Raw genomic sequence first — 72,089 nt, 5'->3', positions numbered from 1 at the left:
TTGCTAAACCTCTAACTGAACTCCTCAAGAAAGATAAAAATTTCGAGTGGACTCCACAGTGCGAGTTCAGTTTTCAAGAACTGAAAAGACGCCTGACATCTGCTCCCATACTGGTACCACCAGATTTCTCCAAGGACTTTATTATCTATTGCGACGCCTCGCGAAAAGGACTAGGTTGCATACTCATGCAAGATCGTCAGGTAATTGCCTATGCTTCACGGCAATTACACCCACATGAGGAAAATTATCCCACACATGATCTTGAGCTTGCAGCTGTAGTCCATGCACTTAAAACTTGGCGACATTACCTTCTCGGTAATCGTTGTGAGATCTTCACCGATCACCAAAGTTTGAAATATATCTTCACCCAACCAGATTTGAATCTCAGGCAAAGACGTTGGGTCGAGTTGATCTCGGATTACGACTTAGGAATAACTTACACCCCGGGCAAAGCCAATGTCATGGCTGATGCGCTAAGCCGTAAGTCCTATTGTAACAACCTGATGTTACAACAAAGTCAACCACTTCTCCATGAGGAATTTCGTAAGCTAAATCTTCACATTGTTCCTCGAGGATTCCTATCCACCTTGGTGGCGAAATCTACCCTTACGGATCAGATCATCAAGGCACAGAAGGTAGATCCAGGAATCTCCCGTATTAAGAGAAACATTAAGAAAGGAGTCGCGAATTGTTTCTCCATTGATGATCAAGGTGTCGTATACTTTGGGAATCGCCTAGTGGTTCCAAAGGCACGAAACCTGAGGCGGCTGATCCTTAAGGAAGCTCATGAATCCCCTCTCACCATTCATCCCGGTAGTACTAAAATGTATCAAGACCTACGCCAGAGGTTTTGGTGGACTAGGATGAAAAGAGAAATCGCTCAATACATTGCTAATTGCGACGTTTGTCGTCGTGTTAAAGCAGAGCATCAACGGCCTGCTGGCACCCTTCAACATTTGGTTATTCCCGAATGGAAATGGGATAAAATCAGTATGGATTTCATCACTGTGTTTCCCAGGACCAAGAGAGGGAATAATTCCATCTTCGTCGTGATCGACCGTCTTTCCAAAGTAGCCCACTTTCTACCTGTTCGTGAGAGTATCACCGCTAGCCAGCTAGCTGGTTTATACATCTCCCGAATAGTGTCTCTTCATGGTGTTCCATTGGAAATTAACTCAGTCGTGGGAGTCTCTTCACCTCTCGATTTTGGGAAAGTTTCCAAAATGCTATGGGAACTCGTCTCTCTTTTAGTACCACCTTCCATCATCAATCAAGTTCTGGAAGATATGCTCCGAGCTTCTGTCATCTCGTTCGGAATGAGTTGGGAGAAATGCCTTCCCTTTGCGGAGTTTGCTTATAACAATAGTTATCAAGCTAGCTTAGGCAAGGCTCCTTTCGAAGTTCTTTATGGACGAAAATGTCGAACGCCTCTTAACTGGTCAGAAACCGGGGAAAGACAACTCTTTGGCCCGGATATGATTCAGGAAGCAGAAGAGCAGGTTCGCGTTATTCGTGAGAAATTGAAAACAGCCCAATCTCGTCAAAAGAGTCAATATGATCGTAAACATAAGCCTATGACTTATGAAGTCGACGAGAAGGCCTACCTTCGGGTTACCCCGTTAAAGGGAACCCATCGTTTCGGTATCAAAGGCAAATTGGCTCCTCGTTACATTGGACCCTTTCGCATTCTTGCCAAACAAGGAGAAGTTGCCTACCAATTGGAACTACCTCCGCATCTTTCCAGAGTTCACGATGTCTTCCACGTTTCACAACTCAGGCGTTGCTTCGCGGATCCTATCCGTGGAGTGGACCACGAAACGCTTGATCTACAAGATAACCTCTCCTATCAGGAATATCCCGTTCGTATCCTTGATCAAGCCGAGCGTACCACTCGATGTCAGAATATCAAGTTTCTCAAGGTTCAATGGTCACACCATTCCGAGAAAGAAGCCACTTGGGAAAGGGAGGATCGTCTTCGACTCGAGTACCCCACCTTCTTCCCAGAGGATCCTAAATCTCGGGACGAGATTCTTTTGAGTGGGGGTGAGTTGTCACACCCTAGCTAGTTCAAGCATTAGAGTGTGCATCATGTTGAAATTTCTCTTAAATTTGAAATGGGGAAAGCAGAAACCCCCAACACCCCCTGGAAACAACTAGGGTTTACTAAAATTATTTTCAATGAACCTGAAATGCCCTTCTAAAAAGTTCACCCTCTTTGTCTTGGGTTACAACCTCTGGCAAAATTGGTGCACAATTTTCTAGATCCATAGAAGGTCATTGAATTAAATCATAAGTATTTGAATTTGGGCATTTAAAGGCTATAAAATAAGTTAAATGCTCAAATAATCCTGGAAATAAATGTTTGCTGTTGGAAATAATCTAAACAGAGCCCACAATTACTTTCAGGATTTTTGGAAATGTTTTAGTATTTTAATTAAAGCCCAACAGTTGCAGTTAATTAGAAAAACAGAAACAAATAAAAAAAGAGAGAGAGGGAAGCTTACCTGGGCCTTACCTGTGCTGGCCCAGCCACCTGGCTCGGCCCAGCCGACTGACTCGCCAGTCGTCGTCCTCCTCTCGCCAGAAGGACGCGGAGCGCGTGGCCGGCGCCCGCGGCCACACGTCGGCCACCTCCTGCTTCTGCCGACGTCCCGGAGACATCCAGGGGTGCCACGCGACCCCCACGTCCCCCTCTCATCATCCCTCACTCTCCCCCTCATCTCCCTCACTCTCCCCCGCGATGGCCGAGCGCGTTCCTCGCCGCCGATCGCCGTAGTTGCTACCAGAGCCACTCCCTCGCCCCTCTGACAAGCCCAATCGCTCCGCCTCATCGCCCTGGACCTCTCCGTCGACCCACGCAAGCTCGGACGACCCCAAGACGACGTGGTGACCTTCTTCCCCGTCTACGGCCGCCGGACGCCGTCGTTTGATTCGCCGGCCTCAAGTCCTCCCCGAGCTCGCTGACCCCCTCTCCGACCCCGCTGTGAGCTCCTCTTCCTTTTCCCCTAGCTCCCGTGCTCGTTTGGCCTCTGTAGCCGCCTTTTCCACCGCACCCGAGAGCTCCCCACCGCCGGCCATGGCGCCGTCGTGGCTAGAGCCACAGTGGCTCGAGGCCAAGCTCGCCGTTGTGCTCAGCGCAGCACCAGGAACCCATAGCCACCACCAGCTCCTTCTCCCGTGCACCATAGCCTCGAAACCAACCCCGCCCGAACTCCGGCAGCCGCCACGAGCTCGATTCCGGCGAGCTCACTCCACCCCAGCTCCTCCCACTTGCCCCACTAGATGCGCGCGAGCCCCAGCTACGCGTAGCACGTCTCCGTCGCCGATTTGGTCACCGGAGGACCAAATCCGAAGCCCTCCGCCGTCTCGGCCTTGCCGGCGACTCAACGCCGGCGGGATTAGCCCCGCTGACCAGTGGTTTGACCCCAGTTTGACTCCCCTGAGTCAATGACAAGTGGGCCCCCTCTGTTAACTAAATCACATTAGTTTTAATTAAAAATAATTAGCTTAATTAACTACTGACACGCGGGACCCATCAGTCAGGTTTGACCTGGACGTCCCCGTTGACCACTGACGTCACCCTGACGTAATGCTGACGCAGTAATTAAATTACTGGAATTATTCTTATACAGGAAATTCCAGAAAATAGTCAAAACTTCTAAAAATCATAGAAAATCAACCATAGCTCCAAATACATAGATTTATATATGAAAAATGATCAGAAAAATTCAATCTATCCATCTGTAATGGTTTCATGCATGACAAAACAAGTTTACCTTGCTGTTTAAGCAGAATAAGGAAATGCACTATTAAAGCCATGTTTAATAAGCACATTCCTTTCTGTTATAGCTTGCATTAGGCCAAGACACATTCATATTGCCATGTCATAGCATGCATCATATTGTTGCATATCGTCATGTGTTGATTGTGTTTCGATGTGTTCTTCGTGGTAGGTTCTGCCTCCGAGGATATTCACGAGTATCCTACTGAAGGGCAGTATCCCACTACCACTCCATCAGGCAAGCAACCCATTGATCATTCCGATACAAACCCATGTTCTTGCTTCTGCTCTTGTTTACTGCATTAAGACAACGCGATTCAAACTGCTGTGTGCTACGGTAGTTGAACCCTTATCCTCTGCATAACCTGCCATTGCCACAATAACTAGATGAAACCCACTAGCATGTGTAGGAGTTGATTGAGCCATGTATGTGATTCCTACCTTGCTATGCCTGCTATGCTTAGAGTTGTGTCAGGTCTGGTTCATCTGGGTGATGGGCTAGAGTGAAATGCTTATGCCGGTAATGTGAGGGATGTGTTGAACATGTTTTGGTAAAGGTATCGATGAGAGGCCATGTAGGAGTACATGGTGGGTTGTTTCATTGAGGCCGTCCATAAGAACTGAGATCTGTATGTGTGATTTAAGATGCAGTTACTACCGTACATCGGGCCCGAAACCAATGGACCCTCTCGGCTTCTTAATCACCCTAGTACTCTGTCCAGGAGTTGCAAATAGTTTCTGGTGTTTGTAGGTTATGTGTTGGCGGCCGTGCGTAGCGCTGACCCTAGGGGTGGGCTATGTTGCGGTAGATACACCGTGGCACGGTGTACCGAGTAACCCGTTTGGTGTCTCGGGAACCCTGTTCACATCGTTCGGGGCCGTATGTGGAAACCTCGGCCGGACTCCCTGCGGATGGAACCTGGATAGGCGATAAACCTGGACTCGAGACTTAAGTGTTTAGGTAGGCCGTGGCCGACACCCTCGCTGGGCTTCCGCTTGAAAGTTGCCGAGTACATGTCGTGCAAACGGCGGTAAGTGGTGAAAGCGTGTATGAAGAAGTACACCCCTGCAGGGTATAAAACTATTCGAATAGCCGCGTCCCCGGTAAAGGACTACTTGGTTGCCTATACAGTTCATAGACAAGTTAATGGACACTACTAAAAGACTCAAGATAAGCGTGAGTACCGAGGATGGCCCTCTCGTAGGATGACGAGGGAGGATCCCCGGTGGAGTATTGTGTTGGTGAGTAGTGGACTCGTGTGCGAAAACTATTTTACTAGTGGAGTTCCGTAGGATAGCTTAGCCAAGAGTCAAAGCTGGCTTGCTGCATTAACCCCACCACCTTCTTGAGAATAAGCATGTATAGTAGGTTCTGATGTAAGACTTGCTGAGTACCTTTGTACTCATGTTTGCTTAATTACTGTTTTCAGACGACAACACCGCCCCCTCCGATGGGTTCTACGTAGACCTTGACGTCGACGAGTGACTAGCCACCCAGGTGGTGATCCTGGCCATGGAGGGCCCTATCTAGCCATAGTAGTCCGCTACAGCCCGGTTCACCGGAGTCCTGCTAGCCCAGCACTACTGTTCAAGACACTTGACTGGCCGGCATGTGTTTCACTCCATCCCTATGTCTGTCCCTTCGGGGAAATGTCACACGGTGACTTCCGGAGTCCTGCCTAGCCTGCTACAGCCCGGGTTCCCCGGAGTCCTGTTAGCCCAGTGCTACAGCCCGGAATCACTCGCTGATGACCGACATGCTCGATGTGATTCATGTATGCCTGTCTCCATAGGTCTGTGCCGCTTTGGGTTCATGACTAGCCATGTCGGCCTGGGTTCTCTGTCATATGGATGCTAGCGACACTATCATATACGTGAGCCAAAAGGCGCAAACGGTCTCGGGCCATGGTAAGGCGACACCCGTGGGATACCGTGCGTGAGGCCGCAAAGTGATATGAGGTGTTACCGGCTAGATCGATGTGGCCTGGAATCGGGGTCCTGACAATTTCTTTATAAACTTGGTCAAAGTTTCAAAAGTTTGACTTAAAAAATGTTGGAACTACATTATCGAACGGAGGGAGTAGCCCTTTCTCTGCTATCTCTCACGGGCCTCCCCTCTCACTCGTACTCTCTATACCGACGGACTATACACTCACTATGTGAGCGTATAGCTCCGTATATTGTTTAGTTAACCGGTCAACCATTTGACATGATGCCTTGTCAGCTCGTGTTCTATATCTTCGTGTGCTGGCCCATGTGGCAGTGGGTGAAAATAAGTAAACTAGAGGTCCATCTGACATGCGGTGAAGTAAACAAAGTTGAAACCACTCGAGGTAGCACCCCGCACGCTAGTAAATTGAGGGCGCATTGAGGACAAACTTCTTGCGCGCGAAGGACGCACTCGCGCACAATTCACCACTGTGCGGCGGCATGCATTGAAGGACGCACTCGCGCACACCCAGCACACAACACACACCAGCACACGTGTACACCGGCGTCGCCGCCGGTTGACATGGACGGCGAGGCAGCCAATGAGCGGAGGCGGCTCGAGCCAAAACCGCATCCGGCGAGCCTGGACTTCATCAGTAGCCTTCCCGACGACATGCTGCTCGTCATCATCGGCCTCCTCCCCACAAAATCTGTCGTGCGGACCGCCCTGCTCTCCCGGCTGTGGCGCCCCCTCTGGTGCTGCATCCCCCTCAACCTCACCGTCGACAGCTGCCTCTGCGACGGGGATTGCAAACGCATGGCCGTAGTCTCCAAGATCCTTTCATCGCACCATGGGCCAGCCAGACGCCTTGACATCCGCATGTTTAGTACCAACTGCAAGGTCCAACCCAAGTTCGACGAGTGGTTCTTATCCCCCGCCCTAGATCAACTCGAGGAGCTCAGCTTTGAAGCTGGACAATGTCGCTCTCTGCCGCCGTCTGCGCTCTGCGTCAGGCCAACGCTGCGCTGCGCCAGCTTCAGCTCCTGCTATCTTCCCCAGATTAATGTCGCGCCCGCCCTTCTTCTCCCTCAACTCAAGCAGCTCGACCTCTTCGACGTTGTCATCTCGAAGAAGGCTATGGAGCACCTGCTCCGCAGCTGTACTGCGCTCGAGTACCTTCGTCTTGAGCAGATCCACGGGTTCATTAGCCTCCACATCGCCTCGACGAATCTCTGATGGATTTATGTCTCTTGCTGGCCCCACAACAAGACATCAATTGGGAAGAGATCACTCCAGCTGTTCCACGTTATGGTCATTGAGAATACGCCTTTCCTTGAGAGATTGCTTGAATCGGATCTAGAAGGTCCAACAAAAATCAGGGTCATTGACGCGCCGAAATTGATAGCGTTGGTGTACTCGTCTGCCAAATTCTCCGAACTCTTTATTGGATCCATAATCGTTCAGGTACAGCACTCATCTTCTTCTCCCTCTTCTTGAAATTCACATTTTTTAATTTCTTCTTGATGTATTTACGACCGTCTTATAGAAAATGATTCCCACAAGCTTCACCCAGTCCATGCGCACAGTGAAGATCTTAGCACTAAAATCTGTCGGCCCAATCGGATCAAGTTGTTGGATTCCTTACATGCTTTCCGTGCACGGAGAAGCTACTCATCGAGGTGAAACTTCTTTCCTATAAGTAAACGGTAATCACAACGTAGCTCAATTTTTTTGAAATTTTCCCAAATTACAATGACAAGTGTAGTGTTCAAAACTGCATCTACGCACTGCACCGAAAGAAATGTTTTTAGTATTTTTTTTCTCACGTGATCACCTGCATCGTTTTTATGCTGTACTACTATAGTAGCCTAGGCAAGTCATAGTGGAAAGTAACTTAGACTACTCCAGTAACTCTATGGTTACCCTAAGAGCAAGTACTACCTCCGTCCTGGTTTACTCTTCCAATTTTGTAGTATCAGAATTTGACCATAGATTTAACTGACAAAATGTTAATGCATGTCACTAAGAACTATATCGTTGGATTCGTATTTGAACATAATTTCAAATGGTGTAATTTTTAGTGACATGCATTGGCATTTTCTTAGGTAAATCTATGGTCAAAATTTTATACTAAATATGAGGTAGTATTCCCTCCGTCCCAAAATTTTTGTCTTACATTTGTTTAGATACGAATGTATCGAACACTAAAATGTAACTAGATACATTTGTATTTAGACAAATTTAAGACAAGAATTTTGGGACGGAGGGAGTACAAAAGTGGGCTATGTAGGCCAAAATATGTGCCAAATTCACTTGTGATGCATTTGGCATCGATGCCCCTCCATTGCTCACCGGGTGCCCCAATCTAGATCACCTACTTTGCTCCGATGCCAAATTAACTCACGCAATGAAAAAAAATGCGTGGGAGAGAGAGAGAGAGAGGACTGAGGCAATAAAAAACACTTGTTTGGGAGAGTGAGAGGCTGGTGTAGTTGGTTTGATTGATTTGTTTATACATGTGGGTTTGTGTGCACAGCGGTGCCAACTCTCTCACATCGCGAGAGAGCGGTGCCAAAATCTTTTGATTTGACAGCGATGCGTATTATGTGGCATACTTTTGCGAAATATGGCATCGGCCACATAGTGGAAGGCAACAAATGCCCAAGGTCTTCACGTGCTCCTAGTTAAATGAGAGGAAACAAAGAGAGAGAGAGAGAGAGAGAGAGAGAGAGAGAGATAGAGTGAAAAAATATCACTAGCCAGCCAACCCTATCGTATGAGCGAATGATATCGGTACCTCTTGATGACACGACAATCTTATGCAGCCAGCTGCTCTAATATGTTCTCTTCTTTTGTAGATAAAGAAAGACCCGAAAGTGAAAAATGTGCTGCACTATAACAATCTCATCGAATGCCTTGATCTCCATCTTACAGAAATTGATTTGATCAACTACCGAGGCAGCACATCTGGGATTAAATTGGCCAGGTTCTTTATTCTGGAGGCAAGTGCGCTCAAGGTAATGAGGTTTGGTGTTCTCTGGCGCAACAATGAATGGCGTGCTGATCACCACAAGCGTCTAAGCCTAAATGACAAAGTCTCCGTAGAAGCTGAATTTGTTTTTGAAACATCAAGTGGCCAGAGACTCGAAAAATTATTTGCCCATTAGTGACTTGTCGGGGCGGTGGATTTTAGTTTGTACGACAATGCTGCATCCACCTAAAGTAAAGAAAGTTCTTATGTAAACTTCCTAGTAATTCCCTCTTCGTAGGTGCATCATTACTCTTAACATTTGTAATATCAGTTTGAAACTTGTAATATTGCCGTGTCCTATTCCTGCGTTTTCAAAATCCTGCGAATCAAACAGGTCCTGAGTTGGTGATGATGTTGTGCCTCCCATCTTTCACCAATAGCCGTCGGATCTAGAGATGACGCATACAAAACAAGCTTCTCCATTTTTGCAAAAAGATGCCCGCACTTGTTCCCTATTTACAAACAACTCCTTGTCTCTCACAATCAGCCTTATCTCCTCCCCACCACATCCAGAAGGCCGTGGAAAAATCTGGCACGATGGCCGCTGCCGAAGCCGTCCACCCCCAACCTTGGTGTTCTGTGCAATGCACGGGCATCTACGCACGGGAAATTATGTCGTACAGGGCTAGTTGTAAGCAGGCTAGCTCTACAGCCATGATGATAGTGACTGCAGACGGTGAGGCTGACTATGGTATGCCAAACACGGCGCCTGTACTCAGGTGTCATCTCTAGCGCAGGGTCTTGTCACTTCACTGTGAGGAGCAGCACGTAATAATTTGACCAACGGGTAGTACAGTGCTAGTACTCCTACTACTACATTGGTAGTACTACTACTAGTACTAGTAGCACCACCGTCTGTATTTAGGAGTACTACCCCGTCCATCTGGATTTTAGTATTTGACTAGCAATATCTAGTAATGCATGTCACAAAAAATTTACTACTCCCTCTGTAAATAAATACATGGTGCTTTATTCTTATCGGTGAGAGAACTTAATGTTTTTTTGCTAACTAGAGTACTAATAGGATTACATGCAATGAACTAAACACTGCATGTCATGTTTGGTAGTCTCAAGTCATTGAAAGCATGCACGGCCCACATCTCTCATTGGTTGATATGTCACGAAATAAGAAACAAGGAGGGAGTTAATGCACCGTGCCTAAGTATTTTGGGATTATTTGGTTTTCGTAAGGTGACTTACACAACATCTTTGTTTACATGCATTAACATTTTATTAGTTAAATCAAAGGTCAAAACTTGTCGCACAATGCAAAGGGGACCAATAAACGAGTAAACATCAAACTTCTCTTGTTTAGCCCCAACTAGAGGTCCGGTGAGATGACTATACTGCACCGGCACAGAGAGGGGCGCAGCTTCATTGACTTACGGCAACTGCCTTTGGGTGAATGACATGTAGGCCCGGGGGTGGCTGGCCCACCTATCATACAGCCAAAGGCAGGTGCAGTAGAGGGCCGAGGAGTAGTACGAAATCCTACGCACCTACCACGCTAACCAAGGGCAAGAGTGATCACTCGAATCGCAAGATCAGTTGACTAGAAGCTAAGCTAGACCCATGGAGGCGATGAGCGCGAGCATTAGTCGGCTGTGCCAGATGGTCCATGAAGCCGGCCTGCGGCCCGGCACCGAGGAACATCTCCAGGTAGTATTGCTTGAGGCCGCCAGGGCGAGGGGCCTCTTGGACTACAGCTTCGTCTCCTTGTTCGATGAGGTCCTCGTCGGTTTCCTCGACAAGTTCACCGTCGTCAAGAAGATTGCGGACGACTTTGACGTAAGCCTCCAGCCGACGCGCCCAGGCTCTGCAATGCCCGCCACCCTCAACGGACACTATGGTGACAACCTCTTTGACGCACTGGTGGCCCTGCGACTGCCCGCCGTCACGCCGAAGAATGTCCACCTCGAGGTCGCGCTCGCCGCGCAGCGCCTGGCGCAGCAAGACACCATCGACCTAATCACCCACGTCTATGCGCAAATCGTCCACAAGGACTACTACATGCAAGAGGAGGACGATAGGACGCTGGCCTTCTTGGACCGCAGGGCAACCTTGGATGGCACTGTTCAGAAGCACGTTGAGCTCGCCGCCAACGCCGTCGCTCCTCACACATCGGTTGGTGACCCGGCGCACTAGGGCGTGAGGATGTCGTTGATGGATTCGTATGTATTTTTATCTTTCCGTCAAATCCATGTAGTAGTATATGATACTACAGTAATTATCTTACCTTTTGCATCAACTTCATAATTTTCGTACGTACTCCATGCGTGAACGGCGCCAGAACCAAACTTCTCCTTACTCTAGGCAAAATCGTTATTTTCTATCTATCGGTCGCGCCATGGAGCAAAACCAAATTTGACAAGTTACGGGTTCAAAAGGAAAAGCCTGCCGTGTTCGCGTCGCACCCCCACACGGTTGGTCCGGCACGCCGCTCAAGTGGGAATGCGTGCGGTGTTGCATTTTCACTTGCAAGTGGGACCGCAGTTGAGCAAACTGACTATCGGCAAACCCCCACCCCGCCCACCGCGTGATGGCTGAGAAAACAGGAGGGAGAAGAGATGGCTGTAGCACACACTCCAAGAAAATTGGTGTCGAATGGGACTCATGTGGGTGGCGTGTGTCGTACTGCTAGACGTGAATGATGCCCATGCCACCCCACTATATCGAGCCTATATCGAGGTACGTAGAACAAATTTCCTGCAGTCCGTGCTCAGCCCTCCTCTATCTCTCTTCTCAGCCAGCCAGCGGACGCGCGAAGCCCATCGTCTATTTGCTCACATGCGGCCCCACATGTCAGTGACGCAAGAGGACCCACTGAACCTGCGCATCTTTCACCTCGACGTGCTGGTGATGAAAAACAAATCCAATAAAGATCTTCAGTGGTCGCTTTTGGAGTTACTCAAGAATAGTAAGATTCTATTTATAGTTTAACCCAATATGCACATCTCGTGGCTTCAACTACCACTCTATTTTCTTTCATGACACGACCTAGATGCTGGATGTCCCACGTGTCGACAAAAGGAGGAAGAACCCAACCAAATCTTCGGTTGTGCTCTCGGATTAGACTAGTTGTGCTAACTTAAAAAAATTATTGTGTACTCCCTCTGTTCCAAAATACTTGACTTCCATTTGTCCAAAAATGGATGTACCTATATACTAAAACATGTCTAGATACATATGTATTTGACAAATAGAAGGCATGTATTGTGCAATGGAGGGAGTAGAATGGATGCAAGTTTTTGTATTGGGAAGAAGAGTACATCCATATATTGATAGAGCGCAATTTAGTAGATGTTCTATCCCTTTTAGCTAGCACAGAGGCTAGAGATGAGATTAGTGCACTTGTTGATACTCCTACTAGAATAGAGGCTAGACATGAGACTAGATGCGAGGAAGCAATGTCTACTTCTTTACACTCGAAGAAGAAAGAAGCACGCAAGATCGAGCCTCCGCAGATCAACAATGAATGCATCGAGAAGGCACTAATCCAACTTACAAGAGTAGTAAAATGTATTCTTGTGGTTCTTGTTTTCTTTGGTCTTGCTTTTCTAGTCAAAATTATCGTTGGAGTTCATGCAAAACGGAGGTCCGTTTGGGGTCGTGCGTTGGATTGGCCTTACAAGTCGGACCGCAGTTAAGGAAACCGACTATCGGCAAACCCCCACCTCGCCCATCGCGCGATGGCTGAAGTTAGAGAAACGACGAGGTTGAAGAGATTGCTCTAGCATGGACTCCAAGAAATAATATGGTGTTAGATGGATGTCGTGGTGGTGGCGTGTGCCGTACTCTTGGACGTGAATGCTTGTTCTGGCCCATGCCACCCTACTACTCCTACTACTTACTCCTACTATATAGTACTAGTATCGAGGATTCAAGGTACTGGTTACGTACAGCGAACACATTAACCTATGGCTACAGTAAAAACACTCGCCCGACGCGTGAAGCATGTGAAGCTAGTACAAATAGTGTACTATTATTGTTGATTGGCCTCATCCGATAACTTGTTGCAGTGCACGTACAATTATGTATTCGGAAAAAAAATTGCCTCGTCGCACCACTCACTCAAAGAAGCGACTCGAAAGCCATTCATAAATTTAGTAAGTTTATCACAGGCATATCATTTTATTACATACAACAGGTCATCAACCCACATCGACAACGAGTATGCATTATAAATACTAAAGTTTTCACCACACAACAAATAACAAGCAATGAAATGAACTTCAACTAAACCATTCCTCGGTGTTGGAAACACTTGCTTTGAACCACAAGTGATTCTCTGGGACGGGCCATCGATTGTCGATCTGGAAACCAACGCAGGACTTATCATCCAGGCTGAAGCGGCCTACTATATGAGTACCAGGGTAGGGAACCACCCAAATGTCCGAGGTATAGACACAATTGCTTCTCATAAATGGTACTGTTAACGTTGTGTCAATAGCAGTTGGATCGCCTTTCACCATCATTGGATAGTTTTGTCCAAGGAAGAGCGAGTTTTCTCCAAGACTACAATTCTGTACCAGGGAGAAGGAGTTGGTGCTAGCACACTAGTATCCATCCTGAATACCATGCAACGGGTGTTGGAATAGGTCTCGAGAGTGCGACCATGGGAGACTACACCTGCTTCCTTAGCAGTAACATCATCAGTGGGTTGTATACACACAAGAAGAGGTGATCCATCGGAATTAGTTGCCATGCGCCATAGAGTATATGGGCGATGCTTGTCCTCATGCTCGTGATCATCACCATCGTCATCTCCCCCTTGGTTATAAAAATTTTCAAGTATAGGTGGTGGGGATGTTCACAGGACCTTGGAAACACAAGAAGAAGGTTAATTAGTAAAGGGAAACTTTCTAACCCGCATGCATGTGGATGAAATAATTATAATTACGATGGAAGACAAACGTACCGAAACTATGAGGATCCCATGCAAAACAGTGCCATGAGTGGTGGCAGCAAACACAAGGCCCTCGTATTGAATTGCATCACAGTACTCATCCGTGTATAGAAACTGATTTTTGAGCAATATCCATCGAGTCGAACCACCAAGGACGGCAACAAGCTTGTCGAATATAGCAACAACTTCATAGTTGTTGTAATTCCAAGAGCGGTTGGGAACTCGACAAATTGCTATCTTCCGTAGAAGACAGTAACCATGATCATATTTGAACGTGCGTACAATACCGGTGTGCTCAACCTCTGGGCAGTCTGCTGAGATTTTTGGAAGTGGAACCCGATCACAAGTGTACACATTCACAAGTTCCCACTCGCAGTTGGACCCAATGTAAACAACCCAATCTCCATTTGCGCCCGCCCAAGCCTTGCCCTCAAGCGATGGCATCTTAACATCATACGTATCATTATCAAGCGGCATCAACTGGCACAGGGCGAGGCCTCCGTCGTGCCGGCGCCAGTCATCAGGGTCACGGCGAAGAAGATAGGGGAGATCAAACCGCTCCTTGACTCTTGGGTTCTTTGTAATGATGTTATTAGTTGAGTCGAGAATGGGCTTGAACGAACCTGCCATGCTAGTCGAGGTGATGACGTTGCACCGATCAATGAGTTCCTCCACCACGTCATCTTTCAGATCAGGGCAAGAATAACGGGGTCGTTTGCGGCCTGTTCCCTCCATGGAGAAGATGATCGAACAATGGCAGAAGAAAGGGTGAAGGTCTGAAGGAAAATGGAGGAGGGAGAGGAAGAGCGTGCGATAGCAGTTCCAAATCGAGAGGGAAAGGCGAAGAGTCGGTGGACGGTTGCGAGTTTGCCACGGTTCACGAAGAGGCGCCCCGGCCTACACGTCCGTTCGGAAATACTCCTACTACTCACCGTCGTCTCACTGATATGTTGGAACGGGACCACATGTCAACGAAACATGGTGTGTAATTTCCTGTGCAAAATGTGATCTGGCCGCGTTGGCCTGTGACACCCCAAAATTTTGACCTTGTTTTAATAAATTAAAATTTTTCCAGGAAATTAAAACTTTTATTTTCTGGGCTCCCTTTTTATTTTTGAACCTTTTTCTCCCTTGTTGTTATGGAGTTTTTCCCCAAAGTGAAAACTTTTCAAATATGTTTTTGGACTTGTTTAAACCTCTCAAGAAAAACTCTTCTTTTACTAGTAGAACTAATTACATAATTAATTTGCTTGATTTTTATTTTCCTGAGAAATGGTTTTCCAAGGTTATATGGCCATATTTGAACTACAACCATTTGATAAATTCATTTAAAATTCCAACCAAAATTTGGAGTTGACATGTGATGTTTTTAAATCACTTTTATGCAAAGATATATTTTATTCTTGAAATATTTTGAGCTCTACACCCAATTTTCTTCTCTGGTCCAGAGTGCAATTTTGCACTACAACCCATTTAAATATTTCTTTCTAGCCTCCACCAAAATTATGGGATGTTGGTAGTAGCTTATGATTCAACTTTATGCAAAAACCCAATGATGTTATTTGAAAATTTTGAGTGAATCAACCTCATTTTCATTCTGTTCCAACAAGTCCAACCCATTTTTGGATTTTATTTCATTTATTCTATTCCCCAAAACAATTATGTACATTATTTTAAGCCTAGGTGATTTGCAAAGCAAGTACCTAATTTCCTTTGAGTTTTGATCTCAAACCAACTCCTCTAGATAGTCCTTAGCACCCACAACATAGAACCATCAAGATCCACTCTTCTTCTTTTCAAAATTTTCAAGTTTCAGCCTCTGCAAGTTTGGACCAGATTTGTCAAATTTGGTGAAATTCATATCTTCTCTTCTTCAAAAATTCTACCAAAATTCAGGCAGCCTCCAGGTGCAATGAGAGGCCACCCCACCAAAAATCAGCTCAAGGAAAATTCCCCACATGCCAAAATCTTTTCGTCGAACACCTGGCCGGCACTGTTACTGTGCACTTTCAGTAAAATTCAGAGTTTCAGAGTTTTACAGTGTCGTTTTTCGTCAAGGACTTGTCATCGATCAACTGTGCGCCCTGGCGCGTTGCGCTCGGCCTCTCCTCCCTGGCCAGAGCACCGCACGCCCCCTTGGACGGGCACAGGTGTCGGTGGCGGCGAGCATCGCGGAGTTGGCAGCTTCTGCGGTGGCAAAGCCACCCGTGGCGGCCAACAGAAGACAGCGCCAGCTCACAACGCCGTTCGGCGCCGCCCAACGCTCCCCCGCCCTCCGCGTGGCCTCATGCACGCCAGCGCACCCCGCAGCACCATCGCCGTGGCCCGGCAGGCACAGGGCGCGCCCTCTGTCGCCGATAGGCCCGCGCCGCCCCGTTCCGTCGAATCCACCCAGGGCTCCAAATCCAAGCTCGTTTGGTGCCAAAACGGAACCAGCGGACCTCCACGTTGTTGCCCAACCTCCTAAACTCCCCGACCAAGCACTGCGCCGCCGTAACCATCGCCGGAGATCCCCGTTCACGGCCACTGCCTCGGATCGCCTATAAAAAGAGGTCCCGAGCTCGCTCTCGAGCATGCACCACCACTGCACCCCACCAACACCCCGCGAAGCCACTAGGAGGACCTCGAGGAGGTCTCCTCCCCCAACCCCGGCCGCCCCGATCCGCCTCGGCCACCAGCTCGATCCACTCCGGTGAGGCCATCCCCGCCGTCCAAACCTTGTCAGTAGTCTCCTCGAGCACCCAGTGATCTAACCCAGGCTTCAATTTGACCTCCGCAGCCCTCCCCGACGAGATCCAACTCCACCCGAGCCGCCGTCCGCCGGAGCAAGGACCGTCGTCGACGTGGTGCTCGCCGACGACCACCACCACCACCCATCGACGCGGAAGGACACGCTGAGCACGTAGGTACTCTCCGATCCTCCTAACTCGCCGTGGATCGCCGCCGGCGACCACCGCAGCTCTCGGGCGCCGACGAGCTCTGTCTCTTCCCCGTTTGAAAATTCAAACCCGACGGGTGGGACCCCCCCATCAGTCTCTCTTTTCTTTTAAACGAAGCGTTTTCTGAAAACGCATTCGGGCAAATACGCTTTTAGTTTGAAGCGTTTTTCTGATCTTTTTCTGTTCAGCCCCCTGAGAAGTTTCTATTTCATTACAGAAAAGTCCCTGGATTAAAACTCTTATAACTTTTAAATAGAAAATGATTTTTGATTGATTCTTTTTCTGTCCTCTTTAAATTTTTGTCTAGTTTTTTATAATATTTATTTGAAAAAAATTCAAAAAACTTTTTTGTGCTGTTTTGAAATTGTGTGTTAATTCAAATTTATTGAAAATAGGATTTTGGAGAGAGGAAGAAAACTTTCAAAAGTTTTGGAGAGCACCCCCACCTCTCCACACCTTGAAGGCAAGCATTCTGAACCCCGGCATAATATTTTTGGTGTGTTAGTTGACAAGTTTATAACACCACCTTATTTCGAAGAACTTGTTATTTCATGTCATATGGTCATTTGCATGGATGCATATTAGTGATTTCCTTGCTGTTGGAAATGAATATACATGTGATGGTAATCATCCTCATGTGCCTTGCATGCATGCCGGAAAGGAACCCGGGAAAGCCTCTGCCTTGGGTAGGCGTGAGCTTGTCGCCGGTCTCCGTCGGGACGGTTATGTCCGGTATGGCATAGTAAGGTATATGGGTGGTGATTTTGTTGGTTGAAATATATTTGTTATACATGTCATGCAGGGAATTCATAAACCTCCTGAGTCGACCGTAGATCGAGTCTTGTTCCAGTAACCCCCATACTTGTTTTGTACTACCACTTGTCCCTGCCGCAGGTAGGGTACGGTTCAGTAAGTCGTCAACCCCTTTCAAGCACACACCGTACAGAGAGGCCATGGTGGAAGATACCGGTTGTAGCCGGTAGGCATGCCACCTGGTCCGGGAGCATGGGTGTTTCCGGTTGGGACCGAGAGGGGGCACCCCTTAGAGCGCGCGATATAAATTTGATCCCATGCTACGCGAGGTTGTAGCCTCCCCACTTAGAGTTTTGCTTGACAGGTGTCGTGGGTGATTCCAGACACCGGTGAGTTAAGCGGGTGTGTGCAAGTCAGGCGTGTTTTCAACTAAAAGACCGTAGACGGAATTAGTTCCGATGAACTAAAGAAATCCATTACTCGTGGGTAAAGAGTACACCCTCTGCAGAGATATTAAACCTATTCGAATAGCCGTGTCCATGGTTAAGGACTACAGTCTGGGATGGGTCAAATGTCGGTCTTAGTGTCGGTCTTCGGAGGAGAAACTACTAAACCCGAATATTGATTATGACTTGTGATATATGATGGTTATGATTATGATCATTGTGGACTAACTGTTTGCATTGTTTGAAATAATGAATATCCCTGGGACGGTACCACCTCCTGGATATTCACTATGATTATGTTTATATATAAGCCCTTTAGGTGGCGTCGCTCAGACGCCCGACTGTGGCATGTTTGTTATTTCATTTTCGTATAAGCCCTTTATGTGGCGTCGCTCAGACGCCCGACTGTGGCAGGTTCGTTATTTCATTTACTTACAAGCCCTTTATGTGGTGTCGCTCAGACGCCCGACTGTGGCATGCTTGTTATTTTATTTACTTCATAAGCCCTTTATGTGGTGTCACTGAGACGCCCGACTGTGGCATGCTTGTTATTTATTTACCTTATAAGCCCTTTATGTGGTGTCGCTAAGACGCCCGATTGAGGCATGCTCACTTTTACTATCCTTTCGAGACGTCGCTTCAGACATCCGATCGGTGCATTTTATTACTATTCTGTCATTACATATTCCTGTTGCATATAAATAACCTACTTGCATGCATAAAAGATGTTTTATTTATGACTGATGATGTGATCATAGAATATTTCAGTGCATAATTATCAATTATATTATACCCGTGTTCATAATGTTTGCGAGTACATTCAAAAGTACTCACTGGCTTGTCCCTGGCTATTGTCTTGGCCAGATTGCTTGCTTGGAGAGGAGCCTTGCGATGACAGCCCCGGAACCTAAGCAACGGTGATAGCAACCTCGCGAAGATAGGAGTTATCCTGGTCAGCTGTTCCTGTGGCAAATGGAATCCCATAGACACTGATGACTCACAAACCGCTTCCGCCATCGACCACTAGAAAAACAATTGTTGTACTCACAGGCCCGAATGGTCTTGTACTACATATTATGTATTTTTTTGCTTGGGATTTTTGTATCAAGTTGGTGCCTCATCAGCTAACAGTAATCCTGGGGCTGGTGAGCACAAGGGCCATTTTCTGGAAATTATATCCCAAAAATCCGGTCCCGACAAACTTGGTATTAGAGCCAGGCTGACCATTGGCTGACCCTATCTTAGCCAGGTCGAAAAACCTTGGTTAACCAACCCACCAGACCATAACCAAACCCCAGCCAAGCTTCTCATGCAAGATAGCCACACAGTGACCCAACACCTTTTGGCAGTCGGTGCCCAACCTATCAACCTAACCTGTCGCTCATGCTCCAGTGACCGAATCCTGAATACTCTTTTCGCAAGCGTGCGAAGGAAGACTCCGTCCCCTTTTTCCTATAAAAAGGGAACGCTAGCCCCAACTCAGCACAACACAGCCACTACCCAAAACCGAGCCTTAATGCCTGGCCCCATCGTGCACAATGAGACCACAGCAACCAACCTTGGAGGCTTTGTGACCATACTCGCAAACCTCACCCGTCGTGCCTATGCGTTAGAAGAGCCCCCAGAATATGTTGTGTACCAAGGACCCATGAGCGGTGAGAGCCGACAATTCTGGGCCACTCTACACATCTACGGTAGGGGTCTAGCGCCCGAGCGCCCCTACAGGTTCACCGGAAGGACAACTTCCTTTGAGCCTCAAGCCATCCAACTAGCTGCTCGAGAGGCTATAGTTCATCTCCGGCACTTATCGCCCAGAGTTAACTGTCGCTCGTTCCACTACTACCCCAGACGTGAAGGGTATGGTAGGCCACCCCAAGTTGCCAACGGAGATCATGAGACAGATCCTGCATTGTTGCATCTAGTGCGCTATGTAGGTGCACTAGAGGAACTGTTCGATCAAATCACCATTGATCTAATCGCAGCTCGTGGAGAGTTGGTTCGTCGAGCCCCGGCGAGAGAAGAGAACGAGCCCAACGCCGACAACCCAGTCGTGTTGTTTGGACACCCGATCGAGTCCCTAAGATCTGCCCCAGCCGTCGGCCAAGGTGCTTTGATGACCCCAGAAGCGCTTTGTCGCCTTTTGGGAACACACTCCAACAGGATTGTGGCCAACAATCCCTGCGATGGTCATCATCGCTACCCCGACCCTGCAGTTCCTCCACCCCCTCCAGCTAACCCCGAAGGCGAAGCCGATGGAGAAGCCTCGACATCCGCAAGGCACACCCGCTTGGATATGAACGAGGTAGACTAAGTCACTCGAGTAGTGTCGAGTCCCAGTGTATCCTCGCTTTGTAATCGTGTGACCATGTATATAAACGCCGCCTATCGTCGTGCCTCTGTTTTAAATAGTAACTTTGCATGGATATGCCAGCATGCGGTATAAAATTTCTATCCCAGACCTAGTTACCAAAAACCTCCCCGGCAACCCCCACAGTAACACGTCACTTTTGTGAAATGTGTGTATCTGTGGCTTGACCCCGACCCTTGGAGCAGAGCTGGAAATTTCATTACCTTTCACCACCGTAAGACGACCCAGCTCCGGTGCTATAAAAAGGCCACCGCGTGACCTTGCCGAGCACCCCTCATCTTGTGCACCATCCTCACAACCATTTCTTGCCATGCCGAGCCCTAGTATTTATCTGAGAACTCCAGATGCAACCCCGGGTAGTTTTGTCAAGATATTGTGGGATTTTACCTGCAGTACCATGGGCGCTAGCCAACCACCCCAGTACGAGCTGTTCAAATCGAGAATCACCCAGTCCACCTCGAGATATTGGGCAGAAGTACACATCCCTCCCGTAAACTCCAACCAAGACCCAACGGAGGTCTCCTTCATGGGGAAATCTATGCCAACCCCACATATGGCCATAGAAGCTGCTGCATACGAAGCGCTTGCTCGCCTTCGATTCGCGGTACCCTATGCCAGCGAACGAGGGTATAATTACTTTTCGAGCTGTGCAGCACCCGGAGAAGTAACATCTTTTCCCGGTGGACGAATTGAGAGAGACCCAATACTGGCCAACCTTGTCCAGTACGTCATCGCTCAAGAACGTTTAACCCAACGTGTGATGGGTTATCTCCAGAGCCTCGCAGATTTAAATCCTCAGATCGCCATCGGCAGATCACTAAGGCCCGACCAGGAGAGACACATTCATCGACTGGCCAATCCACTTCCCCCGATAGAAGAGGAGTGTGTCCCAGTACCGGAGACGTTTTCTCGGGACCCCGTCCAGTTACCGTTTCCATTTTAGACGTCGCTGCTGTGTTTATTATTGCAACATTTATTTATGTGTTGTAACTTATGCGTGATACCCTGAGCTTGTGCGACGAGTCTATTATTTGGCTTCTGCTAATGTGTGTAGTTTTTGTTGTGGTTTATGCTCCTTTAAGTTAACCGATTTCCCTCGCGAAAAATCCTGGAGTGAGATTTCTTTTCCCTGAGTTGCTGCATCGTACACCTTCTCACGACGTGGATTATTTGATTTCACACAGCACCACGGCAGCAGACTCACAACCGCTCGAACACATACCCTGCTTGCAAAAAACACGTAATCGTGGAGTATTTGTTTTTCAAAAACAATCCTTAGCAAATCTCGAGGACGAGATTTTTCTTAAGGGGGGTAGTGTTGTGACACCCCAAAATTTTGACCTTGTTTTAATAAATTAAAATTTTGCCAGGAAATTAAAACTTTTATTTTCTGGGCTCCCTTTTTATTTTTGAACCATTTTCTCCCTTGTTGTTATGGAGTTTTTCCCCAAAGTGAAAACTTTTCAAATATGTTTTTGGACATGTTTAAACCTCTCAAGAAAAAAATCTTCTTTTACTAGTAGAACTAATTACATAATTAATTTGCTTGATTTTTATTTTCCTGAGAAATGGTTTTCCAAGGTTATATGGCCATATTTGAACTACAACCATTTGATAAATTCATTTAAAATTCCAACAAAAATTTGGAGTTGTCATGTGATGTTTTTAAATCACTTTTATGCAAAAATATATTTTATTCTTGAAATATTTTGAGCTCTACACCCAATTTTCTTCTCTGGTCCAGAGTGCAATTTTGCACTACAACCCATTTAAATATTTCTTTCTAGCCTCCACCAAAATTATGGGATGTTGGTAGTAGCTTATGATTCAACTTTATGCAAAAACCCAATGATGTTATTTGAAAATTTTGAGTGAATCAACCTCATTTTCATTCTGTTCCAACAAGTCTAACCCATTTTTGGATTTTATTTCATTTATTCTATTCCCCAAAACAATTATGTCTGTTATTTTAAGCCTAGGTGATTTGCAAAGCAAGTACCTAATTTCCTTTGAGTTTTGATCTCAAACCAACTCCTCTGGATAGTCCTTAGCACCCACAACCTAGAACCATCAAGATCCACTCTTCTTCTTTTCAAAATTTTCAAGTTTCAGCCTCTGCAAGTTTGGACCAGATTTGTCAAATTTGGTGAAATTCATATCTTCTCTTCTCCAAATATTCTACCAAAATTCAGGCAGCCTCCAGGTGCTATGAGAGGCCACCCCACCAAAAATCAGCTCACGGAAAATTCCCCACATGACAAAATCTTTTTGTCGAACACCTGGCCAGTGTCGGCGTTCTGGGAACGGGGGTCCCCAGACTTGCCTGCCTGCGGCCCGCGGCGTGGCTCAAAGGGGGCCCAGCACGGCCCATCTTCATCAACACAAGGCTCAAGACCCTCGCGAGGGGCCATGCCTCATGGGGCGGACGACGGACCTTCCTCAGGCACGGCCTCGTCAGGCTGGCTCGCGAGGAGGCGGAAAGATCAAGGCAGGGTACCTCGCGAGGTGCTCGTGACGTGAGCCATGACGACACGGGGCGCCAGGCGGGTGCCAGCCCGCGCAGCGTCCTCCTTTCTTCTTTGGTGCAAAGGGGGCAAGCGCAGCCGCGGAGTATCGAGGTATCAGGCAAAGGTTGCCATTTCGGTGCAACGAGACCAAGACCAGAAGGACTACAAGACGGAGGTCACCATGGAGCCCAAGACGGCGTCATCACCACAGCTTTGCGCAGGCGAAGACTGCTTTTGTCAGGATAGAAGATACTTGCTGTCCCCTTTCAAATTAGCCCGCCATTGTTGGCTCCCTTCCCGCTCAATATTTGGGAAGAGGACCAGGGCCTCTATAAATAGGACCAGCCACCCACATAGCAAAAGGGGGTTCAATCGGTTGGCTAGAGAGGCAGAGAGAGAGAGAAAGGTGGGTGAACTTCTCCTAGCAGTTCATCGCCCCAGTCAAGAACAGACCCTCGCGATGCTGTTCTTCCTTGTATTGTTCATCGTCATCAGCCCAAGAGGCAATCCACCCACCACAAACTAGAGTAGGGTATTACACCACCATGGTGGCTCGAACTAGTATAAACCTTGTGTCTCTTGTGCTGTTCTTTCAGTAGTTTAGATCTTTGCGAGACGGTGAGGTAGAAGGCATAATCTCCGCGCGCACCCAAGTGTTCGAACCTTAAGGGTCTGCCGGAACCCGAAATCCGACATTTGGCGCGCCAGGTAGGGGTGCGCCGTTATTCGTCTTCCACCGCTTTGTTCTCCTCTGACCGTCGCATCCATGTCCGACGCTTGCCGGGCCCGCGCCGAGCGCCGGGCCACCATCGCTTCCCACGTCGGCCAGACGGCTCCCGTCTGCGGAAGTCCTCGTCGTTCCCCGTCACCCGTCATCAACGCCGTCACCGGGCCGGCGGGGGGTGAGCAGCAAGCTTCGTCTCAGCATCCTTCCGTGCGGCAAGACGGCTGCACCGCTACTCCATCGCTCGCACCAGCTGGTTCTTCGTCCTGCGCGCTCCGCGCCCCCTTGGAGGCCCGAGCTGTGCTCCTCGCGGAAAACGAGCTCCTGCCCTACCGTCCCGTCGACGACGTCTACGACGAGTGGCTCGACCGCATCGCCGAGCTTGTCCGCGCCGCAGGGGGCTCTTCAGCGCCGTCCGTTCCGCTGTGCCACACCCCGCCCCGCGTGGGCAACGAAGCTCCGGAGGCGTACCAGCCGCCTCCTCCCCAAGAAGACGCCATGGCTCCAAGGCACGTGGCCCCTGGGCGGAACCCGCTCTGTCAGGTGCCAGCGCGACAAGAACGGAGCTGCCAAGAAGTCCCTCGCCCGCCAAGAGCTGCCCGGGCGCTCCCTGTCCGGCGCGCCGTGACCCTGCTCCGGCTCCGGCACAACAAGACCCCGTGCTGCTCCTAGCTGCAGCGCGTGGGGACCCTCAAGACCGAGCTCTTCACCAGCCGAGGCCTTTTGTGGCCACCGCAGGCTGCCGAGCCTACACCACCGAGCTGCGTAGCGTCACGTGGCCCGGCAAGTTCAAGCCGGACCTGCCTCCTCGCTACGATGGCACGACTGACCCCGCCGAGTTCCTCCAGCTCTACGAGCTGGGCATCGAAGCTGCCAACGGGGACGAGAAGGTCATGGCGAACTGGTTTCCCATGGCGCTCAAGGAAGGAGCTCGCACCTGGCTCTTGAATCTGGCTCCAGGCACGATCTCTTCCTGGGACCAGATGCGCACCCGCTTCATCGCCAACTTCCAAGGTACTCGCGACCGGCCACCCGCCGTGAGCGACATGCGCCGCATCAAGCAACAACCTGGAGAGACCCTGCAAAAGTACATCCAGCGCTTCAACAGCGCGCGCCTCAAGATCCCCAAGGTGTCTGAGGAGGCCATCATCTCGGCCTTCTCCGATGGTGTGCGCGACGTCAAGATGAAGGAGGAGCTGGCGATGCATGAAGACCTGTGCACCTCCCTGGAGCTGTTCAACTTGGCGACCAAGTGCGCCAGAGCTGAGGAGGGACGCCTCTCCCTCCTCGAGCTGCCTGCCGCAGACCCAGAAGAGAAGAAGCCCAAGGCCAAGGACGTGAAGCGCAAGGGGGCTGCCGTGCTCGCGGCAGAACCAGACACCAAGCGGGGCAAAGATCTGCCGGAGTCCTCCCGGGGCGGCCGGTACTGTGTGTACCACGACCTCCACACCCACAACACCAACGAATGCCAAGAGCTCCGCGTCGTGCGAGAAGGAAGGATCGGCCGTCGTCCGGAACGCGCGGATCAGGGCTACGGCCGAGGAGGAGGAGGAAACATGGGACGCTGGGAAGACCGCGGCCCGCGCCAAGGGTGGCGCGATCAACCTCGCGAGGATCGCTGGAGAGACCTGCCTCACGAGGGGGACTGGAGGGATCAGCCTCGTGAGGATCGCCCACAGGGCCACGCAGGCCTCCCTCCACTGCCGCCTCAGCCAAGGAGAAACGAGGACCGCCATCAAGACGAGGGGGCTGGGGGCTTCCAGGAGCCGCGCGCCATCGCCTGCATCCTGGGCGGAGCTCAAGCCCCAGCCTCTCAACGCATCTTCAAGTAGTTCGCCCGCGAAATGAACGCAGTCCTCCCCAGGCTCGAAGCAACATGCCCTCTCAGGTGGTCGGCATGCGCCATCACGTTCAGCTCGGCAGATCAGCTCAAGTGTGCGGCTACAGCTGGAGTCCTCCCGATGCTTTGCTCCCCAATCATCAGCAATGTGGTGGTCACCAAGACCCTCATCGATGGCGGGGCAGGGCTCAACATCCTGTCCGTGGAAACATTCAACAGCCTTCAAGTGCCCTACAGCCAGCTTCAGCCAACCAAGCCCTTCTCCGGTATCACCGACGGCTCCACGGTCCCGATTGGGCAGGTCCGCCTTCCTGTCACCTTCGGGGCACGCGACAACTACCGCACCGAGCTCATCGACTTCGACGTCGCCCACATCCGCCTGCTGTACAATGCCATCCTCGGGTACCCAGCGTTGGCCAAGTTCATGGCCATGACTCACCATGGCTACAATGTCCTCAAGATGCCAGGAAGTGGCGGAGTCATCACGGTGCCCTGCAAAGAAAGGGATGCAGTGTGTTCCCTGGAGCGAGCCTGTCAGGCCACAACACTGGAAGACCCGGATTGCAGAAGCAGGAGGCTTCCCGAGACCGCCCCCAAGAAGAAGAAGACATCGCCCGGACTAGCCCCTCGGGAGGCGGATCCCTCAGGGCCCGCACCTGCCCAGGGGGAACCTCCTTCCATCGCATAGGAAAGCGCGCCCAGCACCCTCCTCAGGCAGGGCTCGGGGGCTCTCCCCTGGAGGGCCACCGACCTGGCCAGGGTCACGAGGGAGGCGCTGGGGCACCACGTGGAGGCGTGTTTCAAAGCACGTTTCCCTCAAGAAGGAGAAAGGCAAGGAGATCCAGACCCACAGGAGTTCGTCGACAAGGCCATTCAAGAACTACCGGAATCGAGGATCGTGAGGGGTTGCCGCCGTCTGCCGGCTATGACTCCCCAACCAGGCGAGGATGGTAGGTTGCGCGTCTGCATCGACGTACCAGGGCTCAACCAAGCCGCCACGATGGGGCGCCTTTGGCCCTCGCGAGTGGGGCGCTGCGGAGGCCTGCCCCACAGCTACGTTCGCATGCCTCACGGCCTGCCAAGCGCAGTTGCAACGCGCCAGCGCCTCATGAGGGGCATCATGGAAGCACAAGAAGACAGGCGTTCCGCGGCCTTGGCGGAGATGGAGATGATTCGCGAAGGGATACCAGTGCCTCCGGAGCCTTCCGAGGCCCCTGGGCCTGGGGGCTCGTGAGGATCGGCTACCGCAACCCGCCAAGTCTGCTGCACCAACACCCCCTCACCCTCGACACCTCCAGGTGGCATCTACAAGTATCATTTCCAGCTGGGAGCGCCCTCCCAGGGCTGCATCATTCCCAGGCCGCGTGGGTCCGTCCCTGCGGTGTGTATCCCTTTACTTCATGTCATTAGCTTGCTTCATTGGGGGCGCCCCTCGGGCTGCATCATCCCCAAGTCGCTTGGGCCAGGCCCAGCGTCATGTATCTCCCTTGCGTTTATTTCCGGCTATGCATTCGCCCAGCATGCTTGATTACTTGATGCCTGTCCACGGCACCTCTTTTTCTCCATGTCGACCACTTGCACGATTAAAGGGGGGTACCTAAGCATCGCGACTCAGGGCTCTTACTGGCTCTCCAGCCCTCACCCTCTGTCCATGTCCACGGCTATCGGTGTCAAAACCGGCGGATCTCGGGTAGGGGGTCCCGAACTGTGCGTCTAGGCCGGATGGTAACAGGAGACTGGGGACACTTTGTTTTACCCAGGTTCGGGCCCTCTCGATGGAGGTAAAACCCGACTCCTGCTTGATTAATATTGATGATATGGGTAGTACAAGAGTAGATCTACCACGAGATCAAGGAGGCTAAACCCTAGAAGCTAGCCTATGGTATGATTGTGTATGGAGTTGATCCTCCCTACGGACTACAACCCTCCGGTTTATATAGACACCGGATAGGGTTAGGGTTACATAGAGTCGGTTACAATGGTAGGAGATCTTGAATATCGCATTGCCAAGCTTGCCTTCCATGCCAAGGAAAGTCCCATCCGAACACGGGACGAAGTCTTCAATCTTGTATCTTCATAGTCCAAGAGTCCGGCTGAAGGTATAGTCCGGCTATCCGAACACCCCCTAATCCAGGACTCCCTCAGTAGCCCCCAAACCAGGCTTCAATGACGACGAGTCCGGCGCGCAAATTGTTCGGCATTGCAAGGCGGGTTCTTCTCCAAATTTTGTGTTCCTGTAGGAATAACGTCCGATTCTGGTAGTGCTCCTCGGCTTCCCTGCCCAATAATGGCCGTCTTCCACGTGCAAAACAAATGCGAAAAGTCGAGGTGTTTTTACATTCACACCCCTAGTTGTATAAACAAGCCGTCTATTTAACGGGATGGGGATTTAGATCCAAGCCACATCTTCTCCCTTCCGCGAGCAATCATCAGAGCACCTCCAGCAAAGGTCTATTTCAACATGACCAGCTGCAGCAGCTCCTCCCCTCGCCCCTCCGGTCCCAAACCCGGGGACTGGGAGAGTTGCACCATCCCGCATAGTGAGTTAGCGTCGCTTCAGACCAAAGAATTCCTCCCTCAGGCATGCATGGTCCCCGTTCGAGCCGGTCTCGCCACCTATAATGGCGGGAAACAAGCGGAGCGCACCCCCAATCCTTCTAAAGGAGAGCGAGTGTGTCTTGTCCCCTATCTGTTAAGGGGACTGGGATTTCCGATTCACCCGTTCCTCCGCGGGCTTCTAGAGTTTTACGGCCTCCAGCTGCACAATCTCACGCCCGGCTCCGTATTGCATATTGCGGGTTTCGTCGCTCTCTGCGAGCTATTTTTAGGCGTTCAAGCCCATTTCGCACTGTGGAACAGGTTATTCTGCCTAGTGCCCCGTTCACAGAAGGGGTCCATATTCCAAGTGGGCGGAGCCGAAGTATGGCGCATCGCCGGGACCGGATACCTATCCGGAACCCCAAAGGAAGCATCCGAGGGCTGGCCTTTGGAATTGTTTTACATAGAAGACGTCCCGCTACCGGACCCTATTCGGGCCGGTCTCCCTGAGTTCAACAGTGCCCCATTGAAGAAACGCATGAGCTGGCGTGCGAGGAGCTCTCAGAGAGAAAGCGATAGAGACGTCATTTATCTGATGGGCCGGATAAGGCTGCTGGCTCATTCTGGATTAACCATGATTGGATTCATGGCCGCATGCATTATGCGGGGGGTGCAGCCGCTTCAATACCGGGGCCACCCCATGTGGGAATTCAACGAGGAGGACGACGCCACCCGTCATGGTCGTAAAGGGCCGGAATCGGCCGTCGCTCTAGAAAAGATTTTATCCTCTTTGTACAAGGGAGAAAAGGAGGAATTCCTCCGCGTCAATCCGCGGGCCGGATTCAGTATGAACGACCCTCCAAGTTGGGTAAGCGAACAATTGCGCTTGCCTGTTTGTTTTATACTCCCGTGGTTAGATAGGTAGTCTAACGACTTCAATGCAGGAACTGCGACAGGAGGTAAAAAAATATCAGCAGCCGCCCTCCATAGCCCAAGGACCCAGAACGGTCCCTCGATCCGGACTCCGAAGAGGATCCGGACATAGCGGTGGAGCTTATCGATGGGGTGTTCTACCAGCTGAGCAAGGACAATACCTTGGTAGCTATCACGGCTGATTACCCCGGGTTAATCCCGGCCTCCCAGGACAGAGACCGGAGTTTCATTCACTTAAGAGGGATTACACTCTCATGTATTTCGGTGTTTCTGACGACAACCGCATTTTGTAGGGGAGATTTCCACGGCCGGAGGCCGAACCTACAGCGGCTAACCAACGAGGGACCGCAGAGCCCCGTAGGGCAAAAAGGAACGAAGTCCGGACTGAGATGCCGGTGCAAAGGTATAGTGCACCCTCTGCTTCCCTGGAGTTATTCTGTTAGGGTCATATCAACGTTCCTGCTATCTTCAGGACGAAGAGACCTCGCCGGACTACATCCGGAGAGGTCGCCAATCGCGCCTCCACCAGCCAGGCTCCAACGTCTGGCCCGGAAGCGGAGACGAATACAAGGCGTGCACTGGACGTTCCTCCGACAGAGGATGCGGACAGGCTGTCCGCCACAAATTCGGAAGTGGAGAGTGCCATGAACCATAGGCGTCGCCGGACAACTCTACGCGACGGTTGTTTCTCCCAAGAGGCTTTAGATGCCTTTAATGCGGGAGATGCATACCTCCGTGTTGCTCAAAATTGTTTAGCCAGAGCTACGGAGCAGTATGTGAAGGACATACGGGTAAGAAAATTTTGGTTAAATATATACATATACCAGTAGCCCCCGAGACTTGAAACAGTTAGAACAACTGATTTAAGGATCATTTAATATGCAGGTTCTTACAGAGAAGAATACTGTACTGTCCCAGGAGCTGGAGAAGTGCAAGGCCCAACTAGAGGCCGCACTATCCACAGCAGGGGAGCCCCGAGGGACCCCCTCAGGTAAAATACACTTTGAAAGATTAGTATAGTCCTGTGTGGATGCAAAATTTGACAAGTTAAATTGCAGATGGCACTGGATTCGATCCGGACAAGCAACAACTCTTACGCCAGCTAAAGGCCGGTGAGAGTATGTTGACAAGGGTGAGGCGAGAGAAGAATGATCTTCAGGATGCCAACACCAAGCTGGATGTTGAACTTAAAGATGTTCGTGGCCAGCTGTCGGACTCCATGAAGGAGAATCAGCGGCTTCGACGCGGCATTTATAGTAAGTGCTTGAGCGAACTTTTGAAAAAAGAGTTCGGCGAGGAAGTCGATTAACAGAGTAATGTCTGTAGGTATGCTCACAGGTCGTCCTGCAGAAGAGATGCCCGGCTCTACGGGTGACCTTCTTCCCGAACTCATGCAACTGCACGAGCGAATTCGGCAAGCGATGCGAGGTCTTGCCCAAGCCTTATGGCCTGCCCACTCCGTGCCCGAGAGCCTCGGAGAGCTTGCGGAGAAGCTGAAGGGAGCTCGGCGGCGCTTCCGGTTGTGGAAGATATCGGCCTGCCGACAAGGCGCTCGCGAAGCCTGGGCCATGGTGAAGACCCGTTTTACGAAGTCTGACCTGAACCACATGGCCGAGGTCGGACCAGTGGGGCCTGACGGGAAGGAGATCCCTGTGAGCTTAGTATACGGCCAAGTAGAGTTGGCCGCAAAGTATTCCCAGCAGGACTATAAATTGGACAGCCTGTTAGATGGTATAGAGGAGGAATACAATCAGTCATAATGACTATGTAATTTTGAATTGACATGTGTAATGCCTTCTAGCCGGATTGTAGATCGTTTGTCGTTGCCGACCTTTCCGCTTCAACCTCGAGACCTGACGGTCCGGAGTGTGTCCGAATACCATAGCGGTTATAGAAGAACCGTGGTATGCATGGAGACCAGGCGTAGGGGTCATTAGTGTGTTATCAGACAAGTGCCCAACTAGTTATGCTATATTACATGGTTAGTAAGAAACATCTTCCAGAGAGAATAGTTCCGTTAGGGGTTCCTTTCGCTGGGAGGCATGCCCTGAAGTGCATGTCCGGACTGCGTGGAAAGATGCAGAAAAAGCATCTGGGGGCGCATAAAATGAGTAAAAAAAGATCATCTTTTATCTCACCGACCGAATATTCCCTTAAGAACGCTAGCTTTCGGCTTCACCCAGTCTGAGGTACACATCCGGCTGACCCGGCAGTAACAATCGCAGAGATGCTCCCTTTACCACCTAGCCGAACAATCGGGAACGTAGGGGTAAGCACAGGAGCCAGGCAACCCAGCTTGGCCAAAACTTAAGTCATATCGATGCATGCTTTGGGCGTGAAGCCCGTATAAACAAGCTTCTATTAAAGAAGCCCCCAGGTATAATGAGTGCGAGTGGCACGTCACTAGATGAGCCTTTAAGGGCTAAAAAAGAAAAGGGGGGAAGGAGAGAAATGTAAGACAGAAAAAATGCAAAAAATGGACAGAGGTAGGAGACGAACATAGAGTCCGGCGCTAGGCGTAGAATCTTCGGAGACGGGTGGCGTTCCATGGGTTCGGCTCGAGTCGATTATCAGACGCATCTCGCAGGCGGTACGCCCCGCCAGTCAGGACTTGGTCGATTATGAATGGACCTTCCCACTTGGGCTTGAGTTTGTCCTTTTTCTTGTCCGGTAGGTGTAGAACTAGTTCGCCGACATTGTAATTTTTGGCCCGTACTTCTCTGCTTTGATATCTTCGAGCCTGCTGTTGATAGAATGCGGAACGGGCTTTTGCCACGTCGCGCTCCTCCTCCAAAGTGTCCAAACTATCCTGCCGATCGAGCTCGGCTTCTCTTTCTTCGTACATGCACACTCGAGGTGAGTCATGAATTATGTCGCAGGGCAGAACTGCCTCTGCGCCGTACACCATGAAGAATGGTGTGTATCTGGTGGTGCGATTCGGCATGGTCCGCAGCCCCCAGAGCACGGAGTCGAGCTCCTCTACCCAATGTGTGTTAGACTCCTTAAGGGACCGCACTAGTCTGGGTTTAATGGCGCTCATGATAAGACCATTCGCTCGTTCGACCTGGCCGTTGGTTTGTGGGTGATAGACGGAAGCATAATCGAGCTTGATGCCCATGTTTTTGCACCAGAGTTTTACTTTGTCGGTGGTAAAGTTTGTACCGTTATCGGTTATGATGCTGTGGGGGACGCCGTAACGGTGTACAACCCCGGATATGAAGTCTATCACAGGTCTAGATTCGGCCGTTTTAACAGGCTTGGCTTCTATACATTTGGTGAATTTATCCACCATGACCAGTAAGTATTTTTTTTCTATCGGTCCCACCTTTAAGGGGTCCGACCATGTCAAGCCCCTAGACCGCAAAAGGCCAGGTGATTGGTATAGTTTGAAGTGCGGTGGGTGGCATATGGCTTTGGTTGGCAAAAAGTTGGCAACCAGCGCATCATTGGACTAAGTCCTGAGCGTCTGCCCGGGCCGTTGGCCAATAAAAGCCTGTGCGGAAAGCCTTGCTAACAAGGGACCGAGCGGCGGCGTGGTGACCACCGAGTCCGGCATGAATTTCGGCCAGGAGGTTCCGCCCTTCCTCTTCGGAGATGCACCTTTGAAGGACTCCGGTAGTGCTTTTCTTGTAAAGCTCTCCCTCATGGACTCTGTAGGCTTTAGATTGCCGCACTATGCAGCGGGCCTCGTTTTGGTCCTCTGGGAGTTCCTGCCTGGTAAGGTAGGCTAGGAATGGTTCTGTCCACGGGGCGATGACCGCCATTATGTCATGGGCTGAAGGTGTAATTTCATTGGCAGAACCTCCAATTGTGTCAGTTTGTTCGGCGTCGAGTGGTGCGGCTGGGTCCGGGCTGTTATTTGCGGGTTCTCCCTCCCATGCTACAGATGGCTTGAACAATCTTTCCAAGAAGATGTTGCGGGGACTGCATCGCGTTTTGCTCCGATTCGTGCCAGGACGTCCGCTGCTTGATTGTTTTCTCGGGCTATATGGTGAAACTCCAGCCCTTCGAACCGAGCTGACATTTTGAGGATGGCGTTGCGGTAAGCTGCCATTTTTGGGTCCTTGGCGTCGAAGTCTCCATTTGTTTGGGATATCGCGAGGCTCGAATCCCCGCGTACCTCTAGGCGTTGAATGCCCATGGATACTGCCATCCGGAGGCCATGTAGAAGGGCCTCGTATTCGGCTGCGTTGTTGGAGTCCGTGTACATAATTTGGAGTACGTACTGGACTGTGTCCCCTGTGGGGGACGTCAAAACGACGCCAGCCCCCAGTCCGGCCAACATTTTGGAGCCATCAAAATGCATGATCCAGTTTGAGTATGTGTCATACTCTTTAGGGAGTTCGGCCTCCGTCTATTCTGCGACGAAGTTGGCCAAAACTTGCGATTTGATAGCTCGTCGTGGCTTGTAGGTTATGTCAAACGGGAGGAGCTCGATGGCCCATTTTGCGATCCGTCCCATTGCATCACGGTTGTTGATAATATCGTTAAGTGGTACTTCCGAGGCTACTGTTATGGAACACTCTTGAAAGTAGTGTCGTAGCTTTCGGGATGCCATGAATACCGCGTATGCTACTATTTGATAATGTGGGTACCGTGATTTGCATGGAGTGAGGACAGTGGACACGTAGTAGACCGGCCTTTGAAGGGGCAACTTGTGTCCGTCCGTTTCCCGCTCGACAACGAGCACTGCGCTGACAACTTGATGTGTTGCTGCAATGTACAGTAGCATTGGTTCACCGGTGTTTGGCGCGGCCAGGAGTGGGTTTGTTGCCAATGTGGCTTTTATTTCCTCGAGTGCGGCCATGGCGGCATCCGTCCACTCGAAGTGTTCGGTGCGCCGAAGGAGGCGATAAAGGGGCAGTGCCTTTTCTCCCAAACGGGAGATGATGCGGCTTAGAGCCGCCACGCATCCGGTTAATTTTTGTATTTGTTTGAGGTCCTTTGGGATATCCAATTATGACAAAGCTCGGATTTCGGCTGGATTTGCTTCAATTCCTCTACCGGATACAATGAAGCCCAAGAGCTTTCCGGCTGGAACGCCGAAGACGCATTTTTCTGGATTGTGCTTGATGTCGTATTGTCGGAGGTTATCGAATGTGAGCCTCAAGTCGTCTACTAGGGATTCGACGTGTCTTGATTTGATGAACACATCATCCACATATGCCTCTACTGTTTTGCCGATCTGATTTGCCAGACAGGTCTGGATCATGCGCTGATATGTTGCGCCGGCGTTTTTTAGCCCGAAGGGCATTGTGTTGAAGCAGAATGGGCCGTATGGTGTGATGAATGCCGTTGCAGCTTGGTCTGATTCCGCCATCTTGATTTGATGGTAACCGGAGTATGCGTCGAGGAAACACAACGAGTCGTGTCCTACGGTGGCATCAATAATTTGATCAATACGGGGGAGGGGGAAAGGATCCTTTGGGCAAGCCTTGTTAAGGTCTTTGAATTCGACACACAGGCGCCAAGATTTGTCCTTCTTTGGTACCATCACCAGGTTTGCTAGCCAGTCCGGATGTTTTGTGTCTCTAATGAATCCGGCCTCCAATAGCTTGGCTAGCTCTTCTCCCATGGCCTGTCTCTTAGGTTCGGAAAAATGCCAAAGAGCTTGTTTGACAGGTTTGAATCCTTTTAGGATATTTAAGCTGTGTTCGGCCAGCCTGCGTGGGATCCCTGGCATGTCTGAAGGGTGCCAGGCGAAAATGTCCCAGTTCTCTCGTAGGAACTCTCGCAGTGCGGCGTCTACATCGGGGTTTAGTTGTGCCCCGATGGAAGCTGTTTTATTGGGGTCCGTTGGATGGACCTGGAATTTGACTATTTCGTCAGCTGGCTTGAAGGATGTGGATTTGGATCTTTTGTGGAGTATCACATCATCCCTGTTGACCGTGGAGCGCAGCGCGGTCAGTTCCTCGGCCGCTAAGGCTTCGGATAGTGCCTCAAGGGCTAATGCGGCCGTCTTGTTCTCGGCGTGGAGTGCTATGTCTGGATCACTAGCTAGAGTGATAATTCCGTTAGGCCCTGGCATCTTAAGCTTCATGTACCCGTAATGGGGTATCGCTTGGAAGATTGAGAATGCTTCCCGCCCTAGTAAGGCGTGATGCCCGCTTTTGAACGGGGCCACCTGAAACGTGACCTCTTCGGACCTGTAATTATCCGGCGTGCCGAACACCACATCTAGTGTGATTTTTCCTGTGCAGCGTGCTTCCTGACTGGGGATTATTCCTCTAAAGGTTGTGCTGCTTCGTTCGACGCGGTTCCAGTCTATTTCCATTTTTTGAAGGGTTTCCTCATAAATGAGGTTCAGTCCGCTGCCTCCATCCATGAGCACCTTGGTGAGGCGAAAGCCATCCACTATGGGACTGAGGACCAATGCGGCTGGTGCTCGGGCTATTCGGAATCTAGGTTCATCACTTGCGTTGAAGGTGATAGCAGTGTCGCTCCATGGATTTATTGTTGCAACTTGATAGACTTCGGCGAGGCTGCGGAGTTTTCTTTTTCGCATATTGTTTGATGCGAAAGTCCCGAAGACTGTGAGAACGGTACTGGTGTCCTCGGGCTGGTTTTCTACGGCCTCCCAATTTAAGAGGTCCTCGCCAATTTTGGCTACCTGCCGGATTATCCAACACGCTCTAAGGCTGTGAGTTGGTGTGGCGTCCTCTGTACTATGAATTCTACAGGGTCCATCAAGCCACCTTTCCAGTACGGTTCCACGTCCTGTGGAGGGTTTTGGTTTTTTGCTATTTATCCCGGGTGTCTTATGATGATGCACCCTCTTAGTTCGGACGGGATTACTATTCAAGGCCGGATTATCCCAAAATTTTATTTCGGTTTTCCAGACACTTTCCATAGCACAGTACTTTTGTACTATGGATGCCAAGTCAGCGAAGCGTGTGATGTCACGACGGCTTATGGCGTTAAGTATTCCCTCGTCCGTGCAATTATTGCAGAAGATTGATATTGCGTCTCCCTCGCGGAAATCCTTTGTCATGTTCATAACCAGGAGGAATCTGGCCCAGTAATGATGTACTGTTTCGTATGGCCTCTGCCTGACTTGGGAGAGATCGTTTTTATTTGGGTGGGTGGGTGGCGTTAAATCCGAGACCTCACCCGATCCAAGATTCGGAGGCCGAAGAGTTTCCAAATTTTGAAGTTCAGATTCTTGGATGTTGTCCAGCGAGTCCGGCCCGTTGCCTGATCTTAAGCTCAGGTCTTGAGTTACATCCTCTTCTCCGCGGGTATCCGGTTTGGAGGGGTCGGGAATTTGGACGTAGCTGGTCCTTAAAATAGATAAGGGGTCGCCGCACTGCGCCTCTATCACGGCAACGTGGTGGGTGACTTGGGGAGAGTTAATTTCTCTTAGATCGGGTTTAAGCCCAACCCGGTCGTAATCCGTAGAGACCCCCAGGGCGGCGACACGATCCAAGAGCCCATTTACGGAAGAGAGCTCCATTGGATCTAGTTGCTCGGCGAACTCCGAGCTGACGTGTAGGTTGCTTTTGATGACCCGAGAGGTCACCGTCGGCGCAACAGCCGAACAGGCGGTCATGAGGAAACCACCTAACCGGAGGGTTTGGCCAATGGCCAAGGCTCCCTTAGCGACGGCACCGTCCTTGAAGACGAGAGAAGGCATCCTTCCTGGTTGTGACGGCACAGAGGAACTCTCAATGAAAGCACCAATGTCGGTGTCAAAACCGGTGAACCTGGGTAAAACAAAGTGTCCCCAGTCTCCTGTTACCATCCGGCCTAGACGCACAGTTCGGGACCCCCTACCCGAGATCCGCCGGTTTTGACACCGACAACGGCATCGCGACCTGGCATACCAGCGACGGCTGAGACAAGCTCAAGGGCCGGGACCCGAGGACGTAGAGTGCCGGCATCTAACCAAACTTGCAGGAACACAGCACAAGATAAGGCCCAGTGCCAGGCACAACCCGCCTAGAGGTAGGGCCCAGTGCCAGGCACAACCCGCCTAGAGGTAGGGCCCCGTGAGTCCCGCGCTGGCTCACGAGTGCCCAGATACACCTCACCTAGCCCTAGCGTGCCGGCCACGTGTCAGGGCGGGGCTGTACACGCCCCGGGGGCTCCTCCCGGAGGGGAGCCCCCTCCCACGTACCAGTGGAAGCACCATGCTCCACGCTGGCTGGCGACACTGCCGAGGAGCGGCTATGCCCGTACACATGCGGAAGCGCTATGCTCCGCGCTGGTGATAAACAACTGAGGGTAGCCCCCGGGCCACATCAACCTCAGGGAGCCCAGAGCTCAGTGTCTAGCCTCATCGCAACGCGTCCCCTCGGGAGCGCCGTGCGAGGGGGCTGGGCACAGGGGCTGCGCCTGGGTCACGCCCAGACGTACGCCACCCAGCCAGGCCCCTCGGGCCTGGTTCGCCGCACGTCTCTCCCCGAGCGGAGCCAAGGTATGAAGGCCGTTTGAGCGTCAAGGGGGACCCCTGAGCATCGCGACTCAGGGGCCTAACTGGTCCCGTAGCCCCTCACTCCCTAGTTCTGAAAGGCTAGCGCTGGGTGAGGCACGCGCGGGGCCGGGCTCTGCAGACGTAGAACGGTGGTCCCACTCGCATCCCGCCTCATCACCCGCTGTTTGCGCGTCAAGGGGGACTCCTGAGCATCGCGACTCAGGAGCCTAACTGGCTCCGTAGCCCCTCACTCCTTTGGTCCCGTCCTGGTTTCCGGTCGGGGCTAATGCTGGGTGAGGTACGCGCGGAGTCGGGCTCTGCAGACGTAGAACGGAAGATCCACCTACATTACACCTCCCTACTTGTTGTTCGTGCGCCAAGGGGGACTCCTGAGCATCGCGAGTCAGGAGCCTAACTGTCTCCGTAGCCCCTCACTCCTTTGGTCCCGTCCTGGTTTCCGGTCGGGGCTAATGCTGGGTGAGGTACGCGTGGGACCGGGCTCTGCCGGCGTAGAACACAAGCAAGTAGGGAAGAAAAGCATAAAATCCAAGGAACTTAAAATCAAATATTACAGTCCATACTGTCTCAACACAAAACGCAAATTTAAATGCCTCCCCGAGGCATGATGCATGTGCAGGAATTAAAGGCAGGACGGGAGCAGCAGCGGAGTCATTTGGCGGCGACGGAGCAGCGCGGGTGGCCCCGCCTCATGGAGCACCAGGACCGGAAGCATCCTGCCTCGACTCGGTACTGAAGGCCCGGAACTTCCCCAGCAGAGCTTCAGCGCGACCCTTCACGGCCTCGGCAGCGGCGGCAGTACCCTCGCCGCTTACTGGCTCCAACAGGCTGTTGAGGTCGGCGCTGGGGTCGCGAAGCTAGATGTGGGTGAAGACCCGCGTCAGCGCAGCAGAAGATAGGACACGTGCCTCGGCCTCGGCCGTGGGGCCAAGGCCAAGGGCGACATCTTTGAGAGCACGAACCAGGAAGGGAAGCAGCCTGGCAGGGCCGTCCTCGTCGCCGGCCAACGGGCTCTCCAGGCCACTGGTGTAGAGCATCTTCAGTGAAGCACGGGCCTTATTCTCCATGCCTGCGAAGGCCACGCGATCCTCAGCAAGAACCTGCGCCTTCTTGACCAGCTCGACCCTCGTCGCCTCCAACTCGTCCTCCAGCACACCCAGGCAGTCGCAGCGCTTCTTGAGCTCGGCCTCCCGGCCCTCGATGGCCGCCTCGCGAGCCTTCATGCCTCCTTCTTGCTCCTGGCACAGACGAACCTCTTTTGCGAGCTGGTCCCGAAGGCCTTGCAGCTCGTCCTCCAGCGCCTTGCAACGATCGCGAACTCGAACCACCTCCCCCAGGGCTGAGTCACGAGAAGCCTTCGTCTCAAGGACGGCCTACCTCTCCTCGTCGCAGGCCGTCGAGGCTTGAACCAGCGCCGCCCGGATCGAGGCGTCGGAGCGAATCCATCCTGAAGCTAGCTCCAAGCGCCCGGCCACCAGGCGAGGGTCGGCGAGAAGATCCTGCCGCAGCCGGTCCAGTCCAGCAACAGCACGCTCCAGGACGGCAGGAGAAGTTGGGGAAGGCGACGACGACAAGATCACAGCATCCTGAGGTGGAGCCTGCTGCGCCCCAGCGGCAGTAGTGGCGGCAGTAGGCAAAGGCACCACATGAGTCACTTGGGCCATGGGGGCTGAGCTCGCCCCGGCCAGCTCAGCCAGGCCTAGCAAGGACGTCCGGGCGGGAGAAGACCGCGTGCCACGGTCACCCTCCTCCACAGGCGGAGGCGCTGCCGCGGATGGAGCCTCGGGAGCTCCCTTCAGCTTCTTCGCCGCGGGCGCCAGCCTATTCAAGAAATGCAAACGTCAAGCCTCGGCAGCGGAGCAAGGAATAAAGACAAGGGCCAAGCACTTATGCGTCATCGCCGGTGAGCTCGGGCAGCCTTCGGCCAAGCTTGAAGCCTGACAGCCGGCTGGAAGGATCAACCTCGGAAGCAGAAGGCGCGTCTGCAGACTGCCCCGAGGCAGGGGCAGACCCGCGGGATATCAGCCCGGTCCTGTCCTTCTTCGGGATCAGGGGCAGGCTCCCGCCGACCTGCTCATCTCCATCCTCATCATCATCGCTTGAGGAAAGGCGGAGACTGCGGGGCCTGCGTCGGGAGAAGGGAGCCCTCGACTCTCTGTCGGTCGCCTCGGAGTCAGGCCCCTTTTCCCGCTCCTATTCGCCCTCCTCTTCACTGGAGTCGCCGGAGGGCACGTCCACCGGTTCCTCGAAAGCCACCGCGGGCACGAGCCCGTCCCCGTTGAAAACGGGCATGGACTTCACCACTTGCTCCCAGTCGTCGCGAAGGAACAAGGGCTTGGGAGCGCCCTCCAGCCTAGCCACCTCGCCCCCGACCAGAGATTGGAGGACCGCGGCCAAATCTTCGTCGCCCAAGGCCGCGGGGCTTGAATGAGGCCTCCACATCGGAGGTGAGTACTGCCAGAGTGGAGCCAGGTGGTGCTCTAGGAACTCCCTCAGCAGCGACGCACTGGTCAACTTCGCCGCCGCCGTGCTGGTCGTCCTCAGGTCGGCGTCCATCTTCTCCAACATCAGTTTCGCGCGGGGGTCCGTGAGCTCCTCTCGGGACCAGTCGCTGGAGCTCGCAGGCTGCTCCGCGGGCAAGATCAACCTCTGGTGGACGCGCCCGGCATCAACCAAGACCCACTTGCTCCTGAAGCCCTCAATCCTCTTCCCGGGATTCGAGATGGCGATGGTGCCGCCATACGCAACGAAGCTCGCGCACGCAGAAGGAGAACCGCGAGAAACCCGGAGGGAGAAGTAGTGGCGCAGCAAGGCCACTGAAGGCTGCACCCCTACGTGGGCCTCGCAGTAGTAGGCGAAGATCGCCAGGAGAAGGACGGAGTTGGGGTGGAGATGCAGAGCTTGCAAGTTGTAATGGCGGAGGACAGAGAAGAAAAACTCGGAGAAAGGGGCACCAGGCCCGCAGCAATGGAGCTTACAAAGAGAGGTTAGAAGGTGCTCCCTCGGCCCTCAGGGGTGGTGGAGCCGGCCTTGAACACCTGCGCCCCATTGATGCCCTGCGCCGCCGCCATCTGGCGCAGCCGGGCAAGGCTCGCCTTGGACACGTTCGGCGAGTCCAGAGCAGGAGAGTACCAAGCTTCGGCCAGAGACTGACGAGGCGCCATGGCTTCCTAGGTCACACACCCGGAGTAGATCTGGAAATTTGGAGGTAGAAGGGGGAGGCGCAAGAAAGGGGATCTGAGCAGCAAGCGGAGAAAGCAAAGGGCCAAGTTTGGGCAGATGCCGTTCCTTTATCTACCTGCGCGGTTGCAGGAGCATTTGCGTCCCATCCACCGCCACGCGACGTCCAAGGTCGCAGGCTGTTAGGGCACGTGGTGCTTCGCCCTTACCCTTTCGCCTCACGGCACGGCCAAGTCCGGGCGCGCCTTGGGCCCGGGGGCTACTGTCGGCGTTCTGGGAACGGGGGTCCCCAGACTTGCCTGCCTGCGGCCCGCGGCGTGGCTCAAAGGGGGCCCAGCATGGCCCATCTTCATCAACACAAGGCTCAAGACCCTCGCGAGGGGCCAAGCCTCGCGGGGCAGACGACACGGACCTTCCTCAGGCACGGCCTAATCAGGCTGGCTCGCGAGGAGGCGGAGAGATCAAGGCAGGGTACCTCGCGAGGTGCCCGTGACGCGAGCCATGACGACACGGGGCGCCAGGTGGGTGCCAGCCCGCGCAGCGTCCTCCTTTCCTCTTTGGTGCAAAGGGGGCAAGCGCAGCCGCGGAGTACCGAGGTATCAGGCAAAGGTTGCCATTTCGGTGCAACGAGACCAAGACCAGAAGGACTACGAGAGGGAGGTCACCATGGAGCCCAAGACGGCGTCATCACCAGAGCTTTGCGCAGGCGAAGACTGCTTTTGTTAGGATAGAAGATACTTGCTGTCCCCTTTCAAATTAGCCCGCCATTGTTGGCTCCCTTCCCGCTCAATATTTGGGAAGAGGACCAGGGCCTCTATAAATAGGACCAGCCACCCACATAGCAAAAGGGGGTTTGATCCGTTGGCTAGAGAGGCAGAGAGAGAGAGAAAGGTGGGTGAACTTCTCCTAGCAGTTCATCGCCCCAGTCAAGAACAGACCCTCGCGAGGCTGTTCTTCCTTGTATTGTTCATCGTCATCAGCCCAAGAGGCAATCCACCCACCACAAACTAGAGTAGGGTATTACACCACCATGGTGGCCCGAACTAGTATAAACCTTGTGTCCCTTGTGCTGTTCTTTCAGTAGTTTAGATCTTTGCGAGACGGTGAGGTAGAAGGCGTAATCTCCGTGCGCACCCCAGTGTTCGAACCTTAAGGGTCTGCCGGAACCCGAAATCCGACAGCCGGCACTGTTACTATGCACTTTCAGTAAAATTCAGAGTTTCAGAGTTTTACAGTGTCGTTTTTTGTCAGGGACTTGTCATCGATCAACTGTGCGCCCTGGCGCGTTGCGCTCGGCCTCTCCTCCCTGGCCAGAGCACCGCACGCCCCCTTGGACGGGCACAGGTGTCGGTGGCAGCGAGCATCGCCGGAGTTGGCAGCTTCTGCGGTGGCAAAGCCACCCGTGGCGGCCAACAGAAGACAGCGCCAGCTCGCAACGCCATTCGGCGCCGCCCAACGCTCCCCCGCCCTCCGCGTGGCCTCATGCACGCCAGCGTACCCCGCAGCACCGTCGCCGTGGCCCGGCAGGCACAGGGCGCGCCCTTTGCCGCCGACGGGCCTGCGCCGCCCCGTTCCGTCGAATCCACCCAGGGCTCCTAATCCAAGCTCGTTTAGTGCCAAAATGGAACCAGTGGACCTCCATGTTGTTTCCCAACCTCCTAAACTCCCCGACCAAGCACTGCGCCGCCGTAACCATCGCCGGAGATCCCCGTTCACGGCCACCGCCTCAGATCGCCTATAAAAAGAGGTCCCGAGCTCGCTCTCAAGCACGCACCACAACTGCACCCCACCAACACCCCGCCAAGCCACTAGGAGGACCTCGAGGAGGTCTCCTCCCCCAACCCCGGCCGCCCCGATCCGCCTCGGCCACCAGCTCGATCCACTCCGGTGAGGCCATCCCCGCCGCCCAGACCTCGTCAGTAGTCTCCTCGAGCACCCAGTGATCTAACCCAGGCTTCAATTTGACCTCCGCAGCCCTCCCCGACGAGATCCAACTCCACCCGAGCCACCGTCCGCCGGAGCAAGGACCGTCGTCGACGTGGTGCTCGCCGACGACCACCACCACCACCCACCGACGCGGAAGGACACGCTGAGCACGTAGGTACTCTCCGATCCTCCTAACTCGCCGTGGATCACCGCCGGCGACCACCGCAGCTCTCGGGCGTCGACGAGCTCTGTCTCTTCCCCATTTGAAAATTCAAACCCGACGGGTGGGACCCCCCCCCCTTCAGTCTCTCTTTTCTTTTAAACGAAGCGTTTTCTGAAAACTCATTCGGGCAAATACGCTTTCAGTCTGAAGCGTTTTTTGATCTTTTTCTGTTCAGCCCCCTGAGAAGTTTCTGTTTCATTACAGAAAAGTCCCTGGATTAAAACTCTTATAACTTTTAAACAGAAAATGATTTTTGATTGATTCTTTTTCTGTCCTGTTTAAATTTTTGTCTAGTTTTTTATAATATTTATTTGAAAAAATTTCAAACAAATTTTTTGTGCTGTTTTGAAATTGTGTGTTAATTCAAATTTATTGAAAATAGGATTTTGGAGAGAGGAAGAAAACTTTCAAAAGTTTTGGAGAGCACCCCCACCTCTCCACACCTTGAAGGCAAGCATTCTGAACCCCGGCATAATATTTTTGGTGTGTTAGTTGACAAGATTATAACACCACCTTATTTCAGAGAACTTGTTATTTCATGTCATATGGTCATTTGCATGGATGCATATTAGTGATTTCCTTGCTGTTGGAAATGAATATACATGTGATGGTAATCATCCTCATGTGCCTTGCATGCATGCCGGAAAGGAACCCGGGAAAGCCTCTGCCTTGGGTAGGCGTGAGCTTGTCGCCGGTCTCCGTCGGGACGGTTATGTCCGGTATGGCATAGTAAGGTATAATGGGTGGTGATTTTGTTCGTTGAAATATATTTGTTATACATGTCATGCAGGGAATTCATAAACCTCCTGAGTCGACCGTAGATCGAGTCTTGTTCCAGTAACCCCCATACTTGTTTTGTACTACCACTTGTCCCTGCCGCAGGTAGGGTACGGTTCAGTAAGTCGTCAACCCCTTTCAAGCACACACCGTACAGAGAGGCCATGGTGGAATATACCGATTGTAGCCGGTAGGCATGCCACCTGGTCCACGGGCATGGGTGTTTCCGGTTGGGACCGAGAGGGGGGCACCCCTTAGAGCGCGCGATATAAATTTGATCCCATGCTACGCGAGGTTGTAGCCTCCCCACTTAGAGTTTTGCTTGACAGGTGTCGTGGGTGATTCCAAACACCGGTGAGTTAAGCGGGTGTGTGCAAGTCAGGCGTGTTTTCAACTAAAAGACCGTAGACGGAATTAGTTCCGATGAACTAAAGAAATCCGTTACTCGTGGGTAAAGAGTACACCCTCTGCAGAGATATTAAACCTATTCGAATAGCCGTGTCCATGGTTAAGGACTACAGTCTGGGATGGGTCAAATGTCGGTCTTAGTGTCGGTCTTCGGAGGAGAAACTACTAAACCCGAATATTGATTATGACTTGTGATATATGATGGTTATGATTATGATCATTGTGGACTAACTGTTTGCATTGTTTGAAATAATGAATATCCCTGGGACGGTACCACCTCCTGGATATTCACTATGATTATGTTTATATATAAGCCCTTTAGGTGGCGTCGCTCAGACGCCCGACTGTGGCATGTTTGTTATTTCATTTTCGTATACGCCCTTTATGTGGCGTCGCTCAGACGCCCGACTATGGCAGGTTCGTTATTTCATTTACTTACAAGCCCTTTATGTGGTGTCGCTCAGACGCCCGACTGTGGCATGCTTGTTATTTTATTTACTTCATAAGCCCTTTATGTGGTGTCGCTGAGACGCCCGACTGTGGCATGCTTGTTATTTATTTACCTTATAAGCCCTTTATGTGGTGTCGCTAAGACGCCCGATTGAGGCATGCTCACTTTTACTATCCTTTCGAGACGTCGCTTCAGACATCCGATCGGTGCATTTTATTACTATTCGGTCATTACATATTCCTGTTGCATATAAATAACCTGCTTGCATGCATAAAAGATGCTTTATTTATGACTGACGATGTGATCATAGAATATTTCAGTGCATAATTATCAATTATATTATACCCGTGTTCATAATGTTTGCGAGTACATTCAAAAGTACTCACTGGCTTGTCCCTGGCTATTGTCTTGGCCAGATTGCTTGCTTGGAGAGGAGCGTTGCGATGACAGCCCCGGAACCTAAGCAACGGTGATAGCAGCCTCGCGAAGATAGGAGTTATCCTGGTCAGCTGTACCTGTGGGAAATGGAATCGCATAGACACTGATGACTCACAAACCGCTTCCGCCATCGACCACTAGAAAACCAATTGTTGTACTCACAGGCCCGAATGGTCTTGTACTACATATTATGTATTTTTTTGCTTGGGATTTTTGTATCAAGTTGGTGCCTCATCAGCTAACAGTAATCCTGGGGCTGGTGAGCACAAGGGCCATTTTCTGGAAATTATATCCTGAAAATCCGGTGCCGACATGGCCCGAGGTGCCGCATTAGTTATCGACCTTTATTTTTTTAATGGCATGCCGATCAGTTTCGAAGCATGACTAACTGGTACTGTAGGCATAGAAAATATAAACTACTCTACCACTACTCCACCTCCAGTACTAGTAGTATAAAAAAGATAAATAGGCTGGAGCTTGAGCGCTTTCTTGCTAAGGGTTGCACACTTGCTTCTCACACTACCACCCTCTCTCTAGATCTAAAAAGACGGCCTCTCTCTCCCTCCTCACCGGTGGTCACAGATCCGCCGGGGAAGAAAAGGACGTGCAGCGTTGACGCACTCGTCGTCGGCGAGCGAGGTCACGCACTGACGACAAGGCCGTCCTCTCAGACCTAGCGCCCGCGCGGGATGGCCTCCGTCCCCAAGCTCGCTGTCGTAGTGTGTGCAGAGGACGACGACCACGAGCGAAGCCACTTCCCGCCGACCCTCAGGTATGCTACCTCTTTTCGAACCATAACCTTGTTCTATTGCCCCATCTGCCACGTCGTTGCATGTGGATCTTTTTCCACTCCACCATCTTCCCAATTTGCTATCCTCTGCTCTGCTGGCCACGCAGACGAAAACCATAATTTTCACTATTAAAGGAAACCCTACTTCATGCAGACTAATCCATGTCTGGGTTGAATAAGGAAAGGAAGGGAGACTGTACTGTCCAAGAGAATAGGCATCGAACCCGCATCTAGGTTGAAAAGGGGAAATCAGTAGCTAAGGAACAAGTCTCGTGTCTCTTGGTTGAAGAAGGGTAGAAAGGCATGACAACGCAATAGAGAATGACCAGGTCGATCGGTTTGTTGTCCTCGCATAGGAAAAAGGTGGCTAAAGAGAACGAAAATGGGACGTAATCCACATATGCTGCCTGGATATTTGTTGCTCTAGGCAACCATACCTCCCTCACCACTCTGCGTTTGTGGAGGTACATCGTACTGGTGTGCCCACTGTCCAAATGGGCCTCCCATGCTCTTATTGCCACTTTTTTGCTGTTAGTATAACGCCAGCAGTCAAGTCAAGCAATGCTACTGCTAAAGTGATGCCACATTTACCTAATGCCACTCTCAGTCTAATGCCACCGATAAATTTAAGCAATGCCATTTAATGTCATTGGATTATTTCAGGGTTAGCTGTTGATTGTGGATGTATTAAAGATTTTTTTAGCTAAGGCATTCTAATGTTGTTCCACAGCCAGTATACCAACGATGAAACTTGTTACTACCTTCAGATTTTTGCACTGTTAATGCTTATAGATTACACAGCTCACTTTCATGGGATAGGTTAATTTTTTTGTACAATTTCACCAAAATGCCAAGGCGCTGATGTCATTTTATTTCGGTTAAACTGCACAGACAATTATGAAGACAAGAGGAAAGGTCAAGAGTGGGCACCTCCTCCGGCTGTTCTCTTGATTCGTTCGATCAAGTTTTTATGTTTGATTGATTATCAAGATTGGGATAGAAATTTTTAAGGTCCCCCCGAGTTCGAAATGATATTTACCTTGGAGGTACATGGTTTGCAATTTTTTCTACTATCATTAGTTAATAATGCTAGTTACCTTCAGACTTTTGTATTTGGCTTAATGCTCATGCACAGCTAGTATACCAATGTTGAAACTTGTTACCTTTACATTTTGTATTGTTAATTCTTATAGAAACCTTCCAGTGTTAGAGTTTATTGAAATCTGTTCAGTAAAACCATTGTACTGTACCCTGTAATAAACTAACTACTCTAATGTTGCACTAGCCACTGGATTAGTGTATATTTGTAGTATTTGAATGGTGTTGCATTAGCGTATGGACATAAATAAAGTGTGGCAAGCTTTCCCAGATATGTGCTCAAGAAAACTACTACCTATTTTTCTAAATACTAGACGTTTGGGTACTTTAAATTGAACCGCGAAAACGTCTTATATTAAGGAACAAAGGGTGTAGAGTTCACTCAAATTATCCCAGTAAAGCTAGTCACACCTTTGTTAAAATTAATGTTCATTATGTTATTGAAGGACGTCTGTATGTTTGTCTCTAAAGCCTGTCAACTACATACCTGACATCATGATGTAATGTTAGGTCATTTCCTTTTGTACAGTGTCACTGAATTGTCAAGGCGGTGATGGCATTTTATTTTAGCAGAACTGCACAAAATTTGCTTAAAAGAAGAGGAAAGGTCAGGAATGGCTCAGTTTTTCAGAAAAAAACTATGTATGCCTTCCTGACATCAGCCGATGTTGCTTTATTTATTCCTTCAAATAGGTGGTTAGAAACATTCTTGCTACCTTTTCCCATTAAGAAATTGGAATGCTTATATTTGTGAGTCTATGCTTCAACTAGTGCCACTTTTAGAGTAATCACACTTTCAATATCTATGCAAACAGGGATGCGCGATTTTAGTGGAACTGCAAAAAAGTCCAACTGGTTCAACATTAGGAGCATGTTTTTTTCCAAACCTTTATATCCAATTGGGGGCACTATGAGTTGTTCGTTACGAAGGTACATGGTTTGCTACTATCTTGCTACTCTTTTTGTACTGTCATTAGATAGTAATACTAGTGGTTTGCATGTGAATTTATTGGCAGGGTGGACCTACATTGGAGGTGCAGGACAGGATTCAATGAATGGATGCTCAATTTCGGTTGTATCGATTTCACCTCTTCCATCACTGCGAACATGGATATCCTTGGTCTGATGAAGAATATGCGCTATATTTCTGCTCTGAACCAGCAAATCAATTCAGTATGAAATTGTCCAGGGCAAAACATAACTGTATCAGATTGTCTAGTGCAAAACATGACAGATGCTAAGCGGAAGAGACATGTTTAAACCGAAAATACAAGGTGTGGTATGTGTTTACTAGCTGCTTGATATTTGTGCAGACAGAGATGTCTGCCCGTTGCTATTTGGCAAACAAACAAAGTGTCCGCAATTTTGGTTGAACTGCACAAGAGAATAGTATAGTCACTACATGCAGTGCCATTTGAAAATAGACACAGAAAGATTGGATAGTCACTTCATGGACTGCAGAAAAGTAGTACTGTACTATTTATTGGCCAACACTAGGTGCTTCATTGCTTTGGTCTGATTATACAATGGGCATCATTTTGCCTAAGTTAAAGTTTGTATTCCGAAAATAGTCTCGCGGTGTGATCGAGAGAAGACCCAATCATATTGCAGTGGATGTTCCTCCATCATGTGTGGTTCATTCTCATGGTTTCAGCTGTTGGTGAAACCACTTACGTTTGCAAGAATAATTGTAGACTTCACAAACAAATTTGTCTTTCAGTCTATACTGAATGTTGGCCAAGAGAAGCATCCATGTTAGTAGGAAGAACAGATGTTTTTTCTAGATCTTTGCTTTTGGAGCTACATATTTGTATATGATCTGTGAATCATTGAGATGCATTAACATGTTGATCTTATGTATGGGAATTGTACTAGTTAGTTTTAGTTGCAACGCAAGATCCGAAGTGGCTGGTCTTTGCTTTTGGAGCTACATATTTGTATATGATCTGTGAATCATTGAGATGCATTAACAGTTACTTATTTCTGTTCGCTCAATGTTTACAAGTTACTGATCGATCACTAGCTAGCCTACAAATGCACTCCTGATAGTTTTATTTGCGACGCAAGATGCGAAGTGGCAGTTATTTGAATAAAAATGCCTACCTCTGAAGAATGTGACAAGCTACAATATCGATCCTACACGGATAAAAATGCCTACCTCTGAAGAAGTTTAAGCCTAATTAATTCCGTGAGCAAAGCAGCAAGACCAAGGCATGGCAATAATTAACGGCATGCAGAAGTTTAAGCCTAATTAATTCCAGCGATTTAAGTGGCTGCATGCGTGCCCTCGGCAGCGACTCGTTGCATGCTGCTTCGCATACTGCGTGCGAGAGATTCTGAGTGCCTGCATGCAGCCGGCCGTAATTAAGGCAGCTAATTGATGCAAAAAAAGATATGCTTTAATTGTTGCGGGCTTTTTAAATCCATGGAATCATTATTGACAAGGAGGGAGATGATTCGAGTGCACTCGTTTGACCGCCATGCCGACGTGCGACCTAGATGGGAAGGGACGACACAGTCATAATTTCAGTTTCTCTAGTTTTCCACGGCAAGCTGGCGCGCTAAGCCATTATGCATTGAATTCCGATGACCGTCGCGCTACCTTTCGCCTATAAGTACTGCTTCCCGGCCTTCTCCAGTGCCACTGTGACCCAACTCGCCATATCCTCATAAGCCCCCACCGGCCCAACGTCGCTCGCCACGTCGACCATGCCCCCGCCCGTCCGCGGTAGGCGACACTGGAGGCGGTCACCGCCGAAACTAGTTTTTGGGTTTTCACCGGAAGGCAGATGGAGGGAGGAGGCATTCTATCTGTCTTTAGATGGCAATGCAAAGATCGAGGAGTTGTTGGAGCACGACCGCATGGCGGAGGAGAAGGAGTTGTTGGAGCGTGACCGCCTGGCGGAGGAGGAGCGTATCGCCGATTTGAGCCGCCAGCGGGACATGGAGCAGCAGCGCACCGACGCTCTGAGTGGCGAGCAGAGCGCCCGCAACTGGGCCGACTACATGGAGGCCGGCACCCGGCAGATAGCCCTGGAGGCTGTCGGGCACGCACACGTTCGCGATGTCAATTTTTACTACCAGCTCGTCAAGTGGGTTTCCTGCTTGGAAGCCGAAGCTTCGGTGGACCACACCGGTATGGAAAGGGCCAACGCGTGCGAGCAACGCGCCCTATCGCACCTCTTACAAGTCCGAGGCGAGGCGCACGACGCTGGTGCCGGCGTTTAGCGTGTACCACAGATGGCGGCCGACATCATCTAGTTAGCTAAGAGTAAGTTAGTACTTGTACGCTACTAGAGTATTAGTGGGAGTAGATAATTAACTTGGCTATGATGGTTGTCAACGTGGAAGTTCAGTACTCTATATGTGGATCAGACCTGTTACTTTGCTCTGAATGTTGAACTTTCCGTTTGAACGTATGGAATGGGCTGTTATTTTTTTTAAATGGGTTGTATTTGTCCTCCACGGGTTTAGAGGCTGACTTGTGGGCCTAACAAGTTGACGCGTACACAATCAGGAGATGATTGTACGTGGAGAGGATGACAGCAGGGACCCACCAAGGTCATGGTAGTACGCAAGCAAGTGCCTCCTTATTTCAAGCCAATAAAAATATGGCTCCTCCTAGTGGATTTCTGACATCTGGGTCCCATGCCATTGTCAACGTAGTCAATAAACGAGAGAATTGCACAACGAGCGGCTGACACCAGGGACCCAGTAGCTCGCCTATTTATTTTTGTTTTGGGTTAATTTGATAAATGCCACTCCAAATCTGGTGTATCCGAGAAATGCCACTACAATTTCCAAACTTTGAAAAATGCCATGTCATGCCATTTCTAGTGGCATTTTTCGAAGTCAGGAGTGGCTTTTTTCAAAGTTTGCAAACTGCAGTGGCATTTTTCAAAGTTTGCAAAAATTGCAGTGGCATTTTTCAAAGTTTGGAAATTGCAGTGGCATTTTGAAAGTGCTAGTGATCAACTAGAGGGGGGTGAATAGGCGATTTTTATGAAAGTATTCAAAACATGGAAGTTTCGAAGACAAACGATAGAAATAAACCTATTACCATGCAGCGGAAGGTAGACTACACTAAGCAAGCCATAGTCAAGTATTCAATGAAGTGAAAGCACAACGACTAATAGCAGCTAGGCAGTATAGATCAGGTAGGAAGATAGTATGAAGCCAATCAGAATGAGTAGTCACTCAGTGAGGACAAAGGATAATGCAAACAGGCAATGACTTCACAAGGACCAACTGTAAATAAAGAGGTGGGAAGGATAGAACCAGTGACTCGTTGAAGACAATGATTTGTTGGACCAGTTCCAGTTGCTGTGACAACTTTACGTCTGGTTAGGGAAGCTGAGATTCAACTCAGAAGACCGTGTCTTTTTCACCTTGTTCCCCTTGAGCTAAGGACACCCAGTCCTCGCCCAATTACTCTGGTAAGTCTTCAAGGTAGACTTCCAAACCTTCACAGACTTCGTTCACCGGCAATCCACAATGACTCTTGGATGCTCAGAACGCGACGCCTAACCGACTGGAGGATTCACAGTCCTCAAGTGTAATAAGTCTTCAGATCACACAGATAGGAAGACTTAAGTGATGCCTAACACTCTTTGGCTCTCGGTGTTTAGGGCTTTATCCTCGCAAGGAAATCTCTCTCAAAGGCTTCGAGGTGGGTTGCTCTCAAACGACAAAAGACGTACACTAACTCTGAGCAGCCAACCATTTATGGTTGTAGGGGGTGGGCTATTTATAGCCACTAGGCAGCCCGACCTGATTTGTCTGAAATGATCCTGGGTCACTAAGGAACTGACACATGTTCCAACGGTCAGATTTCAAACACACACGGCAACTTTACTTGGGCTACAAGCAAAGCTGACTTATCCAACTCTGAATAAGATTTTCTCTCATAGTATTCACTCGAACACATAGGATTTTGGTTAAGCATCACTTCAGTCATTCTGACTGGTTCTCTTGGACCCCACTTAACAGTACGGTGGTTCCTATGACTTAACAAAGAAGAAAAAGAACGACGAAACAACTAAGTCTTCACGCTCCATAGTCTTCACGCGATGTCTTCTCTTGTCATAGTCTTCAATGTGAATGTCTTCACATACCACATTTGACTTCAATGTCTTCATACATTTTTAGGGGTCATCTCTGGTAGAAAAACTGAATCAATGAGGGACTTCTACCTGTGTTATCCTGCAATTCTCACAAACACATTAGTCCCTCAACTAGGTTTGTCGTCAATACTCCAAAACCAACTAGGGGTGGCACTAGATGCACTTACAATCTCCCCCTTTTTGGTGATTGATGACAAACTGGTTGAAGTTTTCAACGGGGAATAAAATATGTGAAATTGTAAAGGATAGGGTATTGTCTTCATAAGTTGCAAAGGCTCCCCCTGAAGATGTGCATATAAGTACTTTGCTCTTGGAATGCAAATGCACATGCCAGGTTGTACTTGTGGAGATCCTCTTCAACCTATTATGACAATTCATCATGCATGATATGATGTATCGAAGATAATGACATGCATAATGGAAAATGGACGTCTGCAAAATGACCTAAGTGCGGAATTTATCATCGCACATGCAGAATTTATCATCGCATCATAGAATAGCAAACAAAGTAGCAGACGACCATTGAGTTTAAGTGTTACAACTCAAAGAACCAAATGTATCGAAAAGCAAGAGTTGTGAACACTTGGCAAAAGTAGCAAAGGATAAAGCAACCACCCATATGGACCCGCTTGAAGACTATCAACTCATATGCTTCTCCCCCTTTTGTCAGTAAGGACCAAAAAGGTTTAAAGACATAGAGCGCCTACACGTTCCCATGAGGTGCAGGCGAGGCAGCAGGGTCGTCGTTGAGGTCCGGTGGTGCAGAAGAACTTGGTGCAGTGTCGACACGCGCTGAAGTAGGAGGAGGTGAAGTTGCATCATCTTGGTCATCGATGACTCTGGCATTCACTGTCGTAGCTAAGGACGAATAGTCAGAGTCTTCAAGTGAGGGAGTTCGACGCAAGTGACCATTCCTGGGAGGAGTTGACTCAAACTTGAACCGTTCAGTGAAGCCATCGTCTTGCAGATCGGCTTCAGCACTAAGTAATGTCAAACTCTTCCACGACCTCCGACAGGTTTCATGAGTGACAAAGGCATTCTTGGTGGCAAGATTGCGAATGCGGTTGACATCCACCAAGAGGCTTTGCATCTGACGCTTAAGCCAGTCGTGATGTTTTTCCTATTTCTGGTGTAGCGCGACGAGAAGCTCTCGGTCATTCAGGACACGAGATCGCCTTCGAGGCCTTTGCGCAATGGTGCTACCAGTGGCGTCAGTTTGAGCGCGAGGGGCACGTGTGTTGCCAGCAAGAGGATAAACACAAGAAACTGCTGGAACTCCTTCGATAGGCTGGGTGAAGCTTTGGTGCTCAACATTGTGAAGATAAATGGGATCCTTAGCCGGCTCTGGGTAAATACCTTAAACTGACAGATCAACCTCTGGCAAGAATATGAGATGATTGCGCGCAGACGGCTGATAGTTGAAGACAGAGTGACGCTTGATAAGACGCATGACCCATGGAGCATAATTTCAACCCAAAAATGTCGGAGCTAGATGCAGCCAACTGCCTGATGAAGAAGTCTTGAGCATTGAAGCTGATGCCATTGAAACCAAAGTCTTCATTGCTCCTTCAAGCTTCGCTGCAGATGAGTGTCCTTTGACAGGCCATAGAGTCTTCCTAATGATATGGTAAATGGTGCGAGGCAGGTACTCTAGGTCTTCAACAAAGAACTAAGAAGGGTATTCAGCGTCAAGAGGCAGAGGCTTCATCATGCTCAGCATTTGACTCATGTTGGGTTCTGGCTTTTGAAAAATGCTTTCCAAGGCATTCTGGTGTTGTTGACAACCTGGTTCGTAGTATTCACCAGGAGTGGGCAGGCCTGTGAGCTCAATGATATCAAGAGCTTTGGCTTCATGATGGACATTGTGTCGTGGAACTGTCACGGCAGATGTCCTTAGTGTCAGGACTTAGTCGCGAGGCCAACGCATCTATGTGGTAGATTGGGAGGGGTTGAGCGGGACGAGAGACGCGATGTTTTACCCAGGTTTGGCCCCTCACGGTGGAGGTAAAAGCCTACATCCTGCTTCATTGATATTGATGATCATGATCACGGTTACAAGAGTGCTCTATCTCGAGAGCTATTGTCTAAACCTAACTTGTCCAACCTGTGGAACTTGTGAATCTTGTCCCCTTTTGAGGAGCCCTGCCCCTCCTTATATATGTTGGAGGGGCGGATTACATGTAGAGTCCTATTAGGATTAGGACTAATCTATCTTAATACAAACCGGATACAAGTCCAGGTCTTAGCTCCTTGTAAGATAATGTTCCAATGTTCCTCATGCCTTTCCTCTTAAACCGGCCCACCATTAACATAAACCGGCATGCTGGGCCTTGGGCCTTGTCATCCGTCCGGAACACGCGCCGGGTCACCAATGAGTCTTCAGGCTCGTGAACCGTCATACCAGTGAATCGCCAGACACGTAAACCGCCAGACATGTAAACCGCCAATCACGTAAACCGCCAATCCTCTGGCGGTTTACCAATGAAATGCCTAGTCCGGCCGGGTTATACTTCCGGCCGGTTTACACCGCGGGGTATATCCCTGACACATTGCATGTCATCCACTCAAGGACCCAAGTCTTTGGATCCCTGTTGTAGCCTCGAATGTGAAGAGTTGCATAGAACTGTAGCAGAAGCTCTTCATTCCAGTGTTCCTTATCTGTAGCAAACTGCAGCAGTCCAGCATCTCTGAAGCAATCCAACGCTTCTTCAAGACAGGGCAGGCCAGCTATAGCTTCAGAGTCGAGGCGCATATGTGGAAATATGCGCCCTTGATTGTATAGGACGCAGGAATAGTAGTTGCGCTGCTGATAGCTCCAGAACCGATCTGATGAAATGCGAGGTCTGGTATAAGGGTTCTTGGAGCTGTTGAAGAAGGTGTTATGTGCCACGAAGCCATTCACATTGAAGACCCCAAGTGAAGTTGCAGTGCTTGGGAATCGTGGAAGTCTTGGCTTGGGCTTTTGGACTTGACGTCTGTGCTCGACATGATACTCAAATTGTGGACCCGTAGCAGGTGGAGGAACCAGAACGGACCAGCGGACCATAACAGGCTGACCATGATAAAATGCCAGCTCAATTGTATGAGGTCTTGGAGGGGGAACAGGAGCATTGGCATTATCGTCATGGGCTTCAGGGGCCACATTGACTTCAGGTGCTTGTACTTCAGGTGCTTCAGCAGTGGCTTCAGGCGCCAGATTAGCTTCAGCCATGACAATGTCATTGGCTTTAGCGGTGATGTTGGTGGCTGCCTCAAGATTGTTAACCTCCACTTCAGAAGTTGGAGGGTCGGACACGTTCTCCTCGAGAACAACATCTTGGTGGGATGGGGGTGTAGCAACTCTGTCTGCTTCAACTCTTGGTGCTTCTTCTTCATCGGCTGATGCAGCCGCAATATCTTCAGCCATTTTGGCTTCGGACTCAGACACGTGCATAGTGGGAGTGACTTGGGGCCTTGGTCCTTTGCGAAGCCTTCGTAATACTGGCGATGCTTGCGGAGATGGAGTGTGCTGGGCCTCAAAGTCATCGTCATCTTGCACTGGTGAGGTAGCTTGCGGTTGGGGAGAACTTGGGGTGTCTTGTCATTGTGGGTGATCAGCCCACGATGCATCCTGAGCAGTTGGCGTCAGAGGACGACCAATGTTGAGGAGCTCGCTGTGCGTGAGCACAGGCGATGATACCAATTGGTGCTCGATCTGAGGAAGGACTTCATCATCTTCAATATTGTCGTGAGGACCAATGTCTTTAGCTGCGGTGGGGTCAACAGCTGGATTGTATTTAGCTTCAGGAGCCTCTGGAGAAGCAGGCTCATGAATTACCACTTGGCGTTCTTGATTTTCAGACGCGGGACGAGCCACTGAGATTGGCTCGACCTCAAGGGGCTCTGTGGGAGCAGCCCGATCTCTCTTCTTGGTTTTGCGTTTCTTAGTTGGAGGAGCATCATCAGTGGTGCCCTTGGTTTTGCGCTTTCTGCCTTCAGCTTCAGCTGCCCTTGTTTACTTCAGTTTTGAAGCCACTGTGGGGACCTTAGGCTTCGAGCCTGTCATACTGGCTAGGAAGACAATTGGATGTACTTCCTGCCTTGGTGCTTCGGGTTCTGCCACAGTTGGCTTCTTCTTCTTCTTGGCCGCCATTCTGGGGTCGATGCCTGGTCGCCCCAAGGCCTTGCGCTTTTCAGCTTCATTGTATCCTTGGACACATTTAGCAGCAAGATCCTTCATGCGCTCACGAGAACCTTTGGCTTCTTCGCGCTTGGTTTGGAATGCTTCCTGAAGCACATGCATCATGATCTGGAAGTTCTGAATGTCTTCAACATTGAGCTTGGCCATATGCTTCTTAAACTGAGCCTTTTCATAATCTATCTTATGCTTCAGCTCAACAATCTTCTGAGCTAGAGCCAGCTCAGCAGCAATGGATTCGTGGAAGAACTTCAGCTCACCCATCATGGACATCTGATATTGCTCTTGCATCATATGTCCAAACTCTTCACTGTATTTCTGGTTAGTGCAGCCGAAGATAATGCCATCCACATATATTTGGCACACAAACAGTTCACCATCATATGTCTTCGTGAAGAGAGTGGGATCCAGGGAACCAGGTTTGAAGCCTTTTCTCTTCAGGAAGTCTTTGAGTGTGTCATACCAAGCTCGAGGGGCTTGTTTAAGGCCATACAGTGCCTTGTTGAGTTTGTAGACCATGTCGGGATGTTTTGGATCTTCAAAGCCAGGCGATTGTGCAACATACACTTCTTCTTCAATCTTGCCATTGAGAAAAGCGCTCTTGACATCCATTTGATACAGAAGAATGTTATGATGATTTGCATAGGCCAACAGTATGCGTATAGATTCAAGCCTAGCCACAGGAGCAAATGTTTCATCAAAGTCAATTCCTTCAACTTGGGTGTATCCTTGAGCAACGAGACGAGCTTTATTTCTGACAACTTGACCATGCTCATCTTTCTTGTTGCGATATATCCATTTAGTGCCTATTATATTGTGCTTACGAGGATCAGGACGCTTAACCAGTTCCCATACATTATTCAACTCAACTGTTGAAGCTCTTCTTGCATAGCTTGAATCCATTCAGGTTCCATGAAGGCTTCATCAACTTTCTCGGGTTCAGATATTGAGACGAATGCGAAGTGCCCACAGAAATTTGCTAGCTGTGTTGCCCTTGAACGAGTGAGTGGACCTAGTGCATTGATGCTATCAATTATTCTCTCAATATGTACTTCATTTGCAACACGGGGATGAACAGGACGAAGATTTTGCTCTTGCTGATCATTGTCGACGTTAGAAGGATTGTCGTCAGGCTGAGCATTGTCTTCAGGTTGATCTGGTGCAGAGATGATGAGTTCCTCTTCAGGCTGAGCTTCAGACGGTATGATTTCTCCAGTTCCCATGAGTTTGATGGTTTCACTGGATGGAGCTTCATCTAGCACATTTGGCAGGTGCTCTCTTTGCGAGCCGTTAGTCTCATCGAACCGCACATCCACAGTTTCAACACTTTATAGTGAAAGAGGTTGAAGACTTTGTAGGAATTTGAATCCTTTCCATATCCAAGCATAAAACCTTCATGTGCTTTCGGTGCAAATTTTGAAGTGTGATGTGGATCCTTAATCCAGCACCTGGCACCAAATACTTTGAAGTAACTGACATTTGGCTTCTTGCCAGTAAGGAGCTCATAGGATGTCTTGTTCAGAAGCTTGTGAAGATAAACACGGTTGATGATATGGCAGGCAGTGTCAATGGCTTCAGGCCAGAACTTTCTTGGAGTCTTGTATTCATCGAGCATCGTCCGGGCCATCTCAATAAGTGTTCTGTTCTTGTATTCCACGACGCCATTCTGCTGCGGCGTGTACGGAGCTGAGAATTCATGAGTGATGCCCAAAGTATCAAGATAAGTGTCTAGGCCAGTGTTTTTGAAGTCAGTGCCATTGTCACTTCTGATGTGCTTGATCTTGACGCCATAGTTGTTCATGGCTCGATTGGCGAAGCGTCTGAAGACATCCTGCACTTTAGTCTTGTAGAGGATTATATGCACCCAAGTATATCATGAATAATCATCAACAATGACAAAGCCATAGAGACAAGCAGTAGTAGTAAGAGTTGAGTAATGAGTGGGACCGAAGAGGTCCATGTGGAGTAGTTTGAAGGGTTGAGTCGTTGTCATGATTGTCTTCGAGGGATAATTGGCCCTCGTCATATTTCTTGCTTCACAGGCACCGCATAAGTGATCCTTCTTGAACTTGACACCCTCGATGCCTATGACATGCTTCTTCTTTGCAAGGGTGTGTAAGTTCCTCATGCCAGCATGCCCTAGCCTCCGATGCCAGAGCCAGCATTCAGAAGCTTTTGCTAGAAGACATATGGCAAGCTGTGGTCCTGCTGAGAAATCTACCACGTACAAATCATCTTTCCGATAACCTTCAAAGACTAAAGACTTGTCAGATTCCATTAGAACAAGGCAACGATATTTTCCAAATATCACAATCATGTTTAAATAGCAAAGCATTGAGACAGACATTAAGTTGAAACCAAGGGATTCAACAAGCATCACTTTATCCATGTGTTGATCCCTTGAGATCGCAACTCTACCTAGACCCAATACCTTGCTTTTACCAGTATTAGCAAATGTGATGTGACTCTTGTCAGATGGACGTAAAGTTGAGTCCATGAGAAGACTTCGTTTTCCAGTCATGTGATTAGTACACCCACTATCAATAATCCATTCTGAAGCAGCTGGTGTCATACCCTACAGTGCAGTTAGGGGGATAGGCTTCACGAAGAGAATTGTGAAGCATAAACATTTGACGAGCAAGTGGATTATTAAAGCTTAGATCGAGGTTAGGACTGATAGGGCAAGTAGCAAGCGACTCAGGAACAAAATACATAATAAGACCATTTGAGCATTTGTTCTTGCACCCTACAAGATGTTTAAGGTCCCCAGCAATAGCTTCAGACGAATTTGATTTTCGGTTGGAGACCCTTCCCTGCAAAATAGAATTAAGCTTTCTTAGCCACCCACATCTTCAAGGGTGGCTTCGAAGCAATGAGTCTAAGTCCAGCATCTGAGAACTTTGGCTTTGGAGCCCCAACAAAAAGTCTTGCAGGTGGACAATAGTACTCATAAGAATAAGAAGAGTAGTTCTTGGTCTTATGAACATGGCGGTTTGATGAAATGCGCTCATATTCATAGGCCTGAGTATGGTTTTCCTGCAAAACATTTGCATTAGTGCGACTCAGGTGAGTCCTTTGTCTGTATGAAGCCTTTGGACCATATGAAGCCTGTGGTCTGGGGTTTGTCTTCTTCACTTGTGGTGTCATGACGACATTCATAGGAAGATTCTCCAACAACCTTTTCGGCACCCAAACTTTCTTCATAGGTGGCCCATTCCTGCAGTTAGTACCAATATACCTGGCAAACACTTCACCATTCTGATTCTTAAACAGTTTATAGTTTGCATCAAAGGATTCATCAATAACAATGGGATTAGCAGAAGTGAAGCCAGACAGGGTGGATGGATCCACTGAAGGTTCCTTTGCAGCAACCCATGTGGTTTTGGGGTAGTGCTCAGGTTTCCAGTAAGAGCCATCAGCATTCATTTTCCTTTCAAACCCAAGACCCTCTTTCCTAGGGTTTCGGTTCAGGATCTGCCTTTTGAGGACATCACATAGTGTCTGATGCCCTTTGAGACTTTTGTACATCCCAGTTTGAAGCAATGTCTTCAACCTAGCATTTTCATCAGCAATAGTAGTGGTATCCTCAGCAGAGGGGTTAGTTACCACATCAACAGTTGAAGATATTGCAATAGTAGCAGCAGTAGAACATCCAGCAACAGAAGCAGCGTTGTCACGCTCAATGCATTTTAAGACATGGTGGTTCAAATCCTTCTTGAGCGGAACTGATCTGTTTGGCGCATAGTGACTCGTTTTCCTTTTGAAGATCTTCATGAGCCGCTCTCAATTTCTCAAGATCTTGGTTCCTTTGAAGATAATTATAGGAAAGCTTTTCATGAGTTGTTGAGAGCGTTTCATGACGACTTTCAAGTTCCACATACTTAACATGAAGATTTTTTATGTCTTCAACTAAGGACTGAGATCGAGTCATTTCAGCGTCTAACAGGTCATCGCTTTTGTCTAACAGATTTTGAATATGTTCCATAGCTTTCTGTTGTTCAGTTGCAATTTTAGCAAGTGTTTTGTAGCTGGGTTTGGAACCACAATCAGGGTCATCTTCACTGGATGTTTGATAGTGAGTAGTGCATGTGTTTACCTTGGCACCACGTGCCATGAAGCAGTAGGTGGGAGCGGAGTAGTCCTTGTCATATGCACCGTCGTCGGTGATGAAGCCATTGTCTTCAGTGTTGAAGATGGACTTGGCAACGTATGTTGTAGCCAGACTTACAACGCCAGAATCGGACTCCTCCTCAGACTCCACCTCCGCCTCCTCAGAAGCGGACTCCTCCTCTGAATCCATTTCCTTGCCAACGAATGCACGAGCCTTGCCAGATGAGCTCTTCTTGTGTGATGAAGACTTTGAGGAAGACTTGGAAGAAGACTTTGAGTATTTCTTCTTGGTGACTTTTTGGAACTTCTTCACAAGCATAGCAAGATCCTTTCCAATGTCTTCAGGATCATCAGAACTGCAGTCAGATTCTTCTTCAGATGAGGAGACAGCTTTTGCCTCCAAGGCACGAGTTCGCCCATAGTTGGGACCGTAGATGTCTCTTTTCTCAGAAAGCTGAAACTCATGTGTGTTGAGCCTTTCAAGTATGTCAGACGGATCGAGTGTCTTGAAGTCAGGACGTTCTTGAATCATCAGGGCTAGGGTGTCAAACGAGCTGTCAAGTGATCTCAGGAGTGTCTTGACGACTTCATGCTTGGTGATCTCAGTAGCGCCGAGGGCTTGAAGCTCATTTGTGATGTCAGTGAGTCGATCAAACGTGAGCTGAATATTCTCATTGTCGTTTCTCTTGAAGCAGTTGAAGAGGTTGCGAAGGACACTGATTATTTGATCTCTCTGGATTGAGACTATACGTCTGGTTAGGGAGGCTGAGATTCAACTCAGAAGACTGTGTCTTCACCTTATTCCCCTTGAGCTAAGGACACCCAGTCCTCGCCCAATCACTCTGGTAAGTCTTCAAGGTAGACTTCCAAACCTTCGCAGACTTCATTCACCGGCAATCCATAATGACTCTTGGATGCTCAGAACGTGACGCCTAACCGGCTGGAGGATTCACAGTCCTCAAGTGTAATAAGTCTTTAGATCACACAGATAGGAAGACTTAAGTGATGCCTAACACTCTTTGGCTCTGGGTGTTTAGGGATTTATCCTCGCAAGGAAACCTCTCTCAAAGGCTTCAAGGTGGGTTGCTCTCAAACGACAAAAGAAGTACACTAACTCTGAGCAGCCAACCGTTTATGATTGTAGGGGGTGGGATATTTATAGCCACTAGGCAACCCAACCTGATTTGTCCGAAATGACCCTGGGTCACTAAGGAACTGACACGTGTTCCAACGGTCAGATTTCAAACACACACGGCAACTTCACTTGGGCTACAAGCAAAGTTGACTTATCCAACTCTGAATAAGATTTTCTCTCATAGTCTTCACTCGAAGACATAGGATTTTGGTTAAGCATCACTTCAGTCATTCTGACTGGTTCTCTTGGACCCCACTTAACAGTACGGTGGTTCCTATGACTCAACAAAGAAGAAAAAGAACGACGAAACAACTAAGTCTTCGCGCTCCATAGTCTTCACGCGATGTCTTCTCTTGTCATAGTCTTCAATGTGAATGTCTTCACATACCACTTTTGACTTCAATGTCTTCATACATTTTTAGGGGTCATCTCCGGTAGGAAAACCGAATCAATGAGGGACTTCTACCTGTGTTATCCTGCAATTCTCACAAACACATTAGTCCCTCAACCAGGTTTGTCGTCAATACTTCAAAACCAACTAGGGGTGGCACTAGATGCACTTACACATTTTTATGAATTGCCATAATTGGAGTGGCATTTATCTAATTTGTTTTTGAGACGGAAGAAGGGTGTCTACTGGGCTGTGCGGGACACTCTGGCCTATCTAGACAGCCTTTTCTTTTATGTTTACCACAGACCAGCCTAGTAGTTTTTTTTCTGAAAATGGCTAGCCCAGTTTTTTTGTGATTTTTCAAGTAAGTCGCTTTATCAGGCCTGTTGGGCTGCAAATCTTTCAAGACGGGGAGAGCTTCATTTGGCTGGCCGAGAAAATGTTCTATCAGTAATGAGAAATGGGTTGTACATTTTTTAAACACATCAAACCGGCAATTAGTTTCAAATATCTTTTTTTTAATTTCGAGATTTTAAATTGCATTGATTTTTATGCGTGGACAATTTATTAGATTTTGTATTGATATACATTTATTTTTAAAATCAGTCTCGATGTGACTCAAAATTTTGGGATTAAAAATAGTTCAGACCGCACCGACATATGCAAAATTTCTTATAATTTTTTAACCGTGGCCACAATATGGGTTGTAATGCTAATAAAAAGAATATGTGCTCCAAATGGGCTGTAAATTATTTGAAATAATGGCAGATGGGTTGTATGTTGTTTTCCACAGATTTGAGGCTTTCCATAGATGGCCTGTATACTGTTGGATGTCCATCCAACGGCCGTCGTGCTTCTTCAATCTCTGCTCTTCCTGCTCCAGCCGCTCAAACAAGCGCCGACGGGACTGCCTGCTCCATCTTCCCCGCGGCCGGCTGTGCTGCCGCGCAGGCCTCACCGCCCCACCGTACTCCCATCGCTGGCCTAGCCATCCCTCTACTCACCCACACCTGTTGTTATTCTCCCGCGACGGCAGACGAACCAGTAAACCCTCGTACAATCGTACTCCCCTCCGCGTGGGAAATAAAAACAACTGTCGAGTCTTCCCTGCCTCCTTGTCGTTCCCTTCCTAGGCCTCGCTGTCGTCCACCGCCCTGGTGCTCTCGGCGTGGCGTGGTCAATGTGGCCAACGACCGACATGCATATGAAGTGGACTGTACGTGGAGAGGCTGACAGCTGGGTCCACGGCCGCACGCAAGGAAATGCCTCCTTATTACGCGCAAAATAATGATTCCTCCACCTGACATCTGGGACCCACCGAAAGGGCCTCTGTATTTCGTAAAAAAAATGTTACCGCCGCTGACAGCTCAGACCCACCAGCTATATCTTCGCACGCAAGGAAGTGCCTCCTTATTATGCACAAAAAAATGAATACTCCCCCTGCTAGCTGGAACCCAGTATAGTGGGCCTACTAAGTTGACGGGGATGAAGGGCTTTGTCAACTTAGTCAATATGCACGATTCTGGCTCGACTGGCCGTACGATGTCCATCCAACAGCCGTAGTGCTTCTTCAACCTCTGGTCTTCTTGCTCCAGACGCCCAAAGCAGCGCCGGTCGTGCCGCCTGCTCCTGCCTCCCGTGGCCGGCTGTGCTGCCGCGGAGGCCTCACCGCCCCCATACTACAACCACCGCTGGCCAGGCCATCCCTCCACTCTACTCACCCACACCCCCTGTTATTATGCGGCGACGGCAGCGCAGCCGAACCAGTGAACCTTGTACTCCTCTCCGCGTGGGCATCCACTGCCGCGTCTTCCCCGGCTCCGCGCCGTCCCCTTCCTAGGCCTCGCCGCGTCCACCGTCGTGGTGCTCTTGGCGCGGCGTGGTCAATGTGGTCAACGACCGAATTCCATCGCAAGAATACTGTATGTGGAGAGGCTGACAGCTGGGTTCATGGCAGCCGCAAGGAAATGCCTCCTTATTACGTGAAAAATAATTATTCCTCCACCTAACAGTAGGGACCCACCGGACACCACCAGTATTTCGCGAAAAAAACATTTGCCCCTGACTGCTGGGACCCACCCGAGGGCCACCGTATTTCGTGAAAAAAATGCCCCCCCTGCTGTCAGCTTGGACCCACCGGAAGTGCCTCCTTATTACGCACAAAAAAATGAATACCCCCTGCTAGCTGGGACCCACCTTGGTGGGAGGCTGACTTGTGTGGGCCTACTAAGTTGACGGGGACGGAGGGCTTTGTCAACTTAGTCAATATAAATGATTCTAGCTCCAGTGACCGTACGATGTCCATCCAATGGCCGTAGTGCTTCTTCAACCTCTGGTCTTCTTGCTCCAACCGCCCAAAGCAGCACCGGTCGTGCCGCATGCTCCTGCCTCCCGTGGCCGGCTGTGCTGCCGTGGAGGCCTCACCGCCCCCCTACTATTCCCACCGCTGGTCAGGCCCTGCGGCGACGGCAGCCTCACACCGCAGCCGAACCAGTGAACCCTCGTACTCCTCTCTGCGCGGGCTTCCACTACCGCGTCTTCCCCGGCTCCCCGTCGTCCCCTTCCTAGGCCTTGCCATCGTCCACTGCCCTGGTGCTCTTGGCGCGGCATGGTCAACGTGGTCAAGGAACGATTTCCATCGGACATGGACTATACGTGGAGAGGCTGACAGCTGGGTCCACGGCCGCAGCAAGGAAGTGCCTCCTTATTACGCAGAAAATAATGATTCCTCCACCTGACAGCTGGGACCCACCGGATGGGCCACTGTATTTTGTGAAAAAAATGTTTCCCCCTGACTGCTGGGACCCACCAGCTACATCTTCGCACACAAGGAAGTGCGTCCGGGCAAAAAAACGATTGGCCCCCCTGACTGCTGGGACCCACCAGCTACATCTTCATAGGCAAGGAAGTGCCTGACAGTCGGGACCCACCTGGTCGAAGCGTACGTAGCGTTGTCATTCTGGTCGCGAACGTGTACGTACATATATACGGGTGGATGTAGAGGCGCGCACGTGTCGTAGTAGAGGCGCGCACGTAGCATGTACACGTACGTACAGTAGCCAGGGTGCAAGAAAGAAAATACGGCCACGTATGTGTACATATGGGCGGGGTCTCGAACGCCTACTCGCGCATACGTACGGCCAGGGCTCGTGTACGTGGCTGGGTCGGAATGGAGAAACAGCGTCGTCGTCGTGTTCATGGGGAGGCAACGGAATGCGTCGTGTTCATGGGGAGGCAACGGAATGCGCCGTGTTCATCGGGAGGCAACGGAATGCGTGGGAGCCAACCGGCTGGGTCGGAACGGAATGCGTGGTCGTGTTCATCGGGAGGTCTTGGATGGAACAGGCGATGGAAACGAGGCGTGGCGTACCGCACAACGGAGGAAATGGACCTCCTACGTTCGGAACGGGGTCCTGTTGATCGGGAGGGGTCTGGCGTACCGCAAAATGGAGGAAACGGACCTCCTGCGGTCGAAACGGGGGTCCTGTTGATCGGAAGGGGTGTGGCGTACCGCAAAACGGACGAAACAGACTTGTGTTGGAGCGCTACGGTCGAAACGGGGGTCCTGTTCATCGCGAGGGGTGTGGCGTACCGCAAAACGGGACTCCACGGGATACTGTTGATCTCCACCGTCGACCTCCTCCAGCCTCCATGGGCTCCTGTTCAATCAGCCTCCACCGTGCGCTACTCCACCGGCTACTGTTCAACCACCCCTCCACGGGCACCCCTCCACCGTCTACTGTTCATCCAGCCCTCCACACCACGGGGTCTTGTTCAACCACCCCTCCACAGGCACCCCTCCACCGTCTACTGTTCATCCAGCCCTCCACCACACCACGGGGTCCTATTCATCTAGAGGCAACGCCACCGCTCACTGTTCATCCAAACCCCCCGCAACGCTCACTGTTCATCCCAGAGGCAGCATCGATCGGCTTCAGTTAGCAGTAGTAGCGAAGGAATCGCTCGATCGGGTTCTGAAAGTGCTAGTGATCGACTAGAGGGGGGTGAATAGGTGATTTTTAAGAAAGTCTTCAAAACATGGGAGTTTCGAAGACAAACAATAGAAATAAACCTATTACCATGCAGCGGAAGGTAGACTACACTAAGCAAACCATAGTCAAGTATTCAATGAAGTGAAAGCACAACGACTAATGGCAGCTAGGCAGTATAGATCAGGTAGGAAGATAGTATGAAGCCAATCAGAAGAAGCAGTCACTCAGTGGAGACAAAAGATAACGCAAACAGATAATGACTTCACAAGGACCAACTGTAAATAAAGAGATGGGAAGGATAGAACCAGTGACTCATTGAAGGCAATGATTTGTTGGACCAGTTCCAGTTGCTGTGACAATTGTACGTCTGGTTAGGGAGGCTGAGATTCAACTCAGAAGACCGTGTCTTCACCTTATTCCCCTTGAGCTAAGGACACCCAGTCCTCACCCAATCACTCTTGTAAGTCTTCAAGGCAGACTTCCAAACCTTCACAGACTTTGTTCACTGGCAATCCACAATGACTCAGAACGCGACGCCTAACCGGCTGGAGGATTCACAGTCCTCAAGTGTAATAAGTCTTCAGATCACACAGACAGGAAGACTTAAGTGATGCCTAACACTCTTTGGCGCTGGGTGTTTAGGGCTTTATCCTCGCAAGCAATTCTCTCTCAAAGGCTTCGAGGTGGGTTGCTCTCAAACGACAAAAGCCGTACACTAACTCTGAGCAGCCAACCGTTTATGGTTGTAGGGGTGGGCTATTTATAGACACTAGGCAACCCGACCTGATTTGTCTGAAATGACCCTGGGTCACTAAGGAACTGACACGTGTTCCAACGGTCAAATTTCAAACACACACGGCAACTTTACTTAGGCTACAAGCAAAGCTGACTTATCCAACTCTGGATAAGATTTGTTCTCATAGTCTTCGCTCGAAGACATAGGATTTTGGTTAAGCATCACTTCAGTCATTCTGACTGGTTCTCTTGGACTCCACTTAACAGTATGGTGGTTCCTATGACTCAACGAAGAAGAAAAAAGAATGACGAAACAACTAAGTCTTCACGCTCCATAGTGTTCACACAATGTCTTCTCTTGTCATAGTCTTCAATGTGAATGTCTTCACATCCCACCTTTGACTTCAATGTCTTCATACATTTTTAGGGGTCATCTCTGGTAGGAAAACTGAATCAATGAGGGACTTCTACCTGTGTTATCCTGCAATTCTCACAAACACATTAGTCCCTCAACCAGGTTTGTCGTCAATACTCCAAAACCAACTAGGGGTGGCACTAGATGCACTTACAATCTCCCCCTTTTTGGTGATTGATGACAAACTGGTTGAAGTTTTCAACGGGTAATAAAATATGTGAAATTGTAAAGAATAGGGTATTGTTAACCTCCACTTAGGGAGCTGGAGGGTCGGACATGTTCTCCTCGAGAACAACATCTTGGTGGGACGGGTGTGTAGCAACGCTATCTGCTTTAACTCTTGGTTCTTCTCTTTCATTGGTTGATGCAGCCGGAATGTCTTCAGCGGTTTTGGCTTCAGACTCTGACACGTGCACAGTGGGAGTGACTTGGGGCCTCGGTCCTTTGCGAAACCTGCGTAATGCTGGTGACGGTTGCGGAGATGGAGTTTGCTGGGCCTCAAAGTCATCGTCATCTTGCACGGGTGAGGTGACTTGTGGTTGGGGAGAGCTTGGGGTGTCTTGTCGTTGTGGTTGATCAGCCCATGATGCATCCTAAGCAGTTGGCATCAGAGGACGACCAATGCTGATGAGTTCGCTGTGCGTGAGCACAGGCGATGATACTAACTGGTGCTCGATCTAAGGAAGGACTTCATCATCTTCAACATTGTCGTGAGGACCAATGTCTTCAGCCGCGGTGGGGTCAACAGCTGGATTGTCTTCAGCTTCATGAGCCTTTGTGGAAGCAGGCTCATGAACTACCACTTGGCGTTCTTAATTTTCAGACGCAGGACAAGCCACTGAGATTGGCTCGGCCACAAGGGGCTCTGTGGGAGCAGCCCGATCTCTCTTCTTGGTTTTGTGTTTCTTAGTTGGAGGAGCATCATCAGTGGTGGCCTTGGTTTTGCGCTTTCTGGCTTTAGCTTCAGCTGCCCTTGTTTTCTTCAGTTCTGAAGCCACTGTGGGGACCTTAGGCTTCGAGCCTGTCATACTGGCTAGGAAAACAATTGGATGTACTTCCTGCATTGGTGCTTCCGGTTCTGCCACAGCTGGCTTCTTCTTCTTCTTGGCCGCCATTCTAGGGTCGATGCCTGGTCGCCCCAAAGCCTTGCGCTTTTCAGCTTCATTGTATCCCTGAATACATTTAGCAGCAAGATCCTTCATGCGCTCACGAGAACCTTTGGCTTCTTCGCGTTTGGTTCAGAATGCTTCCTTGAGCTCATGCATCATGACCTGGAAGTTCTGAATATCTTCAACATTGAGCTTGGCCATATGCTTCTTGAACTGAGCCTTTTCATAATCTATCTTATGCTTCAGCTCAACAATCTTCTGAGCTAGAGCCAGCTCAGCAGCAATGGCTCCGTGGAAGGCGACACTGAGGCCAATGGGAAGCTGAAGATCATCAAAGCTAACATTTGGGCTGTCAAACCACTCATCAATGAACGTGTTGATGATTTCAACATCAAAGAGAGGAAGGTCATTGAAGATTTCTGCCTCTTGCTTGCTCTTGATCAACTGCTCAAGAGGGTCATCGCCAAGATCGTCGTCACTGGACAGATCAATGGCGTCATTCTCATTGCGCAGAACAGCAGCAGGGGTCGGTGCTTGGCTAGTGGGTTGCATGGGCATCTTCACTTTGGAGGGCTTGGATATGTGTGACAGATCTTCAGACTGCACACTGTGTTCAGGAGGTGCAGTGGTCAGAGGCTTCGCCCGTGAAACCTTTGGTGCTGAGGAAGGCTTCGAAGCTTTAGGTTTCTTTAGCTTCTTTGGCTTCGGTGGTGCAGGCGCTTCATCAGAATCAGCGTCGTCTGCAGGATCATCCACGGCGGTTCCTTGAACCATAATATGACTGATGAGACCTTCTAGGTTGTAGAAGGGCCCAAAAAGATTGGGTTCAGCTTCGCGTGAGCCATCGGCACGAGCAGCAGAGGGACCTGGATTGAAGTCTAATCCCCGCGACTTCTTGTTTTCTTTGGCCGAGTTCCTAGCAAACTGAAGGTTGTGCTTGAACAAATTGTCGTCATGACACCATAGCAATGATGATGGGTCTGCATCTGCAGGCTGTGGTCCACGGACCATGCAGGGATAGAAGCCTTGTTCAATGGCTTCAGCTCTGGACCTGGGTTGAAGATTTCTGTATAGGATGTATCCCCACGGTCGCTTGATGGCATTCTTCTCAGCATACTCCTGGGTCACGAACCTGTACTTGAACCATTGTTCTGCCCAATATCTTCGAATCCATTGGATTCGAGTTTTCCGCTGATTGTAGTCCTCCTCCGGATCTGTTTTGTACAGCTCATAGAGGTCAGGAGGCAGATCTCTTGAGGTGTTACCACGGCACTGTCTGCCACCCTTCCTTGCAGATTTTTCTGGTGCCATGAAGTTTAGACTGAAAGGCTTCAAAGCTGTCAAAGTCTTCCGTCTACTGGTCAGACAAGAACTGGCTTCAGGAGAATTTATATGATGCTGTAAGAATTCTGCAGATGAATGCATACTAGATGCACTTACAATCTCCCCCTTTTTGGTGATTGATGACAAACTGGTTGAAGTTTTCAACGGGTAATAAAATATGTGAAATTGTAAAGAATAGGGTATTGTCTTCATAAGTTGCAAAGGCTCCCCCTGAAGATGTGCATATAAGTAATTTGCTCTTGGAATGCAAATGCACATGGCAGGTTGTACTTGTGGAGATTCTCTTCAACCTATGATGACAATTCATCATGCATGATATGATGTAACAAAGATAATGACATGCATAATGAAAAATGGACGTCTGGAAAATGACCTAAGTGTGGAATTTATCATCGCACATGCGGAATTTATCATCGCATCACAGAATAGCAAATAAGTAGCAGACGACCATTGAGTTTAAGTGTTACAACTCAAAGAACCAAATGTATCGAAAAGCAAGCAAGAGTTGTAAGCACTTGGCAAAAGTAGAAAAAGGTAAAGCAGCCACCCATATGGACCCGCTTGAAGACTATCAACTCATATGCTTCTCCCCCTTTTGTCAGTAAGGACCAAAAAGGTTTGAAGACATAGAGCGCCTACTCGTTCCCATGAGGTGCAGGCGAGGCAGCAGGGTCGTCGTTGAGGTCCGGTGGTGCAGAAGAGCTTGGTGCAGTGTCGACACGCGCTGAAGTTGGAGGAGGTGAAGTTGCATCATCTTGGTCATCAATGACTCTGGCATTCACTGTCGCAGCTGAGGACGAATAGTCAGAGTGTTCAAGTGAGGGAGTCCGACGCAAGTGAACATTCCTAGGAGGAGTTGAGTCAAACTTGAATCGTTCGATGAAGCCATCGTCTTGCAGATCAGCTTTAGCACTAAGCAATGTCAAACTCTTCCACGACCTCCGACGGGATTCATGAGTGACAAAGGCATTCTTTGTGGCAAGATTGCGAATGCGGTTGACATCCACCAAGAGGCTTTGCATCTGACGCTTAAGCCAGTCGTGATGTTTGTCCTGTTTCTGGTGTAGCGCGACGAGAAGCTCTCGGTCATTGAGAACACGAGAACGCCTCCGAGGCCTTTGCGCAATTGTGCTTCCTGTGGCGTCAGTTTGAGCATGAGGGGCACGTGTGTTGCCAGCGAGGGGATAAACACGAGAAACTTCTTGAACTCCTTCAATAGGCTGGGTGAAGCTTTGGTGATCAACATTGTGAAGATAAATGGGATCCTTAGCAGGCTCTGGGTAAATATCTTCAACAGACAGATCAACCTCTGGCAAGAAGACAAGATGATTGCGCACAGACGGCTGATAGTTGATTGCAAAGTGAAGGTTGATAAGGCGCATTACCCATGGAGCATAAAACTTTAGACCAAAAATGTCAGAGCCAGATGCAGCCAACTGTCTGATGAAGAAGTCTTGAGCATTGAAGCTGATGCCATTGAAGATATAGAAAACCAAAGTCTTCATTGCTCCTTCAAGCTTCGCTGCAGATGAATGTCCTTTGATAGGCCATAGAGTCTTTTTGATGATATGGTAAATGGTGCGAGGCGGATACTCTAGGTCTTCAGCAAAGAATTCAGACGGGTATTCAGCGTCGTGAGGCAAAGGCTTCATCATGCTCAGCATCTGACTCATGTTGGTTTCTGGCTTCTGAAAAATGCTCTCCAAAGCATTCTGGTGTTGTTGACAACCTGGCTCATAGTATTCACCAGGAGTGGGCAGGCCTGTGAGCTCAATGATATCAAGAGCTTTGGCTTCATGACGGACATTGCCTGTCATCCACTCAAGGACCCAAGTCTTTGGATCCCTGTTGTAGCCTCGAATGTGAAGAGTTGCATTGAACTGTAGCAGAAGCTCTTCATTCCAGTGTTCCTTATCTGTGACAAACTGCAGAAGTCCAGCGTCTCTGAAACAATCCAACGCTTCTTCAAGGCAGGGCAGGTCAGCTATGGCTTCAGTGTTGAGACGCATATGTGGAAATATGCGCCCTTGATTGTATAAGATGCAGGAATAGTAGCTGCGCTGCTGATAGCTCCAGAACCGATCTGATGAAATGTGAGGTTTGGTATAAGGGTTCTTGGCGCTGTTGAAGAAGGTGTTATGTGCACGAAGCCATTCACATTGAAGACCCCAGGTGAAGTTGCAGTGCCTGGGAATCGTGGAAGTCTTGGCTTGGGCTTCTGGACGGGAGGTCTGTGCTCGACATGATAGTCAAATTGTGGACCCGCCGCAGGTGGAGGAGTCAGAATGGGCCATCGGACCATAATAGGTTGACCACGATCAAATGCCAGCTCAATGGTGTGAGGTCTTGGAGGGGGGAACAGGAGCATTGGCATTGTCGTTGACATGGGCTTCAGGGGCTACATTGGCTTCAGGTGCTTGCATCTCAGGTGCTTCAGCAGTGGCTTCAGGCGCTTGCACTTCTGGTACCGCATGAGCTTCAGGCACCACATTAGCTTCAGCCATGACAATGTCATTGGCTTCAGTGTTGATGTTGGTGGCTGCCTCAAGATTGTTAACCTCCACTTAGGGAGCTGGAGGGTCGGACATGTTCTCCTCGAGAACAACATCTTGGTGGGACGGGTGTGTAGCAACGCTATCTGCTTTAACTCTTGGTTCTTCTCTTTCATTGGTTGATGCAGCCGGAATGTCTTCAGCGGTTTTGGCTTCAGACTCTGACACGTGCACAGTGGGAGTGACTTGGGGCCTCGGTCCTTTGCGAAACCTGCGTAATGCTGGTGACGGTTGCGGAGATGGAGTTTGCTGGGCCTCAAAGTCATCGTCATCTTGCACGGGTGAGGTGACTTGTGGTTGGGGAGAGCTTGGGGTGTCTTGTCGTTGTGGTTGATCAGCCCATGATGCATCCTAAGCAGTTGGCATCAGAGGACGACCAATGCTGATGAGTTCGCTGTGCGTGAGCACAGGCGATGATACTAACTGGTGCTCGATCTAAGGAAGGACTTCATCATCTTCAACATTGTCGTGAGGACCAATGTCTTCAGCCGCGGTGGGGTCAACAGCTGGATTGTCTTCAGCTTCATGAGCCTTTGTGGAAGCAGGCTCATGAACTACCACTTGGCGTTCTTAATTTTCAGACGCAGG

The sequence above is a fragment of the Triticum urartu genome, chromosome 2A (genome assembly GCF_056163025.1).
Source record: "Triticum urartu cultivar PI428250 chromosome 2A, HENAU_Tu73, whole genome shotgun sequence".
In the NCBI taxonomy this organism is placed as follows: Eukaryota; Viridiplantae; Streptophyta; class Magnoliopsida; order Poales; family Poaceae; genus Triticum; species Triticum urartu.
Note: the sequence above shows the minus strand (reverse complement) of the source record.